Here is a 72,089-nt window from a genome sequence, read left to right as displayed (position 1 = left end):
TTTTGTCAAAATTTTATATGCCCTAATAAAACAAATGTTCAAAAAATTCGCCACAGGACTTGAAACTTTATGAAAAAATATTTAAAGTTTCACCAAGATTTACATTTTTTAACTTCAAAATTCAAAAGAAAATATATAAAAGTCTACTACATTCTATCAATATTGTGTGAAACTAAAACAATGAGCTTAATAAACTTTTGCCAAGATTTTATATTAATATATAAGCATAGATTCAATAAAAACATCCATGAAATCATCTCCAAAAATGATCTAAAGCATTCTCATATGTCCCCCAAATATAGAAAGCAAGATTTAAATAAGCTTATGCATTCTCATACTTCAACCAATTAAGTGGGTAGTAGATGGTCGGTTTCTAATAGTAATTAGTGCTCAAAATAATTGAATATTTATAAGAGCTACTTGATGCATAAACTCATACAATGTATCACTTGTTTCCCAAACACTAATAAAGACAAAAGTAGATGTGTTTACATGGAATGTACAACCTCCTATTGCATGAAGTCATTTAAACACCTTTCAAAACATAACTTTTTGTGTGTAATGGAAAAAATACATTGTATTTAGATAATATATTTTCTCTAGGGTCACTTTTCCATTAAGACATTGATCCTTTTGAGTTCTATGACAAAAATATTCACTTCCAACTTTGATCTCTACTCCACTAGGTTTCCATATCTTTTAGTGCCCTAAATGACTGGGCATTGGTCCAGGTCATTATTTGCTTGGGTGTAGCCATTTTTGGTGAGCTTCAGGGACTTTTATGTATATGGGTATCTTGCATGACCCATAACTTATGCATTGCTCAATGGAATTCGGAAAACTTTGTCTTCAAGTTGTAGTACACATTCCAAACTTGAACATGAGAGTAAAAATTTATGGAATAATGTTGCCTCTTTCCCATGGCTTTTGTAGGAAGAGCAAGATATTCTCAATATGTAGGGTTTCGAGGATTTTTGTCACCTACAAATATATCGGGGTTGTCGTTTGTAGTATACGTGTAGCTTAGGACCTTGAGTCGTATTTCAGTGAGAGACGTAGGCTTAAGTGTGGTAAGCAAACATAGTGCATGCATGTGTAAAAGGAATGTGTATCATCATGATTGAGGTAATGAAGGCTTTCGTCTTCATTGGGGGTTACAGGGTTTAGGAGGAGTTTAAGGGTTAGGAGGAGGTTCCTGGGTTTAGAAGAGGTTCCAGGGTTAGAAGGAGTTCCAAGGTTTAGAAGGAGGTCCAAGGTTTAGAATGATGTTCCAAGGTTTAGAGAGAGGTTCCAAAGTTTAGAAGGAGGTTCCAGAGTTTAGAAGAGGTTCCAAGGTTTAGAGTAGAGTACATGGTGGAGATCTCGTCTCCCTTATAGATCATGGAGATTAAGGGTTGAGGAGCTAAGGGTTTAGGGAGAGCATAGGAGTGGGAGAGGAAGAAGGTATAAGAGCATGGGGGAAAGAAGAGAGAGGAGGGAGGAGGAGAAGGAGGAGAAGGAGGAGGAGGAGGGAGGAGGAGAAGGGAGGATGAGGGAGGAGGAGGAGGAGGAGGGAGGAGGAGGAGGAAGAGGGAGGAGGAGAAGGGAGGAGGAGGAGGGAAGAGGAGAGGGAGAGGATGGGTTGCAAGGTTAGAGGAGAGGGGAGGAGGAGTTGCAAGGTTAGGACATGCTTTTGGACGTGGAGTGCAAGGAAGCATGGATACCTGAGACAATTGCTTGGAATACCAAAGTAGAACTCAACACAATGCCCCAAAGAGTGTGGGCTTCATTCCATTATGGGGTATTTATACAAGTTGGAGAGCTTCTCTCTCTGCATGTAGGAATTGTAAGACATACTCTCTCTACATGTAGAACTTGCATATAGAAGTTGCATGTAGGAGTTGCATGTACAACTCACATGTAGAACATGCATGTAGGAATTGCATGTAGGACTTGCATGTAGGACTTGCATGTAGAACTCGGATGTAGGAGTTGCATGTAGAATTTGCATGTAGAACTCGCATGTAGGAATCCCATATAGGACTTGCATGTAGGACTTGCATGTAGGACTTACATGTAGAACTCGCATGTAAGACTTGCATGTAGGACTCACATGTAGGACTTGCATGTAGAACTCGCATGTAGGAGTTGCATGTAGAAGTTGCATGTAGAGCTCGCATGTAGGAGTTGCATGTTAAACTCGTATGTAGAACTTACATGTAGAACATGCATGTAGAACTCGCATGTAGGACTTGCATGTAGAACTCGCATGTAGGACTTGCATGTAGGAGTTGCATGTAGAACTCGCATGTAGGGGTTGCATATAAAACTCGCATGTAGGAATCGTATGTAAAACTTGCATGTAGAACATGCAAGTTGGATTTCTAAGAGGGATTCTTTCTAGCCTTATGCAAGTACAAGCGGAGCTTTACCGCTACTCTAACATACATTCTGTTCTACCTAAGTCCATGTTGGCAAAGAGACAACATATTCTCGGATCCATTTTATTACCCATCCTTGGGTTATGGCTTATTTTGATTTCAGAGTTGGGATGCCATGTGCATAACCTAGTGGCTGTTGAGCTTGTCGAATGCAAGTCGTTCCTGCTATAATGCTTTTATACCATACAATTTATGGTATGTAGCCAGGAAGCTTATCTCCTCTTGAGGAGGGGTAGACGATTGTGAATTTTAGAGGGGATCTCGTTGCTGAGGCTGCGGACTCTGCCATCGAATCTTCTTGGGTAAAGAGGCTGCAGACTCTACCATTGAATTTTCTTGGGAAGAGGTTTGGCGAGGATCTCGTTGTTGAGGCTGGTAATTCTTGCTATCTTGCATACATGTTGGATGCGATTACACCCGTATCATTGAGCTTGTAGATAAGTTTGTATGCAAGTATGATTAGGAGACGCCTGTGATGTTTAGCGAGGGTCTCATTGCTGAGGCTGCAGACTCTTTTATCAATTCATCTTGAGTTTTGGCATAGCTTCTTGTCATGCTTGTGAATTCATTGCATGCTTTGAGAGTATGGAATGAAAGTGTGTGATACTATTATTGATGCAATCTATTATATGCCTATGCAAAATCGTGTGAGTGCACGTGATGTGTCTAACTATATGCTTATTTGTGGGATTTAATAGGGAAACTAAGACTCAATCATCCCTAATATGAAATTGATTAGGTCTTCCTAAATGTGCAAAAACGTGCATATGCGAGTGACTGTGCATGTAACAATCTAGTGCAAACTATATGTGCAAAAACGTGCATATGCTAGTGAGTGCTCGTGATACAATCTAATCCTAACTACGGAAGACTTGGTTTTCCAAATCTTCATTTTTGTCGGGGATGGCTTGCGTGTTGAAGTAGTAGCACTTTGGTCAGCTCCCTTGATCAACCGGTTTATTATTGTGTTGAATTGGACTCCATCCAATGTTTTTAGCAGCACAACTCCGATGGGATTCATCTTTCTTACTCAGTAGGGTCCTTGACCTAGATACTTCAGTTTCCCCTTGTGTACTTTGGCATTATATAATAGGACCAAGTCACCTTCCTTGATGTCTTTAGCTTTAAGATTTCTGTCAAACCATGCCTTTCTTCTGCATTTTTTTGTTGTCATGTCATGGTAGGTGACTAGTCTTGTTTCTGTACAATTCTCCAATTGATAGAATCTTTCTTTCAAGGATTCATGGTCTCCCATGCGTTCCTATACTACTATGCATAGGCTTGGTATTACAAATTCTAGTGGGACCACAGGTTTTTTTATTGTTGTGCATGATACTAAGATAAACACGGTGTTTTATGCTTTATCGACAATGCAAAGCATTCCCATGGGTACAATTCTTTGCATGCACCTTAACATGGGTAGAATTTTCTTACATGCAAAGTGGAGCTCTCATCCCATAAGCACTTGTTGGAATAACATACCTAGGATCGTGTTTTTTGACGGTTGTGCATGACACTAAGGCCAAAATGGTATTTAATGCTCCCTCGACCATGCAAAGCATATCCCATGGAAAAAATACTTTGAATGCACCTCAAAAGTGGTGGTATTGAGTTGCATGCAAAGTGGTACAATAATCTGATAAGCACTTGTTTGAATAACACACCTAAAAGCGTGTTTTTTAATGGTTGTGCATGACATTGAGGCACAAATGGTGTTCAATGCATGATATACCATGCAAAGCATATCCGATGGGAAAAATACTTTGCATGCACCTCAAACTAGGTGTTATTGAGTTGCATGAAAAGTGTCTTGTCTATCCGATAAGTATTTGATCGTATAACACACCTAGGAGCGTGTTTTTTTACGGATGTGCTTAACACTAAGGTAAATACGTTATTTAATGCTCAATCGACCATGCAATGCATATCCGATGGGCACAATACTTTACCTACACCTCAACATAGGTGGCATTAACGTGTTTGCAAAGAGGAACATCCATCCAATAAGTACTTGGTCAGATAACGCACCTAAGAGCATGTTCTTTTACGTATGTGCATAACACTAGGGCAGAAATGGTGTATAATGCGTGATAGACCATGCAAAGCATATCCAATGGGCATAATACTTTGTATTCATCTCAACCTAGTTGAAATTGACTTGCGTACAAAGTGGATCCTCCATCTGGTAAGTACTTGTTTGAATAACACACCTAGGACTGTGTTTTCTTATAGTCGTGCATGACACTAAGGCAAAAATGGGGTTTTATGGTTGATCGACAATGCAAAGCATATCCGATGTGCACAATACTTTGCACTCACTTTAAACTAGGTGGAATGGACTTAGGTGCAAAGTTTCATGCCCATCCCATAAGTACTTGTTCAAATAACACATCTAGGACCGTCTTTTTCTACAGTTGTGCATGACACTAAGGCAAAAACGGTGTATAATGTGTGATTGCCTATGCAAAGAATATTCGATTGGCACAATTATTTGCATATGCCTCAACCTCTGTTGAGTTTCATGCAAGGTGACGCACCCATACCATAAGTACTTTTCCAGATAACACACCTAGGAGCGCATTTTTTAATGGTAGTTCATATCACAAGGAGGAAAAATGGTGTATAATGCGTAATTGAAAATGTGAATCATATTTGATGGGCACAATGCTTTGCATGCAATGAAAACTAGGTGGTATTGACTTGTGTGCAAAGAGGTTTCCCCATCCACTAAGCACTTCTTCAAATAACACGTGCCTAGGATCGTGTTTTTACGGTTGGGCATGACACCAAGGCGAAAATAGTATTTAATGCTCCCTCAACGATCCAAAGCATATCCGACGGGCACAATACTTTGCATGTGCCTGAAAATCCATGTCATTGAGCTGCATGCAAAGTGGCACACCCATTCGATAAGCACTTGGTTGGATAACACATTTAAAAGCATGTTTTTTAATGGTTGTGCATGACACTAAGGCACAAACGGTGTTTAATGCTTCATATACCATGCGAAGCATATCCGATGGCCACAATACTTTGCATGCACTTCAAACTAGGTGTTAATGGGTTGCATGCAAAGTGGTGTGTCCATCCTATAAGTACTTGATTGGATAACACTCCTAGGACCGTGTTTTTTTATGGATTTGCTTAACACTAAGGCAAAAACGGTATTTAATGCTCAATCGACCATGCATAGCATATCCAATGGGCAAAATACTTCTCATACCTCAACCTAGGTGGTATTGAATCTTTTGCAAAGAGGCACACCCATCCAATAAGTACTTGGTCGGATAACACCCCTAAGAGTGTGTTTTTTTATGGATGTGCACAACACAGGGAAAAATGGTGTATAATGCAAGATCGACCATGCAAAGCATATCCGATGGGCACAACACTTTGCATGCACCTCAACCTAGTTGAACTTGACTTGCATGCAAAGTGGAGGCCCCATTCCATAAGTACTTGTTTGAATAACACTCCTAGGATCGTATTTTTTTATGGTTGTGCATGACACTAATACAAAAATGGTGTTTTATGCTTTATCGACAATGCAAAGCATATCTGATGGGAAAAACTATTTGCACGCACCTTAAACTTGGTGGAATCTACTTGCATGCAAAGTGGAGCTCTCATCCCATAAGCACTTGTTGGAATAACACACCTAGGATCGTGTTTTTTTACGGTTCTGCATGACACTAAGGCAAAAATGGTATTTAATGCTCTCTCGACCATGAAAATCATATCCGATGGGAAAAATACTTTGGATGCACCTCAAAATTGTTGATATTTAATTGCATGCAAAGTGGTACAACAATCCGATAAGCACTTGGTCGAATAACACACCTAAAAGCATGTTTTTTATGGTTGTGCATGGCACTGAGGCACAAACGATGTTTAGTGCGTGATATACCATGCAAAGCATATCCAATGGGAACAATACTTTTCAGGAACCTCAACCTAGGTGTTATTAATTTGCATGAAAAGTTTCTTATCAATCTGATAAGTACTTGATTATAACACACCTAGGAGCATGTTTTTTTTACGGATGTGCTTGACACTAAGGCAAAAATGGTATTTAATGCTCAATCGACCATGCAATGTATATCTGATGGGCACAATACTTTACCTACACCTCAACATAGGTGCCTTTAACTCGTTTGCAAAGATGCATAGCCATCCAATAAGTACTTGGTCGGATAACACTCCTAAGAGCGTGTTCTTTTACGGATGTGCATAACACTAGGGGAAAAACGGTGTATAATGTGTGATAGACCATGCAAAGCATATCCGATGGGCATAATACTTTGCATTCATCTCAACCTAGTTGAAATTGACCTACATGCAAAGTGGATTCCCCATCCGGTTTGAATAACACACCTAGGACCGTGTTTTCTTATGGTTGTGCATCACACTAAGGCAAAAATAGTGTTTTATGCTTGATTGACAATGCAAAGCATATCTGATGGGCAGCATACTTTGCAAAAACCTTAAAATAATTGACTTACGTGCAACATGTCCCTCCCATCCCATAAGTACTTGTTCAAATAACACATCTAGGACCGTATTTTTTGACGATTGTGCATGACACTAAGGCAAAAATGGTATTTAATGCTCCCTCAACCATGAAAAGCATATAGGATGGGAATAATACTTTTCATGCACCTCAAAAGTGGTGGTATTGAGTTTCATGCAAAGTGGTACACCAATCCGATAAGCACTTGGTCGGATAACACACCTAAAAGCGTGTTTTTTAATGGTTGTGCATGACATTGAAGCACAAATGGTGTTTAATGCCTGATATACCATGAAAAACATATCCTATAGACACAATAATTTGTACGCTTAGGTGTTATTGAGTTTCTTGCAAAGTGGCGTGTCCATCCGATAAGTACTTGATCAGATAACACACCTAGGAGCATGTTTTTTTACTAATGTGCTTGACACAAAGGCAAAAATGGTATTTAATGCTCAATCGACCATGCAATGCATATCCGATGGGCACAATACTTTACCTGTAGCTTAATTAGGTGGTATTGACTTGTTTGAAAAGAGGCACACCCATCCGATAAGTACTTGGTCGGATAACACACCTAAGAGTATGTTTTTTTATGGATGTGCATAAGACTAGGGAAAAAACGGTGTATAATGTGTGATCGAACATGAAAAGCATATACGATGGGTACAATACTTTGCACTCACCTCAACCTAGTTGAACTTGACTTGCATGCAAAGTGGAGCCCCCATCCGATAAGTACTTGTTTGAATAACACACCTAGGACCATGTTTTTTTATGGTTGTGCATGACACTAAGGCAAAAATAGTGTTTTATGCTTGATTGGCAATGCAAAGCATATCCGATGGGCACAATACTTTGGACACACCTTAAAATAGGTGGAATTTACATATATGCAAAGTGGCATGCCCATCCTATAAGTACTTGTTCAAATAACACATCTAGGACCGTGTTTATTTTCGGTTGTGCATGACACTAAGGCAAAAACGGTATATAATGCGTGATTGCCTATGCAAAACATATCCGATTGGCACAATTCTTTGCATATGCCTCAGCCTATGTGGTGTTGAGTTTCATGCAAAGTGACGCACCCATACCATAAGTAATTGTTCGGATAACACACCTAGGAGCATGTGTTTTAACAATAGTTCATATCACAAGGACGAAAATGGTGTATAATGTGTCATTGACAATGCAAATCATATGCGATGGGAAAGATACTTTGAGCACATCTCAACCTAGGTGGTATTGACTTGTGTGCAAATAGGTGCCCCCATCCAATAAGCACTTGTTCGAATAACACACGTAGGGCCGTGTTTTTTGACAGTTGTGCATAACACTAAGGCAAAAATGGTATTTAATGCTCCCTCGACCATGAAAAGCATATCCAATGGGCACAATACTTTGCATGTGCCTCAGAAGCAGTGGTATTGAGTTGCATGCAAAGTGATACACCCATTCGATAAGCACTTGGTCGAATAGCACACCTAAGAGTGTGTTCTTTTACGGATGTGCTTGACACTAAGACAAAAATGGCATTTAATGCTCAATTGACCATGCAATGCATATCCGACGGAAATAATACTTTACCTACACCTCAACCTAGGTGTTTTTGACTTGTTTTTAAAGAGGCACACCCATCCGATAAGTACTTGGTTGGATAACACACCTAAGAGCGTGTTTTTTTAGGGATGTGCATAACACTAGGGAAAAACGGTGTATAATGCGTGATTAAACATGCAAAGCATATCCGATGGGCACAATACTTTGCATGCACCTCGACCTAGTTGAACTTGACTTGCATGCAAAGTGGAGCCCCCATCCAATAATTGTTTGAATAACACACCTAGGACTGTGTTTTTTAATGATTGTGCATCACACTAAGGCAAAAACGGTGTTTTATGCTTGATCGACAATGCAAAGCATATTTGATGGGCACAATACTTTGCACACACCTTAAAATAGGTGGAATTGACTTACATGCAATATGGTGCACCCATCCCATAAGTACTTGCTCAAATAACACATCTAGGACCATGTTTTTTTATGGTTGTGTATGGCAATAAGGCAAAAATGGTGTATAATGCGTGATTGCCTATGCAAAGGATATCCAATTGGAACAATTCTTTGCATATACCTCAACCTATGTGGTTTTGAGTTTCATGCAAAGTGACGTGTCCATACCATAAGTACTTGTTCGCATAACATACCTAGGAGCACTTTTTTTTATAGTAGTGTATATCTCAAGGACGAAAATGCTGTATAATGTGTGACTGACAATGCAAATCATATCCAATGGGCACAATTCTTTTATCTGTACCTCAACCCTAGTAGTATTGACTTGTGTGCAAAGAAATACCCCCATCCAATAAGCACTTGTTCGAATAACACACCTAGGACCGTGTTTTTTGACAATTGTGCATGACACTAAGGCAAAAATGGTATTTAATGCTCCCTTGACCATGCAAGGCATATTTGATGGGCATAATAATTTTCATGTGCCTTAAAAGACATGGTATTGAGTTGCATGTAAAGTGTTACACCCATCTGATAAGCACTTGGTGGGATAACACAACCAAAAGCGTGTTTTTTAATGGTTGTGCATGACATTCAAGCACAAACGATGTTTAATTCTTGATATGCCATGCAAAGCATATCCTATGGACACAATACTTTGCATGTGCCTCAACCTACGTGTTATTGGGCTGCATGAAAAGTTGTGTGTCCATCCGATAAGTACTTGATCGGATAACATACCTAGGACCATGTTTCTTTACGGATGTGCTTGACACTAAGGCAAAAACGGCATTTAATGCTCAATCGACCATGCATAGCATATCAAATGGGCACAATACTTTTCATGTGCCTCAACCTAGGTGGTAATTACTTCTTTGCAAAGAGGCACACCCATCTGATAAGTACTTGGTCGGATAACACACCTAAGAGCGTGTTTTTTTATGGATGTGCATATCACTAGGGAAAAAACGGTGTATAATGCGTGATCCACCATGCAAAGCATATTCGATGGGCACAATACTTTGAAAACACCTCCTCCTAGTTGAACTTAACTTGTGTGAAAAGTGGAGCCCCCATCCTATAAGTACTTTTTTGAATAACACACCTAGGATCGTGTTTTTTTATGGTTGTGCATGACACTAAGTCATAAATGGTGTTTTATACTTTATCGACAATGCAAATAATATTTGATGGGCACACTTCTTTGAACACACCTTAAAATCGATCGAATTGACTTACATGCAAAGTGGCACTCTCATCCCAAAAGTACTTGTTCAAATAACACACCTAGGATCGTGTTTTTTGATGGTTGTGCATGACACTAAAGCAAAAATGGTATTTAATGCTCCCTCGACCATGCAAAGCATATCAATTGGGCATAATACTTTCCATGCACCTCCAAAGTGATCGTATTAAGTTGCATGCAAAGTGGTACACCGATCCGAATTTTCGGATAACACACCCAAAAGCATATTTTTTTATGGTTGTGCATGACATTGAGGCACAAACGGTGTTTTATGCATGATATACCATGGAAAGCATATCTCATGGGCACAATACTTTGCACACACATCAACCCAGGTGTTATTTAGTTGTATGCAAAGTGGTATGTCCATACGATAAGTACTTGATCATACAACACACCTAGGGGCGTGTTTGTTTACAGAGGTGCTTGACACTAAGGCAAAAATGGTATTTAATGCTCAATCGACCATGCAATTCAAAACATAATGAAATTTTGCATTTTCAAGGAAATTCCAAACTCACCTATCTTATCAGCCTCTCACCATATAAGCAATATCATTACACTTTCATCACTTCCTATTTGCTGGCCCATTGGTAAGTCTTCCTTTTGTGAATGGGGAGGTCTTGGGTTCAATTCCCACTCCTTAATAAAAAGAGAGGGGAGGAGAGGAGAAGAGAAGAGAAGGAGAAGAAGAGGATAGGGGTGCGAGATCTTTTGCAGGAGCCCGAAAAGTCTATCCGCGATGCGCAGGTGCACCAGAAGATGCAGCAACCCGAGAAAACAGTCGTGATCTGTCTGCGATGCGCAGATGCACCAGAAGATGTAGGAACTCAAAAAATAGTCATGATTTGCAATCTGTTCGTGATGTGCAGATGCGCTAGCTGCAACCAAGGGGTGTGCAGGTGTTGTAGTTTTGTAGATGTGCAGGAGTGGTTTTGTAGGTGCGGTCGACCAAAAGATGCATGGCACTACACAAAAGACAAGCAGGAAGCCAGAAGATGCGCAGGAACCGTAGGCTGAAGGTGCAGGAACCCAGAAGATGCACAAGAACTGCAAGCTAAAGGCATAAAAATCGAGAAGTTCTGCAGCCATAGACACAAAGAACTGCAAGTAAAAGATACGCAGATTGGAGGCGCAAAAGCAAAGAACCACACACGGAAGGTATTGCAGAACTACACCCAGCCATAGGAGTAATGAATTTTACACCACTAGCCATGGAGATTTTGATCCCAGCAGCCACACCAATTCTATTAATTAGAACAGAATTCGAGACAAGAGGCTAGACGCTAGGCATGGCGATGCTCAAGGGCCATATAGGAAAAGGGAACGCGAGGGGAGAAGCATTAACATGGGTGGGGAAGAGGGATTAAGAGGGGTGGGAATGAAGAGGGAGACTATGACACAAGGGGAGAGCGAGAGGGGAAAGAGGAGCATGTACATAATGGGACGAGGAATGTAGAGATGGAGACATCAAGGGAGGAGGGTCATGCTTTATTTGAAAGGAAGGATGGGGGGGAAGAAATCAAAGTAGTAGCTAGGTGGCTTTACAAGAATGAGTGTGTTCCATCAAGGAATAGCCCCCTCCTTTTATAGCCAAGAGAGGGGGTCTCTCCCAATAAATGCATCCTCAACCATGCATGGTGTGTGTGGAAGAGTCTTCCATGTCGGCTAGGCGGTTACGCACTCTCAACTGTGTGCGACATCCCCTTGCCTCATTCTTTTGACATACATCAACCCCCATATCCCAAGTCTAAGACACTCCCTTGGTCTCTTTCCAATTTTATAATACATTCAGCCAAGACTTTTCCATTTCCCTCACCTTCTTTGACACTTTGGCCAAACAACATTGGACAAAGTGTCCAAGAATGTAAGGAAATGCATATGGGACACTTACATTCTGTTATCACTTGTTTATTTTACATTCAATTGAGAAAGCACTGAGAAAGTATAAGAAAGTGCTAACAAGGGAAAATGTGACACCAAGTCCCACCACCACAATGGTTTTGAGTTTAAAAGTGCTAAAAAGAGTGCCACAAAGACCTAAAAAGTTCTAATAAGCTCCTCTTTGAATGTAATCTCTTTTGTTCAACTTTTTCTCCAGATGTAATCTCTTTTGTTCCAACTTTAATATAATACTATTATTGTAAAATCTTTTTTTGTTGTTAATTTGGTCTTGAAAGTGCTTCTAAAGAGTCACAAATGGCATATCCATCCCTTGTTTATGGTTCGCTACAACTAGAGTGGTCATTGCACATGCAATTCTTTTGTTATTGTGGCTACTTTGGAAGTAAAAATGGTTCATTAAAAGCACAAATGGCATCCTTTTTCTCTCATTTAGGAATTAATGCAACTAGTGAGGTTGTTGATCAAGAAAATACATTTTCCTTGGTTTAGGATTAACTGCAAGCAGCACTAAAATAGATCCAAGAATCAACACATTGGTTGCAAGGAAATACATTTTAAAAAGTACAATTAAACTACAACTTGAGCAATCATTGCACAAGCAAATGTAAAACTATTATTATTGTTATTGTAGTAGTGAAAATGGTACTAAACAAGACAAATGGCATACATTTACCCTCGCTTAGGACTTTTTGCAACCAGTGTGGTTGTTGCACAAGGACTAAAATAGCTCCAAAGAGGACTACATTTTCCTTGCTTAGAACTAAAATAACTCCAAGAACAAGCACATTGTTTGGCAAGTAAATACAACTAGAAAAATATAAGTGTCAAAAAAAGCAATTGTCAATATGGCCCTTGTTGAGGGGTCCTACATCTCCCATGACACCATAGTAGCCTCGACCCTTACTACTCTTTCTCAACCTACAATGGTGATGGCCAGGTGACACAACAAGACAAAGCACCCATAGACGCGCGCACAGACGCATTTCATGAACTAAAATAAAAACTTACAGGCGCGTCTATTTGCGTGTCTGGAGACCCGCGTCTATTTGCACGTCTATATATCAGACTTACGTGCGTATAGACGCGCACAAAGATGCGTAGATAGACGCGCTTATAAACGCCTTTATAGACGCGTGTATAAACACAAAACGAACAGACAGACGTGAATATAAACGCACTGATAGACGTGCCTTTTTTTTAAAAAAAAATTTTACAGAATAGTGTGTATGTTGTGTATGCTATATAGTTACAAGAATCCCATATCCACATTCTGTAATTCAATTCTTACAGCCAGCCGCATTTTAATTACAATTCCAAATAAAATATTACAACTCCAAATCGCAATAAAATTGAAAGCTCAAAAAAGTGCTTGTATATACATATAGCACGAAGCTAAGCCACGTCATGTGGCTTCAAGTACAAAAAATAAGGAAGCTAAGCCATGTCATGTGGCTTCAAGTACAAAAAATAAGAGGAGTCTATATACAAGAGACACGAAGCCAAGCCAGTGGCTTTAAGTACAAAAAAGAGTAGCTAGCATTACTTATACGACTAATCTATGTTCTCTAGGTCCTTGCTCCCTTCCACGCTCCCTTCTGTGCTCCCTTCTGCGCCTCCTTCCTCCTCTTCCTCATCGTCTTGTGCACGGGCCTGTAAACAAGGGACAACATATATCAATGTATGAAAAATCAAATCTTTACTTATAATTTTGGCATTATTTAATTACTTTCAAATACCTGGGGAGCCTGTCCAGTAGCTCGGGTATACTGCTCCTCAGTAATCAACCCGTCATCATAGAAGTGCCTCCATGTATCTCCTCTGCGATGGTGGCGGTGGCAGGCTGTCTCCACTGGAGTAGGGTATCTGCCCACGATCTCAAGCTGCATGACCGCGATACACTTTGTGGAGGGATTAGTACAAAGAAACAACCAACCTCCTAATAAACTACATAAGCAATATAATTTGAGATCGATACTTACAAATTGAGCCTCTCATGATTCAACACCCCCTGCTCCAAAATGCGCACTCCTGTATCCCTCCATCTGGATCCTCCGTGCCTCCACGTGCTGCAGATTGGGCTCCTCCCTCGCTGACTTCATTGCCTTCTTCAACTCACGCTTGTGAGCGGTGTGGGGCGGGCCCCTTGGAGGTTGACCTGCCTCAAGTCTGGCAAGCTCCACTAGTGCCTGCCTCTTAAGGGAAGATCTTTTATTGCTAAGTATCGTAACAATCTTTGACTTCCCCCATTTATCTATGAACTGGCAATTGGGGGGGTTAGGATACCTAGAGCGAACAGTAGCGAGGGTCTCATCAGCCAACCTCTTTGGGTGGTCTTTATAGTGGATAAAACAATCTCTGTAATTGTTAGCAATTACAGAGCGCATGAAGGCCATGATGTCCTTCCCCCACGCATCCATCAAGATGCCTCCTGTCTGCGTGATGTCATAATAAATCGTACCATCACCCAGAGGCACATCTGGATCATCCGAATCATCCTCCTCCTCACTGCCACATGGCCCAAAGCACTGTGCCATGCATCCGCCACCGCTCTCCCTGCTACTACGCCTGCTACCATGTCGTGTCGAGCTCGTACGCTGGCCACTTGTAGCTGGGGACTGCACGGGACTATGCTGACCACTCGTAGCTAGAGAACCGAGTCTCGACGGCTGGGGAGTACGTCGACGGCTCGCCGAGACTGAAGGACCTCCTGACGGCATGGGGGAAGGGGCATAAGACGGGATGGCAGAAGGGACATAAGACGGCATGGGGAAAGGGGCATAAGACGATACGGGGGAAGGGGCATAAGACGGGGCATAAGACGGCTGTGCAGACTCCGCTGGGGTGATCTCAACCGGTGTGGGGTGGCTCGGAGTCTATAGTGCCGACTCCTGGGGAGTGTTAAGGGTACCCGTCATGTACCCGTATAACTCCGCAGGACTAGGAGGGTGCCCTAAAATGTCATATAAATCCTTCCATATCAATTTCCGTGGATCAGGTGAGGTAGAAGCACTTCCTCCCCACATGTTAAACTGGAAAAAAGGAAACAAATCTATTACTTTGGGAGCTGAGAAGAAAGGGAAAAAAAAAAGAGGCTCTGTCAGAGCGCATCTATAGACCCGTCTGATCTGCGCATCTATAGACGCGTCTAACAGAGCGTTTAACAATTCAAGTAAAACTGCGTCTAACAGTTCGTCCAACAATCCGTCTAACAGTGCATTTACAAGCATGTCTAACAATGCGTCTAACAGTCCGTCTAAACATCCGTCTAACAACGCATCTAAAAGCGCATCATGCGCCTGTAGACGCGCGTTTAGACGCGTCCTCAGACACCTCTATACACGCGCTCCGATAGGCGAGAATACTAAAAAGTCGAAAAGGACGTTTCGCCCGACAAAAGAACGTGTCGCTCATACCTCGACAAAAGAACGTGTCGCTCATACCTAGATGCTGCGTTTCGTGGATGCGAGAAAGTACAAAACTGGAAAGAGCAAGCAAGAACAACTTCAAAAGGACTTACTTGGAAAAAGGTATGGAAAGATCTTTCTTTTCCAAACTTGTTTCTTCTCCTTGTTCGTACTCCTCCTCTTCTTTAGGCTTGGAAGCAAGTGTAGGTACGGTCCCTTTGTCTTGAGTGAAAGCTTGGAACTGTGTATGGGAGGCTCTCTCTTAAGCTTCGAATCTATAGAACTGCTAATAAAGAAGGAAGAAAGCCGCTCGCGAAGTTTAAGTAGTCAAAAGAAAAGCAAAGCGAGCAGCGCGCCGAAAAGCAGGTTTAAAAGTCGCGTCTATTAGCGCATCTATAGTCACGTCTGAATACACAGAGTATATGCGTTTATAGTCACGTCTATTAGCGTGTCTACAGGCGCGTTTAAATACACAAAGTAGATGCATGTTTAGACGCGCAATTAAACGCAACATTAGACGCGACGATAGACGCGGCGATAGACGCAACACAGAGTTTTTAAGTTAAGCATTTGAAGAAGAGCAAATTTGGTGGGTTGTTTGTTTGTAGGATGTCTCCATCTTCAACAAGCAGCTCTAGTGAGGATGAATCCCTCCGTATCCACCATCGCGAAATGTGGTTGGAGCAAAAAATCAAATGTCTGTGTGCTCGATGTCGAGGAAACATGTATCGTGCACGCAGGATTACGCTCAATCATATCTCAAAGTATGGAGAATGGGATGTGACCGTAAACAGGGTAAGGGTTTGTAAGTTAAGGTTGATTGAGATACCTATGGGTGTTCATATGTTTGAGTTATAATGATCCCATTTTAATTTGATACAGGATGCAGTGCCACACCCACACATGTTACCCTATGCCCGTCGTGAGGAGGCGAAGCGTCGGCGATATGAGGTGGGATCTTCAGGAGGGACCGTTACGGATGCATGGAGTGATGGTGATAGTAGCCCTCCACCATTACCTCATGAAGCCATGGAGGAGGAGGTGTTTGATGATATGGTGCGGGATTTATATGTCCATCAAGGGAGGGATAATAGCATGGAGCAGGATGATCTTTTTACCGCAGCATCGACTCCACTGTTTGAGGGGTGCACATTCTCTATTCTACGTGCCTCCCTTGAGTTACTAAACTTGCAAACCATCTATGGATGGAGCAATGCAAGTTTGAATGCATTACTCAAGTAAGCTTTAAAGTCGATTTTGCAAACATGGTGAATTATCCTAGTGTGTCAGTTACTCAAATGCTTTTCCTCATTTATGGTCTTTACATGCAGGCTATTGTGTAAAATGCTTCCAAGGGAGAATAAATTACCGACCTCAAGAGATATGGCAAGGCAACATGTGACCTCTCTTGGAGGATTAGATTACAAGCGCATCCATGCATGTGTCAACGATTGCGTTTTGTTTCGTGGACTACATAAGGATGCAAGAGAGTGTCCTACTTGTGGAGAGGCAAGATATAGAGCAGATCTCAAAACCTTGGACGTGCCTCGTAAGGTATTGCGACATTTTCCCATAATCCCTCGCATCCAACATATGTTCAAGTGCAAATCTATTGCAGAGCTCATGTCATGGCATTCCTCCCATCGATCAACCGCGGATGGCAAGTGGAGAACTCCCGCGGACTCTCTTGCATGGAAGCATATTGAAGACACATGGCCAAGCTTCAAGGAAGAACCTAGGAGCTTGAGACTTGGATTGGGTATGGACGGTGTGAACCCATTTGGTCTCAAAAGCACGTCTTACAGTGTATGGCCAGTGGTATTGGTGAATTACAATCTTCCACCCTCTATGGCTATTAAGAAAGGACATGTCATGCTGTCCCTTCTAATTCCAGGGAAACATAAAGTCAAAAACCTTGATGTTTATTTGGAGCCTTCGATTGATGAGCTAGAGATACTTTGGAGAGGTATCGAGGTGCATGATGTGAGCAGGCCTCCCTCGTCACGAGACTTCAACTGCAAAGCAGTCTTGATGTGGACGATGCATGACTTCCCAGGCTATGGCGAGTGTTCAGGTAAGCATTGCATTTTTTAATTATGAATAGGCAAAGGACGTGGCACCCTAAACCCACCTTCCACTCTTAATTGCATCTATTGTTTCAGGTCTCACTACATCGGGTTACCATGCATGTCCTGTTTGTGGTCCTTCGCTAGTTGCCTCACGGGCAGACGCATTGAATAAGGTCATCTATGAGAATCACCATCGATTTCTCCCACCTGATCATCCTAGATATGTTTCCCCTTGGAATGAAGTCCTCCCACAATCACTCACCACGGGAGATTGGATGAGAATTTGGGACGGTTCCACAACTCCTCCACCACTTGGCATGAGCCGGTAAGGATTTGTAACTATTAGCTGGAAGTAAAGATTGGCTATATTGTTTGAAAGTGAAGATTGCACGCTAATACTTTATTTTGTTTAGATACTCCATCTTTTATCGTTTACCATATTGGTCCCACCTCAAGATCAATCACCTGCTCGATCCCATGCATATCTTCAAGAATGTGGCATCTACCATTTGGGAGCATTTGAATGGGACACGAGATTCGACAGGCATAAGGGAGGATCTACGTACCACAGGGAGGATGCGTGAAGCTTGGCCTCAAGAGAGACCAAATGGGCGTGTTTTTTTACCTCGTGCACCGTGGATGTTATCAAAGCTAGAGATGGCGACGGTGAAGCACGCTATTACTACAATTCGTACTCCCACTGGATGCATGAGGTGTTTGAAGGGAGCCTTTACAAAGAGCAAGAAAAGAGATGTAGAGCAATTATATGGCTTGAAATCTCATGATTGGCACAAGATGCTCCAAGTAAGTATTTTATATGCATAATATCTTTTTCCTTTCAAATTTGTGAGTGAATAGCTATAAGCAACTAATCAACCACCTCCTCGTGGGTTTAGTTCATACTACCTACTAGCATTTCACGTAGTGCATCAAAGGACGTGAAAGATTGTATTTACAAGATGGGCGAGCTTGTGAGGTATGTGAGCTCAAAGGAAATAGATCCCACCATGCTTGAGAATGCTCGAGTTATGTCAGTGGAGGCGGTTTGTTTAGTGGAGGAGACATTTCCACGTTCTATTCTCACAAGCCAACTACATCTCATAGTACATTTGGTGGATGAGATTGCTATATGCGGAACTATACATGCACGATGGTTGTTCTTCCTCGAGCGCTTCATGAAGACGTTGAAGGGCTTCGTGAGACAAAATGCAAGACCCGAAGGTAGCATGGCCGAGGGTTGGTTGGTACAAGAGTCACTTGTATATATTTCTGAGTTTCTTGTTGATGTGGATAGCTCTCTCCCACGACTATGGAGAGACGATGAAGACCTAAGGATGACCTCTATTATGCCTCAAGGAAAAGGACGCAACAAAGTAATAGACACGGAGTTGCGTAATAGTATCAACCTCTTTTGCGTGCTTAATAGTGATGTGATGAAAAGATGGGTGACAAGATACGAGGATGCAAAGGCAAGAAGACAAGAAGAAAGGGCCCTCTTTCGTACACACCACGGATCTCGTGTGCCATACCCTCAGTGTCTAAGAGCACTTCCAAAGGATATTCATGTGGATTGGCTACTTGATGAAATGGAGAAAGCAGAGAAAGACGAGGGGATGCATATCACAATGGAAGAATGGGAGTATGCTAGGGGATGCATGAGCAAGGTCGGTATATAGAATGTTATGCATAAGTTAGGAGGTTTTTATCATTTAGATTGCTTATTTAATTGATTTTTTCTTGGTGTAGTGCACTATGTTCAATGCTATATGGTGTGAGGGCAAGCATTTTCGAACACAACGGATTGATGATAAGAGAAACACACAAGATTGCGGCGTCATTGCTAGCTTTGAGGGAGCCAATGGAGCCATGGATGATTATTGTGGCATAATCCAAGATATCATTATGCTTGACTTTCGACGCTTCTTTGTATATGTTTTGGATGTAAAGTGGTTTAAGGACATGGTGGAAAGAGGCCCTAATGCAACAATCAAACGCCATGCAAGTGGCTTTGTAACTATTGACTCCACAAAGTTTTGGCAAAGTAGGAAGGACACACTAGTACTACCGCAACAATGTGAACAGGTACTGTGCACACACATAAAAATACTCGCTTTTAAATATTTGATGCAAGAAAAGTAACATGATTGTATTTGTGTTTGAATTAGGTTGTCTATCAACCAATGGTGGATAATAATAGGTGGTGGCATGTCATACCTATTATGCCACGTTCCAAAGTGATGTATAGTACATTTACTAATATGGAGCGTATGGAGGATGATCATGGCTATGGACGTGATGATGACCGTGATACAAGAGAGGAGGATGATCATGAGATAGGAGATATAGATATTGAGGCCGGCATTACCTGTGAGGACGAGCCTACCATTGGAGACCTTGATTTCGATGAGCACATGAGTGGCACAAGTAGTAGTGGGTTGAATGTATTTGTAGATCTAAACACTTGTTTGGATTTTGAAGTAGATAGTTTGGCAAGGGTTGATCTCATTGAGGATGAGATTGAACCATAGCCCCACAATTGATATTGGCAAAACTATTTTACATATTGTTTCATTCTCCTCATTTCCCTTAATTCTTGTATATGTGGGCTTGCAAAAAATTATGTGCTTTGGTAATCATGGGCAATGTTTGGAAAGCAATGATGTACACCAAAATCTCACTTTCTGTATTCTCTGGAGCGCGTCTATTTACGCGTCTAAATGCACGTCTGATTCTCAGTGTAAACGCGCAAATAAACGCGGAAATACACGCACAAATAGACGGGCTAATAAATGGGATGTTAGACGGGCCCGTATTTTCTCAGATTTAACGCGCAAATAAACGCGGTGATTTACGTGTAAATAGACGAGCATTTAGCCGCGCCTATAGACGTGCCCGTAATTTCTCTACTAGAGCAACGCCTATAGACGCGCCCGCTATTTTGCGCGTCTACCAAGCGCGTCTATAGTTGCTTTGTGTTGTTGTGTGATGATCTCTTAGAAGGGGTAAGAGGGGACAACTGTCGAGTAGGAAAAGACATTGATGTCCCCAATCTACCCCCAACCAGTGTAGGAGAGGGAACAGTGGAGGTCCTCTAGGATCGAAGACAAAAGAATCTCTCTACCTCTGTGTCACTCATGGCTTCAACAAACTTATTAGGACTCCCGATGAAGCCAAGGGTTACTAGCAAAGGAGTCCCCAAAGGGGTAGTCCCCTGAGAAGTTGGCCCCTGAGGAGTCGGCTGAGTGGAATCGAACTCATCTTAGAGAGTAGAGGGCATGAGCTCTCCTCCTACAAGGAGTCCCATGATCACCAGGAGTCTGCTCTCCAAATGGGTGACATGATTACATGTCTAATTTAATGGGATTGGACAAACACAAACACAAACACAAAATCGTATAAGTAGCAACAAAAATAATAGATACTTACATTTTACTCTTCTATGTTTTGATACTTAGAGGTCCACCATCATATCAAAGGATGGATATGAAAAGAGAAAGAAAGAAAAGAAGGAAGAAAGATGGAGAAAAGAGGAAGAGAAGAGAAGAAGAAGAAGAGGAGAGAAAGAGAGAAAGAAAAGAAGAGGGCAAGAAGAGGAGGATAAGAAGAGGGAGAATAGAAAAGAGTGAAAGAAGATGATAAGAATGGGGAGGAGAGGGAGAATAGGAAATTAGCCATCCATGAAGTTATAAATCTTTCCCTTACACTTTCATGAGGTAGTAATATTCTATGTAATCTTCATTTCACCATTGTCTCATGCCATCGACTACCGGTGAAAGTGTGCTAGGAAATATTTATAACTTTATCAATTACAAAAGTCCTTGGCGGAAAGATGAAAACGCTATGCTTATATATAGTATAACCATATGTATTATTGGTTCAAACGTAGGTGATCAAGTCGACCAATGCAATCCACACACTCGGCTTTGACCCCCGCCCCTTCCCCCCCTCTCTCTATCTCTCTCTCTCTCTCTCTCTCTCTCTCTCTCTCTCTCTCTCTCTCTCTCCCTCTCTTGCTTACATATGTTAGCTAAAATGGGGTGATCAAGACAATATTTCTAAGCCACAAACCCATCCCTGAGTAACATACACAATAGCTTTAAAATTCATGTGGTAAAAAATCTATTTTCTATGTGACATATGTGCTACACCACACAGTATGCATCTGTTTAACTAGCTAATCTGACCACAATCAATATTAGATAGTGATGATAGTTGAAATAAATTATCGTAGTTAGAGGATTTCTTTATAGAAAGGACTACTTTGCATTCCAATCATGCACAAAGAAAATGGAATGCAAATGTTAGTTATGAGGTTCTTATGCAATGGCAAGAGGTACTTTAATAAAATCCTTGCTTCATGAGGTTCTTGTGCATTATGAAGAGGTACTTTAATAAAATTCATGTATCATTTTATGTCAAGTGATGAAATGAAATTCTTACCTTAGGAGAGCCTACACTCTAAAGAATTTGAGCGTAGAGTAGGTTATAAGGACTAGGAAATGGCATGATCTCTATAGGGGGCTCATATACCATAATGATTATTTGGAATCATTATAGGTGCCTTGAGTGCACAAAAACAATTTGGTCTTCCATGCTTATAAGACTTTTGTTTTGATGCAATAACATAAATAATATATTCTTGTTACCTTCAATGCATTTATGAAATGTAAATGTATAATCATTGTGGCATATTTATATTAAATTTCCATTTAATGACAAAGTTTAAGCATAGGAGATAATAAATATTCTTTTAACAAAAATTTTGAGTAGTGCATATGACATGCTATCCTACTTCATAATGGCATAGTTCATGATTGCTACTTGATTTGAGTGACTATAGTTTTAAGCTAAAACTGAAGGTAAAGAAGAATGTTGTATATTAAAGCTGTATGTGCTTCTCCTAAAATTACTATAAAGAAGAGCACTTCTTGAGCTATATGTCAACACCATAATGATTATGGAGAGAAAACTCTTGCAATAGTATGCTAACTTATAACATAGAATGCAAGAGTATGCTAACTTAGAGCAAGTCGAAACATTGTGTGAGCCTAGAGTTTGAGTGATGCTTGTGATGAAATTTTAATAAATCTATAGTAGCAATAGTGTTTACTAGAAATGGTTCTTATTTTTCGTATGATTCTTGGTAGCATACACATATAAAACTTGCTATTGGGGATAACTCATAAGTCCATGCAAGTCAGCAATGATTCAATGAATACCAAATGAAAAATTATTGGCAACATACAAAGAGAAAACCTATTATTTGATAAATAATAAATCCATGCAAGTTAGAAATTATTCAATAGATACAAAAGCGGAAATGCTGTAGTGTCTACACCTCGAGGTAGTCACTCAAAATTATGTAAGGTAGCACACCAATTGAATGGGTTTCTTTATTTTGTGGGCTTACATATGAACAATAATAGTCCCCCCATGATAGAAGATCCTCCTAGAAAAATCCTTCATAAAAAACTATTTGTGGCTCATCGATTTTTATGCTAGTCATATGATTTGATCCATTTGTACACCTTAGAACCATGATGCTAACAAAATATGGATCACCTTCATATGTCCATGACCTACTTGTGGGATGGAGGGAGGGAACCAAGGATCCAAACTCTATATGAGAAAAATTTAAGAAAATATAGAGTTCGATAAGGTTTAGATCTGATGAAACAAATTTAAGTACAAAATTTCTAAAGCTCTAGAATTTTGACACTCATGATAAATGGATTCATTCATATTATTTTGATCATTTTGACTACAAACATGACCATATTTGGAGTCTGATTGACCAAGTTATGGCCCAAATAAAATTGGCAGGAGGAACCTCCTAGGAGGCCACGATATGTGGCCTCCTGGGTGGCTCCTCCTACCATTATTTTTTGCCTTGAAAATGGAAATTTCACAAGAAAAACACATACTCTGACCCCATTCTTCCACCCCACCTTCCTTCACCCTTGCAAAAACATTGCCAAACATTTTCAGAAATTGTTATTTGTAAGTGAGACAATGGATTCCTCACAATATCATGGGTAGGACAAAAACTATAAAAGTAAGCAATGCATGCTACTTTTTGAACATAAATCATCACACTAGAATGTCAATTTTATGAATTTCCTCGCTCAAACGCAGTCGCTTGAATTCTGATAATCCTCGCTAACTTCTAATATAGAATGCATGTTAGAGTCACGACCTTTTTTCAATTAAAAATATAATATGTTTTCTCATATTGTAGGGCATCCATGAACAAAGCATGTTAATTAAAGCATCATTTTTTGTATGTTTTTTGTCTAAAACTCATGCTTCTAAAAATGTGTTCCTAAATATAATAATAATTGCAAATTTTAGTTTGGAATTTAAGAGAGTGGCCTAGTCTCAAGCTAGGAAATGTGTGTTCCATCCTAACTCATGGAAAAAATATGTCTTTTTTGTATTAGTTATAAATTCTGTAAAACATGAAGCATTTGTCGACTTACAAAGTTTTCTTGAATTTGAGCTATGAAAACCCTCAAGGTTGTAAATCAAGCTGACAAATTGCTTACTCAAATTAGTGTACGCCATCTCTTACTCCTTTAGCTCACACAACACTAATTATGAAATGGGTACACAAAAATAGGAACAAATTGATTTTTTTTAAGTGAAATTTTCTCTTTGTTAAATGTAGTCAATTTTTAAAAAGCTAAAATTATTCAAATGAATCATTTCTACATAGCAAATATCTATTGAAGTCATTCACAATAAAGTTCATTGCTAATACATAGATAACATAAGAACTGCCTTATTGAGAGTATAATAAATACTATATAAGGGCTTCATCTAGTTGAACTGCATATATCCTATGCTTTTGAACTCCTAGATGCCCCAAGGGCATGTTCGGATGTTTAGAATGTTTGTCTAACGAGTCGTACGCTAGCAATACAAGGAATACACCTGTAAACCTTCATAAACGATAAATGCACGATTAATGCATACCATCATTTCATTGTGGAACTAGATGTTGATTCTCTTAAGAGGTTGTGAGGTTGGAGTTGGATCTTATGGACTTCTTATGGAAGTGTGGATCCATCTCGGGGGGGTCACTGATCATATGTAACCCTATCACGTGAGTTCAACAGAAGGATATTTTTTATTTCTAAAATTTACAGAAATAAATATACATAAGGGACTATTTTAAATAGTTTTGGAAAAAATTTATAGATTTGTATAGAAAAGGGGTACATTTTATTAATGAAAAATTTACAGATAAGGGATTTTAGAAATATGCCTTGCACGCATGTGGTATAGAGGGTTTATACATAGTGACCCCCCCGAGGGATCCATGCGCCATAGGAGATGGGCATTGGTGTTGATGTGTCCCTTTGTAAGATATATCCACAAAGGAGGCATCAAATGAGCAACGTTGAATGTGCTTTCGAACATGACAACCTTTGTGGGAACACCTGTAATAGTCTCTGCATCCATGGTGAGAATCTTCTTGTAAGCAATCGTGAGTGTGTTACGTGTATGTCTATCTTCTTGTAAGCAATCGTGAGTGTGTTACGTGTATGTCTCCTTCGGTACTTATACGTCTTAGGCTATTTACTTTCGTTTGTAAATCGTCACTTCTTTACAATGGACTATGCTCCTAGCCCTACCAAATACCACATTTTTATAAGTACCTGCCATGTATGAAACGCTACCTTGGATAAGTGGTATATTTTATAGTTTTCTGGCCATACCTGACCCAGCTGAACCCATCGTCCAAAATCTCTCCTTCGCTTCTCGTAACAAACTTGACTCTTGGGCCTTGGGAAACGCACGTTTGCCTCGCTTTCCTGCAGGCATAAGTCTCACATAATTAGTGCCTTGCAATTCGACATCACAGATTTATTAAAGAATTCTCTTGCGAAATTCTGCTTATGAGGATAACAAAAGATCTACGCAACAAATATATTATACTCAGCCTTGATTCTCACCTAGGTACTGCATGCCTACGCTGCGACGAAATGAGATGTTTTGATTTGTCCGGGATGGAACCATTGGAAGCATCTGAATGCCGTGAATACGTCATTGCGAAATTCGCGACCTTTTCTTGGGCTTCAGGTTTGAGTACAGTATTGAACACAGAGACCTTTTTGTCTGACACACTGGTCTCCCTCGGCCAATCCAACTGTAGCTGAACATCCGAAATCTCAGGCAAGGAATTCAGAAAGGAGGCATGTAAGGCTAGAACCTTTGGTTGGATTTGTACTATTAGCTTATCGAGGTCTACCCATGGACTATCTACAGCCAAATTTCTTGAAACACTTTCAGAAATATCCGGCGGACCATGATCGGCACATTGGCTCGGGGCATTGACGGGAAGTTTGCTGCTGGATGGTATTCTAATTGTCTTGTTCTCGCGCTGCCCGGCTGTGATCTGCCACAAATTGGCCTGCTCAGGATCGCCCCAGTCCTGCGACTGGGGAGAACATTTGCCCGGATTGCTGGCGAGAGCAGTCTGAGTATTGTTGAGGCCAGAGGCTCCGGCAGCCTTCTGAAGACTTGAAAGGAGCAATTCATCGTTTGGGCAGACAAGAAGTTGATCCATTGACGACAATCAAGTGGACTCATACGAACTTCAAAGCTACTGCGCGCGAGAAGCTATAAATCAATATTCATAGTTCCTCCCCAGGAACTGCACTTGAAGACTGAACTTCTCTCTGCATCCAAACACCAATCAAAGGAAACTCAGTCGTCGAATGTCTCGATTCCAATCGTAGCAGAAGAAATCCTCTATTCTAATCGGGGAGAACAGCACAGTATCGCGATGTGGACTCCAACAAAGGCCAAAAAAATGTCACAAATGTAGAGGAGAAACACTGGAAAGCCGTTGTTGAATGTTTGCTTACTGAGCTTCGAAGCGGAATCAGTGGGATGACTAAACGGAGAGCGACGACGGCATGAGCTCAGACTCTATGTCGTATCGTTGCATGAAGAGTGCTCTTTTAGATTTGAACGCTAGTGCCTAGTGGTCGGTGGTCGCAGCCTAATGGATCACGGACAGGGAGTCTGGTAACGGAAGCTTTAAGGAGCACGCATGCTCAAGTCAATTGTCCGTTCCAAATAAAGCGATGGAGATACTATCGGCAAGAGTACCAAGCGCTCTATTGACACTTTTGAAAAACTAGGTGAAAACCAGATGTGACAACCTCACCCTCAGATTATGACAACCGGTTACTCTAATAAGAAAACCCAGTACAAAGGCTATGGCTTTGCCGTTGACATGCCAAAAAAACTGTCCTCCCACTAGATTTCGTACACTCATCCCATGCCCATGCCCATGCCTGCGTGCTCACTCTCTCTCTCTCTCTCCAACTCATGAGCATCATTTTTCTCTATCATTATACTCCAACACTCCACAAGAGCTAAAACCATCGAAATAACCAAGGCAATGCTGTTGAGCTAAAATTGAAATGCTCCAACGCTCTGTAAGAGCTGAAACCATCGAAATAACTAAGGCAGTGCTGTCGAGCACATAATGTGCTCTCATGTTTTTCTCTTTTGCTTTGTGAAATTTCGCTCTAGCCAATTTCATCACCAATAATCATGCTTATATGAGTCTAGGAAGGTTTATTTATAATCACCTATCTCTAGCTTCCAAACGTTTATACTCGAGTATTTGATGAAATATATTGCTCGTTCATATGTTTGTACATAAGTAGGCAATCCTCATTCCAAACACCCACAGAGAGTTTCCATTTCTTGCTAGTAGCTACGAGATGTCTTAGCCTCAGCCTTCTCATAGTCATATCCACTCAATATAGCAAGGGCTAATACATCCTTTTTTCTACACCTGCATGTATCTTCAACCTATTAACCAAGGACAAACTAAAAAAGAAGCAAGGACACGTGTCCAAAATTTGTGGATTCTTTGCAAGGGAAGGTGGAGAGATAAATGGGAATTGAGGAGATGGAAGTTCGCGTCGATTTTACAGGTTTGAAGATATTTTTCACCTCACAAATCTATCCCCTTTATCCTCTCCGCTATCCATCACTTCATTTGCCCCCTCCCAATCCTTTCCTTTGCAAAAAATCCCAATCTTCTCCCCATCTCCGTTCATGCAATTGACATACCGTACCTCATTGCCCCGCTTCTCGCATTTCCACCATGTGTTGCCAATGGAAAGCTGCCACAATTGCCCGGATTCCCCAATCCGATAGCCCCGGTATCGCCTCCGCACTTCAATTCCATCCTTTTGCCCCTTTTGGCTGATTGCTTTTGGTCGTGTTCCCATGGATAAGCCTTAAAATCCCCTCTTTTTGTGCTTTTGCTAATTGGTTTCTCATTCTCAGGGGGGTTTCACACCCGTCCATGGACGGATGAGCCCCCTGAAATTGGTGTCCACCTTGTTTTGACGTGTCCATGAAGGTACATCCACATACGTTTTCACAATAGGCGGATGAGTTTTGAATAAAGTTATAAATGCGCTTCTCAAATATCACCAAAGGAAGTTGGGCCATTGGTAGATCTTTTGGATGGAAGCTTGGTGGGCCTGGGTTCAAGTCCCAGCAACGCAACTGATTGGCTCCTTTCAAGCGGACGAAGTCTTGGGCATGCCTAACAGGCTGCCCATGATTTTGTGACTACCCGGGCGTGACTAGGATGCCAACTCGTCTTTTGGAGAGCGGTGTCCGCCCGCATGTGAATGCCGTCTATGACCAGCATGATTTTTGATTGGACGAAAATCACTTTTTGCATGGACATCCGCCCCCATGTGAAACCCCCCTTAGATGCATTACCTTATCCCGAAGGGGTTTCCTGTCAGCGGGAGCTGGTTGGCAAGGAGCTATACGATCGTGTTATGCTGTGGAATGACTCCGGCACTGCTGAAGCATTGTAGGCTTTTGAACAAAGGCAGATGGCACGACAGAGACAGAAGCCTTGCTGGGTGCCAATGCTAAAGACCGACTTGGTTTTCGGGTGGATTTTGCTACCTACGCCTCTCTCTTACGCCAATGTGAGAATGAGAAGGCTCTTTCAGATGGCAAACATGTCCATGCCCATATCATCGATCATGGCCATGAGAAGGATAGCTTTCTTGGAAATCTTGTCATACAGATGTATGGCAAATGCGGTGCTATGGAGGATGCATGTCTGTTGTTTGGCAAAATGCTTGAAACTGATGTTTTTTCTTGGAACTTACTTATTGGAGCATACGTTCAGAACAGGTAGGGTGCAGAGGCTATGCAACTCTTCAAACGCATGCTACTGGAAGGTTTCATACCAAACAAGCATACCTTCCTTAGTATTCTCTCTGCGTGCGCTCATGAAACAGCTTTATCCAAAGGCAACAGGGTGCACGCTTACATTATGAGCAGTGGTCTGGGAGCTGACATTGTCAATATGTACGAAAAATGTCATAGTCTAGAGGATGTGAGACAAACTTTTCTTAGTATGCCCCAATGAAACGTGATCTCATGGAATGCGATGATATCGACGTATGCTCAGCATGGGCATGGAACAAGGTCCCTTAAGCTATTTCAAGAATTGATATTGGAAGGCATGACTCCAAATAGGGTCACCGGCTTCAGAAGTGTGCTTGATGCACGGGCAAGCCAAGCGTATCTAGCTGGAGGCAAGTGGATTTGAGTCAGACGGCGTGGTGGCTATGAGACTATGAAGTATAGATTTTCATTTGCATAGATTCTGAAATACAAGGTGGAATGGATTGAAACTAAATTGAGTGTAAATTAATCTGATCCTGTAAGAGCAGTGGTTGAAATGTGATCACAAGATTGCTCTAGATTTTTGGTTGAAGACACTATGTTATGTCGTGAACTTGCGCTCTCATTAGCAAATTTTTTCAAGAGAGATGAACTCTATCATAATAGCTTATGTTTTTTTGGAGAGATTCACTCTATCGCAATAGCTTTTTTCTTTTGGTAATGTTGATCATCAACTATGTTTCTTTTGCTTGCCAAAACAACGTGTCCCACTAGTTTATTTAATGAAAGGACTATAACATGAATTAATCTCATTTTAACTTGCATTTATAGTGCATCCAAATGGGCATAGATTCACACCTGCATAGGATGTGCATTCAAGTGGCAATAACAAAGCCCCTATAGGCCTTATAAGGCACAATTCAAATAAATTAAGTAGTTTATGAATACATAGTGTCCCACACTAGTATCCTTGCATGTCCTTTGACTTTTTAATTATTTGGTGCAAGAGACCAAAAGGACAATATTTTCTTGGTAGGTAGATAGTGTCAAGGGATAGTAGGATTGCATTAATGCACGTTATACTTTTAGTGCATTAAATGACATGGTGAGTTTTTCAAAAAAACATGGCATTGTAGCGAATTTGTGCCTCTTCTCTTTAAAACTCCTTTATTTGTGCTTGTTTTAGGAAAATTCTTCAAATTCAGGAAGAAAATGTTGATCCTAATGCCCCTCCAATTAAACATATGAAGGGTTACCTGTCAACTATGATTGCAAAAGGTATGCTAGAGAAGAAAAACATTTAAACACTCAAATGCAACATTGTGCTGCAGTTTGTAGATAGCAACAAATTTTATGTGAACACAATCCAAGGGGCACTTAATGAGAGTGGAGTGAGCAAGAAAGGTTACACCTCTATTTTCAAAGCACTATCAACGAGTTTAAAACATTAGAGGATAAAACATGTGCTCTTACCAAAGTCTACATAATTGTGGAAGTTAGGAGACCTATTCAAACAACAAGTAGATGATTATATTGGATATTATTTTCATATTAAAGAGGTGTATAAAAGTGATAAGGGAAGCACCATGTATACTCCCTAGAACAACATTTATGTCGATCTTGAACAAGTACAAAGGAGAATGGTCAAATTTTATGATATCACATTTGAAGAGTGTCTTGAAAGGATGTCTCAAATTTGTTATACAGCTAGAAGAACATGAAATTGTCAAGGAGAAAAAGATTGAAAAGTTACCATCACATTAATGAATACATCTCTTGATCCATCAATTACAAATGTAGACCCAAAACATTTAAGTGTGCAATCAAAAAAGCACATTTGGTGGCTAGGTGCATTTGAATTAGTAACTACACACTTAGATTTCAAACTTTTTTCATAAGCATAATGTAGTGATTAATGTTTGATTCTTCAACCTCACAACTCAAAGTGCCTTGCATTTCTCAATGGCAGGTTAAGATAGAGGACCACCAAACTCTTGAGTGGGTATTCCACCATGTAGAAATACCAGCAATTATTAAAAATCAAGTTCAAGGAGGGCATCGTCATGTCAAGGAAAAAGGTGATTTCCAAGTGGAGTGGCATATGGCAGGTGACCTCAAGACCCCCAAGTGTATGTTTAACATAAACAAAGGAGGCAATTCAAAATCTCCATGCCTTTATTGTAACGAGCCAGCATATTTCATAAATCCTAAATGGTAGAGGAGAGCACCCAACAGAGATAAGGTTGATCCAAATTTCAAAGTTGTTCTTGAAATCCCTTTGTGCACTGTACATATATGCACATTGCATGCTTTATGTTGGATAATTGAAAAGTTGGTAGTTTTATATAGTGGATTTTCCTAGAAGCTTCATCCTAAAAAGAATAAGAAGGAGGTCCTTCAAGCATTAGAAAAAGTATTATCAGACATTGGTCTCCATGGAGGGGATCTTCATATTACAACAACCCTTAGGAAGTCAAAAAATGGGATTTAAGTCCCTATCAACCCATCTATTGGTGGAGTCAAAGATAGAAGATTTTTATCACAACCAGAAAGCAAAAGAAAAGCAGGCAGACAATCATGATATGTTTCTAGAGTGAAGTATGGCCTTGGGAAACTCATAGCAATGCAATCAAAAAAAGAGGTTGGCAAGCTAGGCAAGACCTCTCTCCGTGTTCCCACCAGACCTCAAAAGGGAGGAATCATCTTCAACATTACTACACAAACCACAATGAAAATGAGATTTCCATTTTAAAAGGCAACATGACAAAGGATCACCCAAATGATAAGGATCTCTTTATTGATGGCAACATGACAACCAACATAGCAAAAGATGATATCTCTTAGCTTCATATTCTCATCTGCCTCTAGATTGTTGTCCTGCCAAAGGAAGATGCTTTTGTCCTCCAACGAATGGCCTTCTATTCTTTTATTATTTTCCTCTTTTTTGAGATGGTTAAACTTGAGGTCTCATTGAATCTTCAAGAATGTCTCACCATCCATGGCAGAGTCTTCCTTGCAATTTTGAGCCACCTCAAAGCACATGAATAGAGCTTCTTGGGAATTGAAGTTGTCCTATATGCATTATAAGGGGTCATCCTCCACACCTAGCTCAGAATCCAATTGGCAATCTTGGGAAATCATTGCCAGTGCATAATCTTCCCTCAAGTTGAATATTGCTTGAATAACCTGAAGAAGAACATACTCCATATCTCCCATTTTGAAAGTAGGGAGCAAAGGCATAGCATAACTACAACTTTCAGTGTCAAGTCCTTCAGCATTTACTAGCCCCTTAAGTATCTCTGAGCTTAGTGCCACAAGGTCCACTACAACTGCTTCAGCTCTCTCCTTGTCCAAGTTTATTCCCTTCTCTTCATATTACTCTTGCTCCTCTTGAATCTAAGGTTTCTTTGCTACCCCTTTGCTACTTTCTCCACAACTTGCATCTCCTCTTCATCCTGCTCTTGGGACTCTTGATCCCATTAAAGCATTACAAGTGCTATGTTGCATGTGAAGCATGCATCCTGAAGACTATAGGATATAGCAATTTATCAAAAACATCAAAAGTTTTTTATATACATACATGCAACCAAGTAATCATTCTAAAGTACACTACATGAGCTTCCCCTCAACCCAAGGACACACCTAAATGAGATCATTATGCATGGGTTAATGAGACTTCAATGTTGTGCTAAAGTGATCCATAACCATTTGAGGGCACGCTCTATAACTATTCTTTGATTTGTTGAAAACCAAAATGGATTGAAAATTTGGAATCCAAACTATTTGGACTAGTGCATGGTGGTCTTAAAACATTGATAGTTGTTGGTATTAGTATCCAGATTCACCCTAAAATGGAAGAAGTTAGAAAAGTGCAATTTGTGCATGTGCAAAGATATTTTAATAAATCCAACACTATTTATAATTTTGAATTGTTTCTTTTTCCATGCACTTGCTATATGGCTCATAAGTATGCCAAAGGTCATTGCATTTAATAATACACAGCATCAAACCGGATAGCATGCCCTTTGGCCTATTTGTGTTTTGAAGCATTTTAGGCCACATTGCACTTGTTTGGGATATCCAAGTCTGCTGACATGTATTGCCGGAGGGGGGTCAAACCGACTGCTTAAATTTTGCTACTTCCACGAATTTTGAATTTTCACATCTCCTGCCCATCAAGTCTTGGAAGATTAAGTACCTGCAATCCGCACGCACCTCGATGTGACCTTGCACAAACTTTGGTTTGTCATTGTCTTCTTTCGGGAAAGTTGTCTTCTATTCTTTGCTTGCCTCACTAGCTAGCTTCTGTGGGTCTAATCTAGACTGATCATGGCCATGGCTTCAATGGCAACATGCAGCTCGCCATGGCTTGCAAGAGAAGTAGACAGAGGTTGTGAGACAGGAAAGCTAAAAAGCCAGGTCAAGGCACAAGGAACAGAGTGTGGGTCGATGAAAGCACTAGCACGGTATTGAATCAGCAACGGAAGACACTTTTGCAACATCAGCAAAGGGAGAAACAACGAGAAGAAAGAAGACGCCTTGCATAGTAGCAGCAAGAAGAAGCGGTTGTAGATGCACGCAATTGATCATTGCCATCTAAGCGAAGAACACGAACTGTGATGTCACGATTGGTGAGAGCATTCGAGGTAGCAACATCAGGCCATTCAGGTGATTACTAGTGTCGATCTCTCACAAGATTTAGCTTGCACCCTAAAGTTCGTAGAGTAACAACCCTACCAACACCTCGGGAGATGCACACCCAAGAGGTGATGCTCTCTAACCTGAGAAATGGCCTATAGAAAGTGAAAGGGGTGCACAACTTAGATCAACTACCTGCAAAGAGGGTGACATTAACTATGTTTGTGTCCTCTGAAAAAAAGGAGAAATGGCTTGGGCGCACAATGTCATAGATGTTGTCAATTAGAATGACCAACGTGGATCCAATGGTTGAACATAGATTAGAAGCAATGCACAGTCATCCTGCTCCGAGAAGTCTATGGGCTTCAACAAAACACAAGAAAAGGAGAGACAGCCTAAGTGCGGAAGTCAATATTGCTATAGTGATGACGTTTTGGCACGAAAATACGAGAGTTTCTCTAAATAGAAAGGACATCTATAAGAAGCAGATGGGACACAAGGTGTTTGAGGATCACATCATACATATGCTAGATACAATGTAGGTCAGTGGTGCCTAAACCAGCCCAATTGTTGTTTGTGATTGAGCTTTGGGATAGTTGACTTGAGCAAAAATTAATAGCAATATATTGTTATTTTACTAAACCAGCCCGGTGGTTGGAACATCATGCAACCGTGGCTGCTTCAACTCAATCACCGGTTATGTGATTGTCCTGAACAAGCATGGTTGAATAGACATTAGTTATTGACCAGCCCGGTGGTTAAAATTATTGTGTTTCTTAGTACTTAAATTCGTTAAATTTAATTTCCTGCTATTCCGATCATATACCACTGTTAAATTATGGAATTCAAAAATAAAAAGAAATATATAGTTATTTTCTAATGGTGAAATTCAGAAATGAAAATCAATATACTTGTTATTGTCTGATATGTGAAGTTGAGACCATCAGGCTAAACCATCCTGGTGGTTGAAACTGTGCCAGTGTCCTAAACCATCCCGGTGGTTTAAATTGTGACTATCCTAAACGTGTCCTAAACTAGCCCGGTGGTTGATTGTCCTAAACATTTCCTAAACCAACCCGGTGATTGAAATTATGACTGTCCTAAACCAGCACGGTGGTTGAAATTTGTTTTGCTTCATTATATACTTTCATTATACTGTGTTTTGTATTCTTTTAGTAGTAGCAAAAAGGGGGCTCATTGTTCTATTGTTCTCGCATGTTGGGTCATCTGCAGAGTTGTATCTCAAGTTTGTGGATCACAGTCCGGACATTTCAATTGGGTAGAGGAGATTTGAGCATTGTAAGCCCTGGGGGTACATCAAGAAACTCAAAGACAGGAATGTTTATTGTTGCAAAACACACATAGACTTTGACCTGGCCTAGCAAGCTATGAATCAATTAAGATCTAGTTGTGTTAGAGCATTGCTCCATGGGGATCAATGCCCATGCCTCCCCAATGAATACACAGTCTGTAGGCCACATGGATCCTCATCATGTGTTGGAAGGGAGAGCAGGTTTTGTAGCCTAAGGTCTTTGTGAGAGCCAATGGTTTGTCCAAAGTGAGACCGTGAGTGGCACAGGATTGAATGCATTCGTGGCACATGCAAGCATTGCAGTTTGAAGCTAAACACTACTACACACGCATCCTATTGCGACGTTTACGTACTGATGATTAGCGCCCACTTAGCGTTAATCGTTGGTATAAAAATTGGGTTTCGTAAATCGTCGCTATATAGCGACTTTTGCCAAAAGTCGCTATATAGCGATTTTTAAGAAAGTCGCTATATAGTGACTTTTAAAAGTCGCTATATAGCGACACTGAGACTAAATATTATAGTGACGTTTTTACAGAGGTTTTTTTTTTTTTTAAGGCCTTAAAAATTAGTTTTTTCCAATGACAAAATTTTTTAAATTTTCATACATGTTTGAGCTCATAGAGAATAAAAAAATGAGAGCATGTACATCAAGCCTTTGAAGCTCATATATTCATGTCCAAGTTTGAGATGAGAAAAATCAAATAGGAGCATTTACATCAACTGTTTCATCTTGAGCCAAGTCTAAGGTGCGAAGCAAGTCTATCTCCAACTCTATAGCGAGTTGATCTCCTATATCATCATCGTACTCTAGTATCGTACGTTCACCTAAAAGTAATTGATCATCTTCTTCAATAAAGCTTAAGTGTGGTGATTGATCTTGATGATTGTTGTCTTCCTCGTCAATATCGTGATCTCCATCCTCCTCCCGTGTGATGTCATTATGCGCATCTTCCTCTTGCCTCATATGCTGATCTACATCTTCTTCGCGAGATTCATCAATTGGATCCGGCATTGGTAGTGGCATCTTCATATCCACATCTCGATCTTCAAAAATTTGCTTACTTCGTGGTGCAACTTGGATCACGTACCACCATCTTGGATCAGAACGATCCGGATGAAAAACCACCTATATTGAAGATGGGTGCCAAATGTCGTCAATTATATATATATCAATGGACTTTTAAACGAAAGCTTTGACTAATTAAATCATTAGTATGCACCTGCTCACAGTGCTCAGGAAGAACAAAAGTATCACTTTCATCGGTCCAATGTTTGGTGGAGTCTATTGCAAAGAGACCGCTACTATCTTTTCTCACTGTCGCATGGGGACCGTTGTAAGTAGTTCTAAACCATTTTACATCAAGAATGAAAATAGTAAATCGTCTGAAATCAATTTCATAGATGTCGCATATGGTTCCACAATAATCCAACTGTGAGGAGAGAAGATTGGTATCCGAAGCACTTGCTCGGCTATCTTGTGTAAAGTTAGCCATGACTCCACAATCATACGTGACTCTCTTTGAATCGATGCGTTCCACGTGAAAATGTCGTCCATATGACCATAATGCATTGTACTTTTTGTACTGTAAAAGAGCATCATTAAAACAATGAAGATGCACCTATTTTATAGCATATATTGCCACAAATAATTACTTAATTACGTCAAGAGATAAGAAACTTACATGCACCATACATCCAGATGATAACTCCTGCTCGCGCTCGTTTATTGTCTCTCCATCACGTTTGGCTTTACGTACAACCAGTTGTAGCCAATCAAGTAACATGTGAGTAGGGAGAAGAGCCAGATCTCGTGGATATGGTTGTGATCGCCTGTACATTACTCTGAATCTTGTCCTTGCATTTATTCTTTCTGCTTTGGCCACTTCATATCTCTCAATCCACTTCTGCATCTCAGGGCTATTGAGGATACAAAACTTATTGAATTTCTCCATTTGCTCTTCGCTCATCTTTCTTTCAATCCCTTTTCCTTGGGGGACCTCGCCAATGATGCGATCATCATCCTTGTTGTGCCAAGCTTGTGGCATATCAGGATCCGTGGATGCAAGAAACTCTTTGATATATACTAATGGCTCTTGCACAAGCCATCCCTCTGCCATGCTTGCTTCTGGTCTTGCTCTTTGTCTTACAAACCCCTTTAAAGTTTTCATATACCGCTCGAGAAAAAACATCCATCGATTATGAACGGTACCTGCTATAGCCACCTCATCAACTATGTGCACAAGCAAGTGGACTTGAGTTGTCATAATGCTTGAGGGAAAGTGCTTCTCAAGCAAGCATACGGCTTCGATGGATTCCACCCTAGCCTTCTCGATGCTCGATATAGAGATCTGTTTTTGAGATATCCACCTATTTCACATGTCCATGCATATGTAAGATATTTGAGATATCCACCTATTTCACATGTCCATGAAGAAAATACATAATGCGAATTGATAGTAAGCATACCTCACAATACCACAAATCTTGAATATAGCATTTCTAACATCTTCTTGTAAGCACCCTTTTATTGTAATTGGAAGGATGAACTATCAAAGCAACAATGAAATCATGTCAACAATATAACATAATAATAATTACGCTAACGCATCACTATTATCGGTACACTAATTCTACTTAGAATACCTGTAAGACCTTGTGCCAATCATGGGACTTGAGGCCACTAAGCTTATTGTCCTTTGAAAATGCTCCTTTCAAGCAACGCATGTACCCTGTCGGTGTTTGAAAAGAGGCAATGTCTGCCTTGATCGCTGCCTCCTCCCTCGTAGAGAGGAACCACGTTGCTTTCGGGAGGACAACTTTTCCCGAAGCATGCACTTGGGGCCACAAACGAGACATCCTATTCATAGCACGCAAGTCTTCTCGCACTCCTCTCGAGTCCTTGGAACCAACCAAGTGTGCCCAAATGGTAGCCCCCACATTCTTGAAGATATGCATGGGATCCAAGAGATGATTGATTTGTAACTGACCCCAATAAGGAAGCTCGTGAAAGATCGATAGCCTCTTCATACCAGGAGGAGGTTCCTCTCCATTCTCCCTCCAAGCTTGAGTCCAATCATTTGCTTTCAAATATGATGGTGGTGGATCAAGCTGACCTCCAAGTGCGAGATGGTCGAGCATGACCTTCATAAACATTTTTCCTCATATGTTTGGAGTAGCGTGCAAGCGATTTCAGAGCGGGTCCCCAAACAGGACAAGCATGGTACCCACTTGTAACAAGTCCTGCACGCGTGCATGAATATGTTAGTACAAGACATGCGTGCAAAAGAGAGTAAAAAAAGCATAATCCCTCATTGTACATGTAAAGACATAACCACGTACCTGCGCACTCTCTCCATATCCTGGGTAGTCATGCATGGTCCACATCAAGATACCCCTGACCAAAATATCATCGGTATGCCTAGGAGCTCTAGAAATATCAAAGACCTACACTCCTCTCCATAATATCTGTAACTCCTCTATCAAAGGTGCCATGTACACGTCCATGTTTTTTGCCTTGTACTTTCCTGGCACAAGTAGTGCAAGCATGAGGTACTTCAAGAAGCAACATAGGGACCATCCCGAAATGTTCGAGGGTCAGAGGAGGGCTGCGAAGAGATGGCTGGACGTCATAGGTACTTCGCACTTTGGTGCAGGCGGACGGTATGCGTTCAAGGAAACCGTGGTAAGTCTACTTCTTCCCATTTAATGTATTGTTCTATTTGTTTTACTTACATATTACATGCACTTTAGCTAACTCTAACTCTCGTAAATTGGATCCACAGCAAGCTGCGATGGGTCGTCTTCCTACGGATGCAGAGACGCGGTGCGCATTTCGGATAGGAACAAAGCCATGGTTCATTGAGCAAGAGGCAATGGGAGCGACAATCGATTAGGCTGAGGTGGCTGCTCGCACGGTATAAGTTTACTCCTACTTGTAATCTCACTTTTTAATTTAAGTTCCAATCTAATTTTCGATTTATATGGTTCACTCGTAGGGTCAAAGCTCAAGCGTCTCATCATCGGAGGCGAGCGATCAACAGGGGCAAGGATCGGATGCAGGTGCCGAGGACGAGGGAGAAGACGCAAGTGTCGAGGACCAAGGAACAGGCCAACAAGACGAAGATGATTCGGATTTGGATGAGTAGTGGTGGTAGCATTTTGTATATCCGCTCGTTTGAGCAATTTTGTATCACCCTTTCACAGGGTAATTTTGTTACAAACACTGTTGTATATGTATATGCATTTGTTACTCATCATTTCACAAGAACAATTTTGTATCACCCTGCAAGCAAGGGAAATTTTGTTATAAAAAACTTTCTTTTGTAAAAAAAAAAAAAAAAGGGATTAGTGGGGCTAAACAGGGCCAAAAGGAAGCCCTGTTTAGCCCCACTAACCCTTTTTTTTTACTTTTGTTAATCATCGCTATATAGCGACGTTTACCAGTGTCGCTATATAGCGACGATTATCAGTGTCGCTATATAGCGACACTGGTAAACGTCGCTATATAGCGACGATTAACAGCGTCGCTATATAGCGACGGTTTATAGCGACTCTCCTTTTTCGACGCTTTTAGCGACTTTTATAGCGACCTTTGCGCCCGTGGAAAAAAAAAATTTTAATGTAAAAAGTGTTGGTATTTCCGTCAGAAAATGGCCTATGCCTTGTAGTGAAAGAAGAATACATTCAATGTATGTCCAAATGAAATGAGGGAAGACAACCACATAGCTCTAAACTGGAGGAGATTTGAAAATGTCAATGCTGAAGGATCCGATAAAAAGAGATGGCTACTATCATGTAAGAGCACCCAGCCAAGGGAGCTTGTAGGTCATGTGGTTTAATCCATCCCAAGATATGTGCTTCACAATTTCATGGCCAACTGGCAGGATAAGTAGTTCGGGACGTGCCTTGCCAATTTTCCCTATGACACTATTGTATTCGTCATAGATTTTGCAGAAAATTATTCTTTTCAAGAACAAGATGAGATATAAAGTGCTCACTTGTACAACAAGTAGATAACAATTCTTGTGCATATCATATACAGTCATTTGCTTGATTCTTCCATGCCTGATGCCCATCTGCTTGCTGACTCACCGGAGTCTAGGTCAGTGCAACGCACTTACCATTTCTACATTTTAGATGATAGGGAACATGACACCCTATTTGTGCAATATGCTTTTCTACTGCATTGGGAATGGCTAAAAAAGAAAAATCCCCATGCAAAAAATATAAAACAACATTGGGCATGGTCAAATGGTGCTACCTCCCAATTTAAATTAGCACGTGGATTCTACTTCATCTCAAGGTTCAAATCCCTGACCGGTCTAGACATGATGTGGAATTTCTTCGGGTCTAGCCATGGCAAGGGTGAACATGATGCATATGGTGCTATTATTAAGCAAGCTCTGTTTAAACACTAATTAGCATGCCCTCAGGAAAAACTCAATGATGCCCATGATGTCATAACATGGCTTACAACCAACCTCTCCACAGGCACACATTCAACATATAGTAAACAAAGCCTTAATAATACTATAGTATGCAGAGTGTTCCATGAAGTGAAAGTGGATGAAGTGCACAGGAGAAGCTGGCACGATTGAGAGAAAATTAAAGGATTTTGTGGTTTGCACAGCATATGGGGCTTTTCAAACAACCAGCTGATTAAAACGAGAAAATTTTCTTGTTTCTGTAGTGCGTGCATTATAGGGCATCATGACGATTGTGAGAACATTACAACTGTGAAGACATAGGAGCGAGTTCAAATTTTCCCTCTACGCTCAGATGGAGTGACAAACAATGGAGAGACAAACAACTCGCAACAGTTTGGGGAGAGTTTTGATGACATCATTGACTATCTAAAAGAGGGGGATAATGTTGCAGTTGTTGTAGATTATGGGGAGAACTAGAAATATGACCCATACTTTCTGTTGCAATGCACAAAACCTAAGTACAAGGTTTAGGAAACATTTAAGGATAATTGGGAACAACCTATGAGAAGTGGGATGTAGTAGTCGGAGCTTTTCGGTACAAAAAAACATCTAAGAGAGGCCACAATTATAAACTACTACATAAGAGTCCACAAACATGTGTGTACTCTCATCTAGTAAGAGCTATTAAGTTCCAGATGCAACCTATGGCACAATGAAGGAAGGGCAAGAGTGTCTTCAAATTGGATTTAAACACACAGGAGCACATCTTGGGGTGTCTTGGAGTGGTGGATGAGGATGACTAAGATAGTACTATGAAAATATATGTAGTCTCATAGCAGGGAAACAATATGTCCACTTGTCCTACAAAATGGAATTTGTATTTAAGATTGCTTCTTTTTAGATATCCCAAACAACCATTGTGCTAATTTTATTAAATTGTTTTTGTAAATCCAAAACGGTAAAACCCATGCTTGTTTTTAGTATATCCCAAAAACCACCGCACTGGTTTCCCATAACGAATCCACACATCCTACAAATCCATTCATCCTGTAATAATAGAAGCAAACCACCGCGCTAGTGGTTGTTAATATCCTAGTACAAACCAACCACCGTGCTAGTGGTTGTTAATATCCTAGTGCAAACCAACCACCACATTGGTAATAACTTATCTTGCACTAATCATGCACTACTACCATGCTATCCCTACACTACTGCCATGCTATCCTAAAATTTGTTGCAAAGTGCTATATTAAAACAATGCCCTTTCGACTGTTTATTGCTCGGGGGGATCACTCATCATATGTAACCCTATCACGTGAGTTCAATAGAAGGATTTTTTTAATTTCTAAAATTTACAGAAATAAATATACATAAGGGACTATTTAAAATAGTTTTGGAAAAAATTTACAGATTTGTATAGAAAAGGGGTATATTTTATTAATGAAATTTTTTATAGATAAGGGACTTTAAATATAGGCCTTGAACGCACGTGATATAGAGGGTTTATACATAGTGACCCCCCCGAGGTTTATTGTTTCGTTAACCGTTAGATTTCATCCCATGCTTGCTTCTAGTATATCCCAACAACCATCGCACTAGTTTCCCATAATGAATCCACACATCCTACAAATCCATTCATCTTGTAATAATAGAATCAAACCACCGTGCCTATTAATATCCTTGTGCAAACCAACCATCGCGCTGGTGACTCGCTGGCAATAACTTATCATGCACTAATTCTGCACTACTGTCATGCTATCCCAACACTACTGCCATGCTATCCTAAGTGCCCTTTAGACTGTTTATTGTTTCGTTAACTGTCAGATTTCATCCCATGCTTGCTTTTAGTATATCCCAACAACCACCACGTTGGTTTCCCATAACAAATCCACACATCCTACAAATCCATTCATCTTGTAATAATAGAAGCAAACCACCGTGCTAGTGGTTGTTCATATCCTAGTGCAACCAACCACTGCACTGGTGATCACTTATCATGCACTACTACCGTGCTATCCCTACACTACTACCATGCTATCCTAAAATTTGTTGCACAATGCTAGTGCCCTTTAGATTGGTTATAGTTAACCATCACATTTCAACCACCGGGCAGAAATGTCTACAAGATTTTTATTATTTCAAAAGACAACGACACTTTGCTTTTTCAAGGAAATTCTAGACTCCCAACTATCTTATCAGCCTCTCTATGGCAAGCATATCCTAGCTCTTGAGGCCAGTCTGCTGCACAATGGTAGACCTATTCACACACTCGGATCACACACTGCTTGCTTGACTCTACCAACTTATACACCCATAGTAACTCCTTCTTTCATAGGGGGTCCTCTTCATGCTGGTCTTTGCACTCTATACGTCTTCGTGCCTCTATCATGTCCTGCCAAAAGAAACCTACATCATGAGTTTGACAAGTACCTTAAAGGATCAGGAAAAACAATAGCCACGTAAATTAATATTCACCGTTTGTGTCGACAACAAGTAGTACACCCACCACCGAAGCATGTCCTCCTTGCAGCTATTTTCCTCCTTCTCTAGGTCTGTTTCTGCGAGAATGCCATCCAACATTGTTTTCAAATAGAACAACAGCATTTCAAAGTTATTTGGGTATACCATATATTCGTTGTAGGTGGATCGGTGTACAGAGTTTGGACCAGTGTATAAAGTTTTGGGGCTAGATTTTGTAATGAACACTATATTAGAGAATTTGGGAAAATCCCAATTCCCACGAAATAAAATATAGTCACTTCAAAAGTAAAATTTGATGTTTTTTATTGAAACATTAGCTCCATTGAGGACCCAAGTTTCAATTATGTTGGGGGAGACTAGACCATGCACAATACTTTCCCAATTCCTAGAAACCCAAGCAAAAATCTTCCGTATGTTGCTATGGCAAAAGGCCTTAATAGATGTGAACATGGCTCCATGGCCAAAACATTTGTTGATTTACTAGTGAAAGAAAGATGTTTGTTGTTTCGTATGCATCGAAACCACAAAGAAAAGCCAATTTATAGATGTTGCGTTAGGAAGATTCATTGGAGTAAATTAAATTGGAGTATTGATATATGCAATAGGATTGTTATAGATCTTTGACATCCATCATATAAATGTGGTCTTCAAAAACAAAATTAAACTTGCAACAACTGTCAATTTTTATTTGGAATATTAGATGTATAAATTAATGTCAAATGCTTATGTTTCTATGTTGATAAATTGCAGTATTGACATATGCAATAGGATTATGGTAGAGCTTTGACATCCATCATATAAATGTGGTGTTCAAAAACACCGTTCCATCACAATAGAGCTCATGAAACTCTCCATCACAATAGAGCTCATGAAACTCAGAGACATGGTCTTGATAAAAACCTTTTTTTAAATTGCTTTCTTGTACTAAATATAATCAAAACCATTGACACATAGCCAATTTTTCACCACATTGTTTAACATAATTATTAACAATTCCATACTAGTATTCATACTCACAAAGTAGCTCATCTCCAAAGGAGATATCCTTTATGGTTTGCACAGTAATGTACCCATGGGCACTCAAATTTCCTTGTGACTTTTGAGCCCAAGGTGGTAGTTTAGGGATGTATACAAATATAACATTTGTTCTTTCTTTATAATACATTGAGCTATTTATATATCCAGCAATGTTTCCATACAATACATCTCCCACAATACATTTCACATCTGTCAATGGCTCAATGAATGGATCTTCAAACATTCCATAAGTCTTCATCCTTGGGAAAAACTTGAGGAGAGATCTCCAAGTATCATAATCATACTTTGGACCATTGTATACCATCAAATCTTGTTTTTTCTTGATGCTCGTATGTACAAAAAGACCATATCCTGCCCCAGGTATTGTTGATTTCTTTACTTCATAATGGATGCCATTCATTTCGAACACGTGCTCAATGGGTATGGGCAATTTATGTTTCCATAAGCCATTGGATGTAGGATCAAAATTTGTAATAAGATAGCTCTTCAACTTTTCAGGACAATCTGCAACACCTATCATATGTTTAAAATCAAAGAATCATTCTTTTAGTGGAGGAATACAAACTCACATCATAAAGCACATAGCATTTTTTGGACAAGGTACTAACTCAATGTCTATTAATTCTTTCACAAAACAAATTGAAACATAATGTTTTGAAAATCAAATCTAACCAAATAGTGTCCAAATATAAATCAGAATGTAGGTACAAATGTTTTAGTTGAGCATTTGTGTTTGCAACTCTAATTAACAAGATCACTCACATTCCCTAAGGGTTGTCTATACAATAAAATCGAATCAAGTTGGCTAAGAATGCCCTTGCAGCATCGGCAGTGATTCCCCTTTCCTTGCCTCCAAGAACTATAGCAAAGCGTTTTGCCTCACTATCTTTCAATGGCCCCATTTTGGCAATTTTTCCTAGCATGCATTCTTCCTCTTCATTCAATGTAACATGTTGAGCATGCACCATACTTCTTGTAGTAGGACAAGTCCCTCTCACTCTAGTTTTGGTTATAGGTGAAGTAATACCTTTCTCTGTGTCTTTTTTTGAACTATGAGTAGACATATGAGATTCGACATTCATCCTTTTGAGAACTTCTTTGTTTTTTTCTTTGAATTCAAGGATCACTGGTTGAAAATAATAGAACATATCATGCCCTTCGACAATCGGAGCTTGACCAAATCTGTTAGAAGAGATGGCACTGCGCACATCTACTGCATCATCTAGCATCTGTAGGTACGGTAATAACTCATAAAGCAAAATAGAATCATCACAATCTATATCAAATTTTGTTGGGAAAATGCAATTTTCTGCTGGATAACACAACCCGTGTAAGGCGAAACATCAATGAACACTGTTCTTGCTGGTTTGCATTCCTCTTTAAAACAACACCACACTCTCATTAATGGTTTAAACTCTGCTTCCACATTCATCCTATCTGGTCGAATGATTCTACTCTTTGTATGCTTGTGGCATGCCATCGCACCCCAAACCATGAAGAAATGTAACTTTCTGTTAACATGATGCTCCAAAGTGTCCAGCATGTGTTGCACCATGCCCTTTTCTCCTCCAGTGGACCAAATGCCAACATGGTAGTGATCGAGAAACCATTATAGAAACTCTAAACACCCAGGATGGAGAACAAGCCAATGCTTCCCATTGTGCAAGCTCATATGTTTATTTGACTTTGAAAAACAATGCTCGAGCAATAACCCTTTCAAATCTATTATCACTGCTAGTCTTATTTTTGTTATCACCTCTTTCGACATTATTTCTGAGTGTGACATTATGTCTTCTCCTTTACCTTCTAAGATTTCTTCCTGCACCTTGGCTTCATACAATGACATTGCATCTTCTCCTTTACCTTCTAAGCTTGCATTCACATTTGTCAATGGAACATTAACTGCAGACATTGCATCCTCAACATTTTCAATCAACCATGTTGAGCTTGGAACTTGCATGCTAATGTTCAAATTAGGCACATAATGAATCATTGGATCAGGTGTCACATGTACAGGCAATGCTTCTAGCGATGTGAAATTGAGATGGCCAATATCTGTTGATAAACAAGGAAATGAAATTCATAAGTAGAAACAAACTGAAGATAGAGATGGAAAACCAAATTGTCAAACTTTAGGTTGTGTGCTCTCAATGCAATTTGTTTGTGTGAAAGCATTCATGTTTTTCTTTTTCAAAACAAAATTGGAATACTAAAGAAAAGAAAGCATTCATGTTCATATGCTTAGTATACTCCCTAAAGTTGTTGAATCTATACCCTTTCAAGTTATTTTAATCCCCAAAATTACATATCCTTACAATGCCAAAAACCTTTGCGTAATAGATAGAGTGGAGTCCAACATTATCTAGCATTGCCCAAGTGTTCCCACTAAGAAAATATTTGGCCAAGTGGCCAAACATATTTGTGCATTCATATGAAGTGAATAAGGATAGAAACAACAATTTACACTAATTCATTCATCACGATCAAGACTCAACACAGTTTTTAACAAATATGAACTCATAAATAAATTTGGATGTGTATCACACTCCGAAGATATTACAACATGCAAACACATCTTTTCATGAAATATAGAAAATTAAACATATTCAAGAATACATATGAATGTTTGAATTATGGCAATGAGATAGAAGAAATTTCCAAGAAATATTAAAAGATATTTGGAACAAAATTAATACATCATATGGAGAATATAGCAAGATAACATATGGAAAACATGAACACCATATAAAAGGACAATTTTAAGGACCTGTTGCTTCCTCTTCTGTTTCCCAAAACTTTGAAGCGTGTTTTTGTAAATGCTCACGCTGCTCTTCATTGAAGGGTTGAAGCTCTTTTTGTCCTGGTATGGTATCAATTTCTTTATCCCCTCCACCTTCAATTGTATCATCTTCTTTTGGCACCCCCTCTATTGCCAATATTGGTTCTTGCAAGCCAGCCCATTGTCGAATTTCATGATTACTGTAAGCATACGTGCAACATATACTTTCAACCTTTGCCAACTCCTCATAAGTCTCAACAACTGAAACAACACGCCTCTTACAAGAAAGAGACTCTATTGCAGCAAGCCCCTCAGAGAACAAGTCCAATACATACTCATCTTCTCGACAGAAACCCATGATCATGTCTTTCATGATACTTGAACGTTTTCTTTTCAAGGACAATTCAATGTCAAATTCATCATCATCATCCTCGTCATCATCATCCTCATCACCTGATTCTTTTGCACCACTTGATTTTTCATATTTTTCATCTGCAACATATATTGATGGCTTACATTGTGCATTGGTATAGCGCTCAATATCATTGAAATGCTTTTCCTTGCTTACCAATACACAGGCAATTAAGCCATCCATAGATCCAGTGACAAATATATCTGCAGTTTCAAAATTAAGGCAACCGAAGTGTATTTTATATTGTCTGCATGTCTTATTTAATGCATTCTTCAAACATGATACATGGTCCATGGTCAAGAACACCACAAGAAGGAATTGCACTGGGGGAGAAGCGATTGTCATCAAGCTTTTCAACAAACACTCAAAGCGATCCTCATTCCAATTTCTACTTCTGCTTGGTCCATACATTACATCCAAAAAGGCAACTCCTATTGCCATTGGCTCTTGGTACACATTATGTATAAATTCCATTCCCTCCATGTTTGAACCGACTGTGTAGAACCTCCAAGGCCGGGTGGAATTCGGCCCATGACTTGCACCTTCACTTTGTCCCATAATCCACCTCAAATACCCCTTTGCAGCATCAGGCAATGGTGGAGTTTCCTTACCCTGTTGAAGCTTCACTTTTAACCATGAGTCAGAGCAACCACGAATCCGATGATACAATTCTAGAGTAATTTTAAAATGTAATCTGCACTCATCCCAATTTTTTAACATTAAAGAAGGCCGTTCTGCAGATATAAACATATAAAGTTCTTCTTGTAGTGCAGCATCTCTCTTGATCTGCATAGCTCGTCCTTCAATATCAAGAATCATGGCATCAGTCTTTGTTTTAGCTATGACTACTCTACCTTCCTTAATGTCATTTTGAATTTGACCAATTTGATCATCACTCAATCCACGCAAGCATCTAAACATTGAGACTGTGGGTTGCCTACGGCATTTTCCATCTTGTGAATATTTGCCTGCAATGTAATCCTCAAGGATGGAGATCCAACCATCATAAATGGCATCGCTTGTGATTATCATATGTACATCCTTCGTGGCAAAGCTATTGCCCAATGTTACCTTGCCAGTGTCAATGAAAGCCTGCAAAATATATGAATCCATTAGAATGCAATAATTATGAAACCGACTTGTAAAAAATGATTCATAATTAAAATCTGTACTTACATCCCAATTCTCACGATCTGGATGTCCTTTTGCAAGCCCTTGTTGTGCTTTCTTGGGTCTGTTAAAGAGAATCCATTGTCCCCTCACCTGCTTAAGTATATCAATGTATGGAGATTGTCTCAAGATATTTTGAGACTCCAGGTTTGCCATCTTTGATATCTCCACACAAAAGCGTGCGGGACAATTCACTACAATCCTCGCCTGGCGGGTGCGGTAGTAGTTCTTTCTTTGGGCCGTGCTATTATCATCATTAGTAGATGTGAATATTTTAGCAGCATATATTGAATGTTGTCCAGATAGTATCCAGTAGTGGCACTTGGTTAAATCCTTTTTATCTACCCTTTCCAGGGGCTGCTTTGTTTCAGGATTGAAAGGCATTAAATCCACTACAGCAGCAGGAGGCCTAGAGTTATAACCGAAGTCTGCAGCAAGCTTCTCCACATGCTCTTTGTTCAACCCTCTATATACATAGCTTGGAGGAGCTTTTTGACATCTTGTAACTGGAATTGAAAATGTTGCATGCAACCCGAATGGGTAGTATTTTTCATATTCCACCAAGCCTGATGGTTTCTTTTTCCCTTTCTTTCCTATGACCTTTCCACTTGGCTCCAATTCACTACCACTGCTTCTTTCCACAACTGCTAGCATACCCTCTGGAGGTGTTCCTTCTTGTGGTACATCAACTATAGTTAGCTTTCCTTTCTTTGCCCCTTCTCTGCTACCACCTGGTGCTTGAACCACAGTCGATTTTCCTTTCTTTGTTCCTTCCCCACTATCTTCCCCACTCTTACGCTTCTTTAATGTTGCTGAAACTTTGCGATATGATTCAATGATTGTTGTCACTGTGTCAATTTCATTTCCATCAATTGATTCAACACTTATCCAGCCTCTTGAGTGCATGTTGTCATCTACATCAGACTTCATACGAGATGCTTCATAATCATTGGGATCCAAGAGAAACTTCTTATTTTGATTTATAATGATCAACAATCCAATATCTCCCTCTTTTCCAACCACATCTTCAGTGATTTGATGTACTGATCCAACACAAGTGTATGCACTTTTATTAGGTAACAAAACAAATAAGTGAACTCGTGTCAACTGTGCTCCCTCAATACTATATATGTCAAAGTACCAAGGTATGCTTTTTTCTGCAAATCCACTTATAACTTTCGCAACCTTCTTCACATTTGTGTCTTTCCTGTAAAAAAACCCAAGCAATATATAAACTATCATCTTTATAATCTTTAATGTTAGACAAAACACATTATCGATAAACATATCTGAAATAGAATCTAGAATTGACACTAGACATAGTAGTAGATTTGGAAAGCACCAGATTCTAGGGAGATTTGGCCGCACTAGGGAGATTTGGCCGTGCGGCCAAATCTTATGGGCTTCTTTTAAAGCACTGGAAGGGGAGGTTTGGATGTGTGGCCAAATCATATGGGCTTCTTTCAAAGCACCAAAGTTTTGGGGAGATTTGGCCTTGTGTCCAGATCTTGTGGGCTTCTTCCAAAGCACTAGGGTCTGGGGAGATTTGGCTGTGCAACCAAATCTTGATAGCTTCTTTCAAATCAGTTAAATCTTTCTAGCTTCTTTTAAATCACTTGGATTTAGGGAGATTTGGCCGTGCGGCCAAATCTTGCTAGCTTCTTTCTAATCACGAGGGTCTATGGAGATTTGGCCGTGCAGCCAAATCTTTTCAAAGCACCAGGGTTTGGTGAGATTTGTGTGTGGTCAAATCTTGCTAGCTTCTTTCTAATCATAAGGGTCTATGGAGATTCGGCCATGCAGCCAATTCTTTTCAAAGCACAGGTTTAGGAAGATTTGGCCATGCAGCCAAATCTTTTCAAAGCGCCAGGTTTGGGGAGATTTGGCCGTGCAGCCAAATCTTTTCAAAGCACCAAGTTTTCAAAGCACTAAGGTTTGGGGAGACTTGGCTACGATGTGAAATCTTTCTAGCTTTTTATAAGTCACGAGGGTTTAGGGAGATTTGACTGTGCGGCTAGCTTCTTTCTCATCATAAGGGTCTAAGGAGATTTGGTCGTGTGGCCAAATCTTTTCAAAGCAACAAGATTTGGGGAGATTTGGTTGTGATGCCAAATCTTTCTAGCTTCTTTTAAATCATCTAGGTCTAAAGAGATTTGGCCATGTGGCCAAATCTTGCTAGCTTCTTGGGTCTAGGGAGATTTGGCCATGCGGCCAAATCTTGCTATCTTCTTTCTAATCATGAGTATCTAGGAAGATTTGGCTATGTGGACAAATCTTTTCAAAGCAGCAAGGTTTAGGAAGATTTAGTTGTGATGCCAAATCTTTATAGCTTCTTCAAATCACCAAGGTCTAGAAAGATTTGGCCGTATGGCCAAATCTTGTATGTTTTGAAAGAAGCCAAGAAGATTTGGCCGCATGGCCAAATCTCCCCATTTAAAATTCAAAATTCAAATCTTAAGATTCAAATTTTAAATCTGAAAATTTCAAAATTCAAAATTCAAAATCTGAGATTCAAAATTTAAAATTTAAAATTCAAAATTCAAAATTGAAATTTTGAATCTTAGATACAAAATTCAAATTTCAAATTTCAAGATCTGAAAGTCAAATCATATAATAAAGACCCTACTTTCAAATCACACTTCGAGATTCCTACTTTTACAAGACTCTTTCTTTCAAATCGTGGTGTTTCGAAATGGAAAAAATGGAGAAGATGCAAGAATTAGGTACACTTTCGATTTCTTTCTTTTTCTTACTTGGATGATTGAGTAGCCATTGTTGTTCGTGAGCTTGTGCTATTTGGATTTCAAGCAATTGTAGGAGCTGTAGAGAGAGTAGCTCTAGCAATTGTAGGAGTTTTCTTTCTTGCTGGCAAACGGAAGAGGAGCCGAAGGGGAGAAGCACGGAGAGGAGAGCACCGGAGGGGAGCGAATGTCCGCTTTCGATTTGCAGCTCAGTCTGGAAAGATAAGTCCTAAATGTATGAAGAGCAACTTGTCAAAAGCATACGGAGCGAATGTCCACTCCGAGGCGCAAAAGTGGCGGTGGATATTCGAGGAAGCAAGGGGAGCAGCAAAAGTGGCGGTGGAGACCTCGAATCAAGGGGAGTAGAAAAAGCGACGAAGAAGCAAGGGGAGTGCACAGGCAGAAGGATCTGGGCCGAAGATGAGGTCACAGGTGGCTGAAGATGAGGTCGCAGGTGGAGAAAGAAGAAGCCGAAGATGAGGAGGTCGAGCGCAGAGGCAGAAGGGTCGTAGGTGGCTGAAGATGAGGTCGCAGGTGGAGGAAGAAGAAGCCAAAGATGAGGTCGCAGGTGGCCGAAGATGGGTCGCAGGTGGAGAAAGAAGAAGCCCAAGACGAGGAGGTCGAGCGCAGAGGCAGAAGGGTGGCAGGTGGCCGAAGATGAGGTCGCAGGTGGAGGAAGAAGAAGCCGAAGATGAGGTCGCAGGTGGAGAAAGAAGAAGCCCAAGATGAGGAGGTCGAGCGCAGAGGCAGAAGGGTCGCAGGTGGCCGAAGATCCACCTGAAGAAGAAGCCGAAGATGAGGTCGCAGGTGGAGAAAGAAGAAGCCGAAGACAAGGAGAAAGAAGAAGCCGAAGAGGAGGATGAGGTCGCAGGTGGAGAAGAAGAAGCCGAAGAGGAGGATGAGGTCACAGGTGGAGAAGAAGGATATGGGGAGGCGGTGGGTTGAGGAAGAAGAAGCAACCCCCCCCAAAAAGCATGTTTTGGGGGGAAGGAGCAATCCACCCAAAAGCATGTAGAGCAAAAAAAAAAAAAAAAAAAAAAAAAAGACCTCTTTCTAATCCAACTATTGTGTGTGGAATCTATGGAGAGTTGAATTGGTAATGGAATTTTAAAACCTACATAGTTAAGTACACATTGTTAGGACAAAACTGGGATGGGGAGCCTCCCAGGACCTCTGATTTTGACATAGTTTTGAACTTTTTTGCTTGAAATTAGCTAAGCAAGGGTGGAGGAGTGTTTTCCAAGAACTACCCCATCTAAGACGTTGTCCTAAAGCTCTCAAACCACCCTACGTACACATTGGAGATCTAGGAAGGGAGAGAACAAGGTGAGCCTAGCACTTGATCCCCCATGAAGACGAATTCAATTCCTTCTCATAGGTTTACTTTTTATGCTTGGTTTAAAAGGTTTGTTTAGCTTTGCCTTTTAAAGTTTTGGTTTTTTAATAGTTTTAGATTTTCTAGTTTGCTTTTACAGTAATAGTATGATTTTAAACTGTAATAGCATGAATCATGAAAAGCATGTACGATTTTTTTGAAAGTAGGATCTCTAGATTTGAATTTCAAAATTTGAAACTTGAAACTTGAAATTTGAATTTTTTATTTTAAATTTTGAATTTTGAATTTTGAACTTTAAATTTTAAATTTTAAAATCTGGATTTTCAATTTTTAAATTTAACGTTTGAAGATTTTAAAATCTGCCAAATCTTCCTAGTGATTTGAAAGAAGATTTGGCCATGTGGCCAAATCTTCCTAGTGATTTCAAAGAAGCTGGCAACATTTGGCAGCAGGGCAAAATCTTCCCAAACCCTAATGCTTTGAAAGATTTTGTGGCCAAATCTCCTAGAACCTGGTGATTTGAAAGAAGCATGCAAGAGGAGGTTGCACGGCCAAAACTCTCCATACCCTAGTGCTTTGAAAGAAGCCTACAAGATTTGGCCACATGACCAAATCTCCCCAAGTTTGAAAGAATGCCACAAACAAATCTTCTCAGTGCTTTGAAAGAAGTCACCAAGGTCTCTAAGGATTTGGCCGTGCATCCAAATCTTGCTAGCTTCTTTGAAAGCACCAAGGTCTGAGCAGATTTGGCCGCGTGGCCAAATCTTATTGCTTCTTTCAAAGCACTACTGTCTTAGGAGATTTGGCCATGTGGCCAAATCTTTTTGGCTCCTTTCAAAGCACCAGGGTCTGGGAGATTTGACCATGTGGCCAAATCTTGTGGGCTTCTTTCAAAGCACCAAGGTCTAAGTAGATTTGGATGTGTGGATAAATCTTGATGGCTTCTTGAAAGCACCAGCATCTCGGGAAATTTGTTTGTGTGGACAAATCTTGCTATCTCCATTTCAAAGCACCATGGTTTGTGAAGATTTGGCCATGTAGCCAAATTTTGCTGCCTAAAATTCAAAGTACCAAGGTTTAGGAAGATTTGGTCTTGCAATGAAATCTTGTAAAGCATTTTCATCCTAAGTCACACCATCAGATATCAATATTGAACTATAACAAATGCTATGTACTATGCAGGTGCCACATTGAAAGTGGGGGTTAAAGTCAACTTGCTTGTCAGTGGAAAGATTGTTGCCATTGGGACAATATTCTCTACATCACATGATGACATGTGCCAAGGTGTGCCCTTGGGAGAAAACAATGTATCAGTGGCGATCGATATTTGTATGGATGAAAGTGCACTTCTTCCATTTCCTACAATGGATGCATTCTTAGTCTATGAGGCTTTGGGTAGTGTTGTTCGTTGGAAAGCACGATCAATGAGTTGTGTGGACAATGTCAATGGAGCTATTGTACCAATGAATGATATAACATTAGATACCATTGACGTTGAACCTCTATGTGAATATGATGAGTTTTCCATTCGAGAATCATGGAAGGACAAGAAAGTCTTAATATGGGATGAGCAGAAAACCAAGAGCATTGCAGAGGGTGTTGTTTTGTATGTCTACCCATTTGAACCTATAAATTTTGAGATGCTTGGTGAAGGTAATCTAGGTGTGGGAATTGAAAAGTATCATAGTGATGTATCAGGCATCGATACCATCCACTTAATAAAATGGCCCATTGCACAAATAACCTTTTTAGATGGAACTTCATTAAGAATCGATGACACCATGAATTCTTCAAGTGGTTCTGGGAAAAAGCACATGGAAGATGAGGACCCAATGGAAAAATCCACAAAAAAGAGGCGTTACTGCATGATAAAGAGAAAAGCTAAAAAACATGGCATGCCATTAGCATCATCTAGACTCACAAGGGATGCAGTCATAAAAGTATCTATGATTGATTGTTGTAAACAAAATTGTTGTCAATTTGCCGATCGTCAAATGATATCCAAATTACGCATAGAGTATTGGGGCCAAAGTTTGGAGGCTCGGACCAATTATGTATATGACACTCTTGGGGTTGCTTGTCGAAAAGATGACAATGGGCAGTTCAAATATGTCTTTTCATTGAATGGTATTCAAGTTTGTTGTAGAGCATGGTATGAAATGCACGGTATTCCAAAAACAACATTTTATCGATACAGGGAGCAATTTGAAATTGGTATACGAAGGTGCATACATGGTAATAAAGGAATCGTGCGGAGAGGTTGGGACCACACAGAACTGGGTAGAGCCATAATCCAAGATTTTGTGGATAACAATTCTGAGCGTATGCCACACAAAAGTAGAACACTTCAGGATGGATCAAGGGAAACACAGTTGGTGATACCGGATGTATACAAGCAAGTTGATATTCTCTATGAAGTTAACATGCAATTAAAGCATAGTTTGGGTTGTAAAGAGATGTCAACTTCCACATTCAACCGCATATGGAACTCTGAATTCAAGCATGTAACTTTGTCAAAAACAAGTGAATTCTCTAAGTGTGGTTTATGTAGTGCAATCAAGGCTCAGCTTGCAGCGACAAAATGCCAAAATGAACGTAATAAGTTGATGGAAGATAGAAGAAAACACATGTTACAACAAAAAAGTTGTAGAAATGTGTACTACACTTGGCGCAGATTTTCTGAAATGTATCCTCAGACATACTTGTGCATTATCCATGATAAGATGGACCAAAAGAAGACAACCATCCCTAGATTACGCAATCGTTCAAAGGACACAGACAAGTCCTTTCAGCTCCCAGTGGCTTTGACTGGCATGATAACACATGGCCATGGTCAAGGACGTTATGGTCACTTTTCTTTATCCTTGTGGCCGTCGGATCCTAACTTCACGATTGGTTCATTGGCTTTGTGTTTGAGAAATCTTGAAAGATTTGATAACCATGCACTTGGAGATTTAGTACATGATGGGATGCCAAGGTCTGACAATGCTCTGCTAAATGCACTAACCTCAAGAGAAGCATTGGATTCTCACTATGTTTCTAATGGCAAGCAACAACTTCATCTTGGAGCAGTGGGTGGAACATCAAAAGACCTTGGACTTGGAAGTTCCCATCAAGAAAATCCTTATAAGAAACTACCCGAACACCTATTGTTGCAGTTGGATAATTGTGGTTCTGAAAACAAGAATAGGTACTTGTTTGCATACCTATCATTACTTGTTGCTCGAGGGATTTTCAAGTCAATTCAATTGGGATTCTTGATGGTTGAGCATACACATGAGGATATTGATGCAATGTTTAGCAGGTTTTCAGAGAGGTTAAGAACTAGCCAAACATTGACATTTGCACATCTCATGGATACTTTTAGACAATGTGAGGAGTCTTCTCCAACGCCATTTTTGGTAACGGAAGTCCCTGATTTCAAGAGCTATGTTGATGGATGCCTATGCGATGGGAAAGATTCTTTAGTGGGACACTCAAAGCCTCTCCAATTTCGGTTCTTTATGCGAAATGAAGTTCCTATCATGCAATATAAAGTGCATCCACGATCATTAGATTGGCAACCAAGTGAAGGTGGCATTGAGTTGTGGAAGAGACATCCGGATGGTCATCCAATGCTACCAAGTGGAGAGCCGCCTTATGTAACCATGTTCAAGTATGTGAAGGATCACTTAGATGTGATAGTTGGTATCAAGGAGTATGTACGCTTTTGGGAAAAATGGGCACACCTGCAAGGTCCAGATGCATCTTTCACAAAGTTTTACAAGCCAGTAGTGAAGTACTGGAAGAACATGATTGATGAGCTTGATAAACCAAACAATAGTGTAGAGGGCATGTACGAGAGATTTTGGCCAAAGACGCAACATATTGATTGTGTGCAAGTATTTGATAATGAAAACGATGAGTTTCAAGGAATTGAAGAGTTGAATGATCATTACTGTGGACCTCAAAGGAAAAAGCCAAAACAATCATTTGATCCAATGGTTGATGTACAAAAAGGACACTTTCTTTTGGTCCGACCAGCAGAAAAAATTTACCCAATTTGGCTAGGCATTGCTCAAACTGATGTAGAGAAGGATAATAAATCTAAAAATTTCAAGAAGGTTTTCATACAATATTGGCACCTATATGCAAAAGACACAATGCAGAAATTGAGGATGTGTATGCAGATTGTTGGAACAAGATTTGGATGTGCAATAAAGGTGATCCTCCACGTTGGGAATCTGTTGATGCTATTGTATGGTCATGGGTTCCAAAATGTAACCTCTCAAAGAAGGTTTCCTCGAAGAGCAGCAACCTCCCCATCAAGGTGAAGATACCAACCATTGCACGCAAGCGAGCTTTATCCAATTTGGCTCATAGAACAGATTCTGACTCTGATGCTGACTCCACAATGGAGTGAAGGTACTTGAAAAGTATGACCTTTTTTTCCTTGCACAACAATAATTTATTTGAATACTGACAAATATTTGGAAGGTATGACATTGATCTTTTTTCTTTATCTTTTTTTCTGCAGACCATTGCTTTGTGGTTGCAAGTTTTGCACACTCGACAAAATATCAAGGACTAGTGTTGCATTCTTACTTTTTCTCCAACTAAACTAAAATGGTGTTTTTGAACACCACCTATTTTTGAGAAGAGGCAAAAAATGCTTCATTAAACTCAAACATATGATGTTTTTTTCTCGGCTAATGCAGAACAGGCACACTCCAAATTGTGAATTTCATATACACGGCCAAATCCAGGGAGAAAGTCAATGGAGTGCACTCAATGCATTGTAATTGTAACCCCTCAAAAAATACCATGCATTGGTCGAAACCTCAACATTTGACATTTTATTTATGTTGATGCAAACCATGCACATTTGCAAGATTTGGATGGACTCCCAAATCTATGGGAAAAATCAATGAAAAACATTGAATGTTACATAATTACAACCCCTCAAAAGTTCCCAAATTATCAGGATTTTCCCAAATTCTCTAATATGGTGTTAATGGGCTCTTAGTTGTGTTTGTACTGCACTTAAATAGGAAGAGAGTTCATTGAGCCTAACCTTCTCATTCTTCAATCTCATGCAGTGCACAAAACCTAAGTACAAGGTTAAGGAAACATTTAAGGATAATTGGGGAACAACCTATGAGAAGTGGGATGTAGTAGTCGAAGCTTTTTGGTACAAAAAAACATCCAAGAGAGGCCGCAATTACAAACTGCTACATAAGAGTCCACAAACATGTATGTACTCTCATCTAGTTAGAGCTATTAAGTTCCCGATGCAACCTGTGCCACAACGAAAGAAGGGCAAGAGTGTCTTCAAATTGAATTTAGACATGCATGAGCACATCTTGGGGTGTCTTGGAGTGGTGGATAAGGACGACTAAGATAGTACTAAGAAAATATATGTAGTCTCATTGCAGGGAAACAATATGTCCACTTGTCCTACAAAATGGAATTTGTATTTGAGACTACCCAAATTGTAAAACCCATGCTTGCTTTTAGTATATCCCAACAACCACCGCATTAGTTTCCCATAACGAATTCATACATCCTACAAATCCATTCATCTTGTAATAATAGAAGCAAACCACCACGCTAGTGGCTATTAATATCCTAGTACAAACCAACCACTACACTAGTGGCTGTTAATATCCTAGTGCAAACCAACCACTGCGCTGGCAATAACTTATCCTGCACTAATCATGCACTACTACCGTGCTATCCCTACACTACTGCCATGCTATCCTAAAATTTGTTGCACAGTGCTATACTAAAACAGTGCCCTTTAGACTATTTATTGTTTCGTTAACCATCAGATTTCATCCCATGCTTGATTTTAGTATATCCCAACAACCATCACGATGGTTTCCCATAAAGAATCCACACATCCTACAAATCCATTTATCTTGTAATAATAGAATCAAACTTACCGTGCTGGTCACTGTTAATATCCTTGTGCAAACTAACCACCGTGCTGGTGATAACTTATCCTAAACTAATCATGCACTACTACTGTGATATCCCTACACTACTGCCATGCTATCCTAAAATTTGTTACACAATGCTATACTAAAATAGTGCCCTTTAGACGGTTTATCATTTTGTTAACCATTAGATTTCATTCCATGCTTGGTTTTAGTATATCCCAACAACCACCGCGTTGGTTTCCCATAACGAATCCAAACATTGTACAGATCCATTCATCTTGTAATAATAGAAGCAAACCACCACGGTTGTGGCTATTCATTTCCTAGTGCAACCAACCACCACGTTGGCAATAACTTATCTTCCACTAATCCTGCACTACTACCATGCTATCCCTGCACTACTGTCATGCTATCCTAAAATTTGTTGCTCATTGCTAGTGCCCTTAGACTGGTTATAGTTAACCGTTAGATTTCAACCACCAAGTTACTTAAAACATTTAATTACTAACATGGAAGTATGCTGCTACAAAATTAGGTATTACGAGCACCATGAGAATATCCACAAGTTCAAGAAATGCCTACAAGATTTTTATTATTTCAAAACACAATGACATTTTGCTTTTTCAAGGAAATTCCAGACTCTCAATTATCTTATCAGCCTCTCTATGGCAAGCATCTCCCAGCTCTTAAGGCTAGTCTGTGGCACAATGGCAGACCTCTTCACACACTCGGATGACACACACAACAACACAAAGCAACTATAGACGCGCTTGGTAGACGCGCAAAATAGCGGGTGCGTCCATAGGCATTGCTCTAGTAGAGAAATTACGGGCGCGTCTATAGGCACGGCTAAACGCTCGTCTATTTGCACATCAATCACCGCGTTTATTTGCGCGTTAGACCTGAGAAAATACGGGCCCGTCTAACATCCCGTTTATTAGCACGTCTATTTGCGAGTGTATTTGCGCGTTTATTTGTGCGTTTACACTGAGAATTAGACGCGCATTTAGACGCGTTGTTAGACGCGCTCCAGAGAATACAGAAAGTGAGATTTTCGTGTACATCATTGCTTTCCAAACATTGCCCATGATTACCAAAGCACATAATTTTTTGCAAGCCCACATATACAAGAATTAAGGGAAATGAGGAGAATGAGACAATATGTAAAATAGTTTTGCCAATATCAATTGTGGGGCTACGGTTCAATCTCATCCTCAATGAGATCAACCCTTGCCAAACTATCTACTTCAAAATCCAAACAAGTGTTTAGATCTACAAATACACTCAACCCACTACTACTTGTGCCACTCATGTGCTCATCGAAATCAAGATCTCCAATGGTAGGCTCGTCCTCACGGGTAATGCCGGCCTCGATATCTATATCTCCTATCTCATGATCATCCTCCTCTCTTGTATCACGATCATCATCACGTCCATGGCCATGATCATCCTCCATACGCTCCATATTAGTAAATGTACTATACATCACTTTGGAACGTGGCATAATAGGTATGACATGCCACCATCTATTATTATCCGCCATTGGTTGATAGACAACCTAATTCAAACACAAATACAATCATGTTACTTTTCTTGCATCAAATATTTAAAAGCGAGTATTTTTATGTGTGTGCACAGTACCTGTTCACATTGTTGCGGTAGTATTAGTGTGTCCTTCCTACTTTGCCAAAACTTTGTGGAGTCAATAGTTACAAAGCCACTTGCATGGTGTTTGATTGTTGCATTAGGGCCTCTTTCCACCACGTCCTTAAACCACTTTACATCCAAAACATACACAAAGAAGCGTCGAAAGTCAAGCATAATGATATCTTGGATTATGCCACAATAATCATCCATGGCTCCATTGGCTCCCTCAAAGCTAGCAATGACGCCACAATCTTGTGTGTTTCTCTTATCATCAATCCGTTGTGTTCGAAAATGCTTACCCTCACACCATATAGCATTGAACATAGTGCACTACACCAAGAAAAAATCAATTAAATAAGCAATCTAAATTATAAAAACCTCCTAACTTATGCATAACATTCTATATACCGACCTTGCTCATGCATCCCCTAGCATACTCCCATTCTTCCATTGTGATATGCATCCCCTCGTCTTTCTCTGCTTTCTCCATTTCATCAAGTAGCCAATCCACATGAATATCCTTTGGAAGTGCTCTTAGATGCTGAGGGTATGGCACACGAGATCCGTGGTGTGTACGAAAGAGGGCCCTTTCTTCTTGTCTTCTTGCCTTTGCATCCTCGTATCTTGTCACCCATCTTTTCATCACATCACTATTAAGCACACAAAAGAGGTTGATACTATTACGCAACTCCGTGTCTATTACTTTGTTGCGTCCTTTTCCTTGAGGCACAATAGAGGTCATCCTTAGGTCTTCATCATCTCTCCATAGTCGTGGGAGAGAGCTATCCACATCAACAAGAAACTCAGAAATATATACAAGTGTCTCTTGTACCAACCAACCCAACCGCCTCCACTGACATAACTCGAGCATTCTCAAGCGTGGTGGGATCTATTTCCTTTGAGCTCACATACCTCACAAGCTCGCCCATCTTGTAAATACAATCTTTCACGTCCTTTGATGCACTACGTGAAATGCTAGTAGGTAGTATGAACTGAACCCGCGAGGAGGTGGTTGATTAGTTGCTTATAGCTATTCACTCACAAATTTGAAAGGAAAAAGATATTATGCATATAAAATACTTACTTGGAGCATCTTGTGCCAATCATGAGATTTCAAGCCATATAATTGCTCTACACCTCTTTTCTTGCTCTTTGTAAAGGCTCCCTTCAATCACCTCATGCATCCAGTGGGAGTACGAATTGTAGTAATAGCGCGCTTTACCATCGCCATCTCTAGCTTTGATAACATCCACGGTGCACGAGGTAAAAAAACATGCCCATTTGGTCTCTCTTGAGGCCAAGCTTCATGCATCCTCCCTGTGGCACGTAGATCCTCCCTTATGCCTGCCGAATCTCGTGTCCCATTCAAATGCTCCCAAATGGTAGATGCCACATTCTTGAAGATATGCATGGGATCGAGCAGGTGATTGATCTTGAGGTGGGACCAATATGGTAAACGATAAAAGATGGAGTATCTAAACAAAATAAAGTGTTAGCGTGCAATCTTCACTTTCAACCAATATAGCCAATCTTTACTTCCAGCCAATAGCTACAAATCCTTACCGGCTCATGCCAAGTGGTGGAGGAGTCGTGGAACCGTCGCAAATTCTCTTCCAATCTCTCGCGGTGAGTGATTGTGGGAGGACTTCATTCCAAGGGGCAACATATCTAGGATGATCAGGTGGGAGAAATCGATGGTGATTCTCATAGATGACCTTATTCAATGCGTCTGCCTGTGAGGCAACTAGCGAAGGACCACAAATAGGACATGCATGGTAACCCGATGTAGTGAGACCTGAAACAATAGACGCAATTAAGAGTGGAAGGTGGGTTTAGGAGTGGAAGGTGCCTATTCATAATTAAGAGTGGAAGGTGCTCATTCATAATTAAAAAATGCAATGCTTACCTGAACACTCGCCATAGCCTGGGAAGTCATGCATCGTCCACATCAAGACTGCTTTGCAGTTGAAGTCTCGTGACGAGGGAGGCCTGCTCACATCATGCACCTCGATACCTCTCCGAAGTATCTCTAGCTCATCAATCAAAGGCTCCAAATAAACATCAGGGTTTTTGACTTTATGTTTCCCTGGAATTAGAAGGGACAGCATGACATGTCCTTTCTTAATAGCCATAGAGGGTGGAAGATTGTAATTCACCAATACCACTGGCCATACACTGTAAGACGTGCTTTTGAGACCAAATGGGTTCACACCGTCCATACCCAATCCAAGTCTCAAGCTCCTAGGTTCTTCCTTGAAGCTTGGCCATGTGTCTTCAATATGCTTCCACGCAGGAGAGTCCGCGGGAGTTCTCCACTTGCCATCGGTTGATCGATGGGAGGAATGCCATGACATGAGCTCTGCAATAGATTTGCACTTGAACATATGTTGGATGCGAGGGATTATGGGAAAATGTCGCAATACCTTACGAGGCACGTCCAAGGTTTTGAGATCTGCTCTATATCTTGCCTCTCCACAAATAGGACACTCTCTTGCATCCTTATGTAGTCCACGAAACAAAACACAATCGTTGACACATGCATGGATGCGCTTGTAATCTAATCCTCCAAGAGAGGTCACATGTTGCCTTGCCATATCTCTTGAGGTCGGTAATTTATTCTCCCTTGGAAGCATTTTACACAATAGCCTGCACGTGAAGACCATAAATGAGGAAAAGCATTCGAGTAATTGACCCACTAGCATAATTCACCATGTTTGCAAAATCGACTTTAAAGCTTACTTGAGTAATGCATTCGAACTTGCATTGCTCCATCCATAGATGGTTTGCAAGTTTAGTAACTCAAGGGAGGCACGTAGAACAGAGAATGTGCACCCCTCAAATAGTGGAGTCAATGTTGCGGTAAAAAGATCATCCTGCTCCATGCTATTATCCCTCCCTTGATGGACATATAAATCCCGCACCATATCATCAAACACCTCCTCCTCCACGGCTTCATGAGGTAATGGTGGAGGGCTACTATCACCATCACTCCATGCATCAGTAACGGTCCCTCCTGAAGATCCCACCTCATATCGCCGACGCTTCGCCTCCTCACGACGGGCATAGGGTAACATGTGCGGGTGTGGCACTGCATCCTGTATCAAATTAAAACGGGATCATTATAACTCAAACATATGAACACCCATAGGTATCTCAATCAACCTTAACTTACAAATCCTTACCCTGTTTACGGTCACATCCCATTCTCCATACTTTGAGATATGATTGAGCGTAATCCTGCGTGCACAATACATGTTTCCTCGACATCGATCACACAGACATTTGATTTTTTGCTCCAACCACATTTCGCGATGGTGGATACGGAGGGATTCATCCTCACTGGAGCTGCTTGTTGAAGATGGAGACATCCTACAAACAAACAACCCACCAAATTTGCTCTTCTTCAAATGCTTAACTTAAAAACTCTGTGTTGCGTCTATCGCCGCGTCTATCGTCGCGTCTAATGTCGCATCTAACTGCGCGTCTAAATGCCCGTCTACTCTGTGTATTTAAACGCGCCTGTAGACGCGCTAATAGACGCAACTTTAGACGCATCTACTCTGTGTATTCAGATGCGACTATAGACGCGCTAATAGACGCGACTATAGACGCAACTTTTAAACCTGCTTTTCGGCGCGCCGCTCGCTTTGCTTTTCTTTTGACTACTTAAACTTCGCGAGCGGCTTTATTCCTTCTTTATTAGTAGTTCTATAGATTCGAAGCTTAAGAGAGAGCCTCCCATACACAGTTCCAAGCTTTCACTCAAGACAAAGGGACCGTATCTACACAGCTTGCTTCCAAGCCTAAAGAAGAGGAGGAGTACGACCGTATATAGAGGCGTTTGAGGGCGCATCTAAATGCGCGTCTACAGGCGCGTCTATGTGCGCGTCTGGCTTGTTACAGACACACACAGACGCGTATATAGACGCTCACACAGACGCTCTGTTAAACGGAGTTTTAAACGAATTGTTGGACACGCTTTTAGACGCGTTGTTAGACGGATGTTTGGACGGACTGTTAGACGCGGTGGTAGACGTGCTTTTTAACGCACTGTTAGACGGATTGATGAACGGACTGCTAGACGCGCTTTTACTTGAATTGTTAAACGCTCTGTTAGACGCGTTTATAGATGCGAAGATTAGACGGGTCTATAGATGCGCTCTGACAGAGCCTCTTTTTTTTTTTCCCCTTTCTTCTCAACTCCCAAAGTAATAGATTTGTTTATTTTTTTCCAGTTTAACATGTGGGGAGGAAGTGCTTCTAGCTCACCTGATCCGCGTGAATCGATATGGAAGGATTTATATAATATTTTAGGGCACCCTCCTAGTCCTGCGGAGTTATACGGGTACATGACGGGTACCCTTAACACTCCCCAGGAGTCGGCACTACAGACTCCGAGCCACCCCACACCGCCTGAGATCACCCCAGCCGAGTCCGCACAGCCGTCTTATGCCCCTTCCCCCGTACCGTCTTATGCCCCTTCCCCCATGTCGTCTTATGTCCCTTCTGCCATCCTGTCTTATGCCCCTTCCCCCATGCCTTCAGGAGGTCCTTCTGCCTCAGCGAGCCATCGACGTACTCCCCAGCCGTCGAGACTCGATTCTCCAGCTACGAGTGGTCAGCGTAGTCCCATGCAGTCCCCAGCTACGAGTGGCCAGCGTACGAGCTCGACACGATAGGGTGGCAGGCGTAGTAGCAGGGAGAGCGGTGGCGGATGCATGGCACAGTGCTTTGGGCCATGTGGCGGTGAGGAGGATGATGATTCCGATGATTTAGACGTGCCTCTGGGTGATGGTACGATTTATTATGACATCACCCAGACAGGAGGCATCTTGATGGATGCGCGGGGGAAGGACATAATGGCCTTCATGCACTCTGTAATTGCTAACAATTACAGAGATTGCTTTATCCACTATAAAGACCACCCAAAGAGGTTGGCTGATGAGACCCTCGCTACTGTTCGCTCTAAGTATCCTAACCCCCCCAATTGCCAGTTCACAGATAAATGGGAGAAGTCAAAGATTGTTACGATACTTAGCAATAAAAGATCTTCCCTTAAGAGGCAGGCACTAGCGGAGCTTGCCAGACTTGAGGCAGGTCAACCTCCAAGGGGCCCGCCCCACACCGCTCAAAAGCGTGAGTGGAAGAAGGCAATGAAGTCAGCGAGGGAGGAGCCCAGTCTGCAGCACGTGGAGGCACGGAGGATCCAGATGGAGGAGTATGGGAGCGTGCATTTTGGAGCAGGGGGTGTTGAATCATGGGAGGCCCAATTTGTAAGTATCGATCTCAAATTATATTGCTTATGTAGTTTATTAGGAGGTTGGTTGTTTCTTTGTACTAATCCCTCCACAAAGTGTATCGCGGTCATGCAGCTTGAGATCGTGGGCAGATACCCTACTCCAGTGGAGACAGCCTACCACCGCCACCATCGCAGAGGAGATACATGGAGGCACTTCTATGATGACGGGTTGATTACTGAGGAGTAGTATACCCGAGCTACTGGACAGGCCCCCCAGGTATTTGAAAGTAATTAAATAATGCCAAAATTATAAGTAAAGATTTGATTTTTCATACATTGATATATGTTGTCCCTTGTTTACAGGCCGCCCCTGCACAAGACGATGAGGAAGACGAGGAAGGAGGTGCAGAAGGGAGCGCAGAAGGGAGCGTGGAAGGTAGCGAGGATTAGTCGTAGAAGTAGTGCTACTATTCTTTTTTGTACTTAAAGCCATTGGCTTGGCTTCGTGCCTCTTGTATATAGACTCCTCTTATTTTTTGTACTTGAAGCCACATGACATGGCTTAGCTTCCTTATTTTTTGTACTTGGAGCCACATGACGTGGCTTAGCTTCGTGCTATATGTATATACAAGCACTTTTTGAGCTTTCAATTTTATTGCATTTTGGAGTTGTAATATTTTATTTGGAATTGTAATTAAAATGCGGTTGGCTGTAAGAATTGAATTACAGAATGTGGATATGGGATTCTTGTAACTATATAGCATACACAACATACACAGTATTCTGTAAAAAATTTTTTTTAAAAAAAGGCGCGTCTATCAGTGCGTTTAAAAACGCGTTTATATTCGCGTCTGTATGTTCGACTTGCGTCTATACGGGCGTCTATCAAAGCATTTATATGCGCGTCTATTTATGCGTGTATGAGCGTGTCTATACGCGCGTAAGTCTGATATATAGACACGCAATTAGATGCGGGTCTCCTGACGCGCAAATAGACGCGCCTGTAAGTTTTTTATTTAGTTCATGAAACGCGTCTGTGCGCGCGTCTATGGGTGCTTTGTCTTGTTGTGACACTTCTTGCTTGACTCTGCTGACTTATATGCCCATAGTAACCCCTCCTTTCATTGGGGGTCCTCTTCATACTAGTCTTTGGGCTCTATACATCTTCGCATTTCTATCATGTCCTACCAAAAGAAACCTACATCATGAGCTTAAGTACCTTAAATGAGTAGGAAAAACAATAGCCAGGGAAATTAATATTCATTGTCTGTGTCGACTCCAAGTAATACACCCACCACCGAAGCATGTCCTCCTTTATTTGGGTATGCAATATATTCGTTGTAGGGAGAGATTCATTGAGCCCGACCTTCTCATTCTTCAATCTCATGTTAGTTGTCTAATCGAAATCTTTCATCCCACATTAGTTGTCTAATCGAAATCTTTCGTCACACATTAGTTCACTAATTGAAATCTTTCAGTCTCATATTAGTGATCTAATCAAAATCTTTCATCTCACATTATTTGTCAAATAAAAATCTTTTGTCTCATTATTATCACCACACTGGCGTGGATCAAAGGACACTATCTAGTCACATAGCTAAGAAAACATTGCCCAAGTAAACTCTGGAGAAGATAAACAATTCAACAGATTACACACATATTACAATCTCAAAGACTCCTTTACTTTAGATTACATCTCAAGGACTCCTTGTTGAGCTCCTTGATTGCAAGCTCGGCCCTCCTTGCTCCTTTCCAGAATAGGACTAGTTACATCTTGCAGGGGCCCGGCCCCTCCATGCCACTTCCTCTTTCCTTGATTTGAGCTTTTTGGTTGCAAGCTTGGCCCGTCTTGCTCCTTTCCTGAAGGGGATGGTTCCTCCCTTCGTACTTCTTTTCCTCGCAGTCAGGCTTGGTCTTGGCCTTCTTCAATTTGGACTCCTTGTCTTTAAGATCTTTTGCCCAAATGGCAATTTGAGTTGCAGCATCTACTTTCTTGTCGTAGATAGCTGTAGTAGGCAGGTGTACATTTGATCTATCCATGACCTGGGCAATGGCAAATGGCATTCTCTACATAGCGATTTTGTATACACAAACACTCCAAAGAAAAAATGTGCACAAGGTGGTAGCGCACAGGCCATCAGTTACAGTAGTCATCTATGATGGGGGTATGGCAGACCATGCATTTCAAACCCTACTGCATTGCAAGATAGGCATCCGATTTCACTATTGCGGCTGTCAATACCATAGTCTTGCTCTGTACATGATGAAGTTGCTTCTTGATTCCTTCCTCCCTCATCCTAAGGCTGCGGATGTTCTCCTTCATCTCCTCCACTTTTTGCTCACTCTATGCAATAGCTTCATCTGAATCCCTCAACATTTGTTGCAGCTGTGTAAATTGCTAAAAAACATCTTCATGGGCCATTTCCACGACTTCCACTCTAGTTTGGAAATCTCTCAGGACAACGGACTACTTTTCATAACTGTCAAGAAAGCCACAGAAAGCTCGTGCAAACATCTATCCTGATCTTCTTGTAGGGTCTTATAGCTTGCTCTTTGGACTTCCAACACTGTTTCGAGAAAACAACCCTCACCGTGGTGGCTACTACAAATTACTCCAATCACTTCTCTATATAATAGATAAATCTTGGTAGTCATTAATGAAAATTTAAATCTTCCCAGCTAGAACTTGCTCCACTATGGCTGCTCTCTCTGCATCCTTTCTGGCTTGGGGAGTTGCCTTGTTGTCTTATACTCTCTGCCCCATCCTTCCTAGCCTTGAAGCTCTCTCATAGTTCTTGCATCACCTTTCTGGTTTCTGCATTCTCCCTTTTTAGCTCCTCCATCATCTGGTCTTTTTCAATGTTTAATGCATTCTACATGTTGCAGAGCCGTTTGTAAGGACCCTTGTTTTTGGCTCTCTGATCTTCAAGATCCTTTTGCATCTTTTCTAGCTCCTTGTCCACCATGTCCCTATCATTTCTCACTTCTTGGAGCCTATCTCGGAGCTCCTTGATGCGCTTCTCTGCTTCTCCTCTTCTATGCCTTTCCATGTCGACCAATTTTGTAGTGGCCTCAGCTTGCTCTTGTGCATGCAAGGCCCTCGCTTGTGCCTCCTCTACCTTGGCTTGTGCACCTTCCTTGAGACTTTTCTTAACTTGCACTGCCTTTGCCACATTGGTGGTTTTCTCTTGTAGAAAAGTTACCTTCTGAGACATCATTCTTCAGTTTGTTAACATGCTCTTCGAGATCGCCCTTGAGAAAGATATATTACGTCCTTTCAGTTGCTCTACTGCTACTTGAACCTACCAGAACTTTCAGGTTCCTTTCATATCATGAAAGAAGTGAATGGTCTTATTCAGCACATCTTCAAGAACTGTTGGCAAGCTCAAAATCTTGACTCGACCATCTTAACTAATCTGAGCATTGGGGTATACATCTAGAATATCCTATCTCTTCCACTGCTTCTCGAAAAAGTGTACTTGCAAAATGTCTCCAGAAATTCACCTCCTGTACCAACTTGGTGAAGTTTTGGAGAGCATCCAAATTGGTCTTTTAAAGAGAGAGAGGAGCTCCCATATGTCACAATTTCAAGATCGGGGGAGGAGGGACTACGCTAGAGAGGGGAAGGAAAGATTGTGTGAGGAGCTCCCGGATCGTGTAGGGTCCATTACCAGAGGAGATAGAAGTTGCACGAAGAGTGCAAGAGAGATAGAAATGGTCGAGAGGGATAGAAGGGAGAGGGATAGAAGATGAAACACTGAAGGTAATGGAATAGTGGAGGCTTGAGTTTGCAGTCCAATTGCAAGGGAGAAAGAAATGGTTGAGAGGAATAGAAGATGAAGCAGTGAAGGAAATGGAATAGTAGAGACTTGAGATTGCAAGGGAGAACGAAACGTTTGAGAGGGATAGAAGACAAAACGGTTACGGGAATGGAATAGCGATTTGAAGCCCGACTACACTGTCAAAGTGAGAGCCACCACAGTGGTTGTAGCCTGACTACTGTCGAGGTGAGAGCCAGCGTGGTGGTTGGCCCAAATTTTGAATAATTCAAGACGGCAGTACTGACTTGCATGTTAATGAATGATTAGAAGTGGTGGCATCTAAGATTCCTAGACATGTCTGTGGTGGCAGCTAAGACCCATTGGGCTGGTAGTTAATTACCAACCACCGCAATGGCCCTCAATTACTCAGCTTCCAGTTACTTTCACTAAGCTTGCATGCATGATTATTATGAATGTAGTAAATTACCAATCATCGGGCTTGCATGCTCAGGAGAGTACTAGAGTGCATGGTAATGAGGGATTAGAGTGATTAGGCTTCATGATTTACTTTTGGGAATTACTGCCCCCCGATAGTGGTGACTATCATCAACCACATCTATCATGGCTACGACTCCACCATGCCACCACTGACCCACCACCGCACTTTAGCATGTATGACCACTACGAGTGTAGTAAAAATTATTAGTGACCGAGCTCGCATGCTTAGTAGAGAGCTAGAGTGCATGGTAATGAGTGATTAGAGCTTCATAATTTACCTTTGTGGGAATTACTACCCGGTGGTGGTGGCTCTCATCAGCCACGTCTGTCATGGCTAAGATTCCACTGGGCTAGCAGTTAATTACCAGCCACCAAAGTGGCACCACATGGTGTCTTCTTCATGATTACCAGCCTGTCTAGGGGATTCCACGATGGTGGCCTGCAATTAATATGGATGGAACCCGGGCTCCAGCCACCACGGTGGCTCAAACTTAATAATATATATAATATCCATGGCATTTGGCATTTTACTACATTGCTCTGATCCAGCCATGCTCTGCTACTTTGCTCCACACCCCTCCTCTAGCTCTTTTCTGCCGCTGCTCTACTTTGCTCCATGCTCCACTTCCAACTCTCGTCACTCATCTGGTCCCTTGCTCATCTGCTGATCACCCACTCATCTTCAGCATGCCTACTACCACCCCCCCTCAATGCTCTATGATCCCAATGTTATCTGCCTTCTCATATAAGGTGATTGTGTTGCACTCACCTAGAGTAGAAATGCTACCACTAGTGGAGACCCTTGGTTCCCACAGTTGATTCCCCACATATCTGAATGTCGTCACCTTAAATGACATGCTCACAGAGGGCCTCTTTATGGTGGCTGTGTTGTATGGGTTCCCCCTAGATGTCAACAAAGGCCTCAGTATTTTTAGAGTAGAGTACTCTCAACTTACAGGGGGGGCTGTAGTTTGAGTCCTAGCAATGTGCATGGTCTTCAACATCTCCATCGTATCCTCCTTTGGCTCCTTAAAAAATTTTAATGCAACAACCTAGAATGCCAGAAAACTGAGTTACACAAATTCCCTCTTGCTCAGACGAGGCTCTTAGCAATGGCTGGATGTAATCTTTTGGGCTCTCAATGATCTTTTGGCTCACTATCCGTAATGTTTTGGTCTCTAAGGCATTTATGTAATGTCTTTTTGTTCAATTTAAGGCTCTCAATATGCATTATTGTTAGCTTTTATATTTATATTTGAATGGTTATGGCCGCTATCTATAATCTTTTGGCCTTTAAGGCTCTCAAAAATTGCCGAGTTTTTATAAATGTAAGATCCTCTATTCAATTTTTGCTCGGTATAAGTTGATAATTTTTATATAACTTATTATTGGACGTAGATGTATATTGTAATATCTTTTGCTCAATTTTCACTCGATAAATTATACTTTTGCCCTCATTTATATTTACTACAACAAGGACTAAAATACTAGGAAAGAAGGACTACAATTTTCTTGGTTTATAACCAAAATAGCGCTAAAATAACTCTAATGACCCCACCATTGTGGTTGCATGGAGATACATCTAGAAAAATACAATTAAACTTTCATAAAATGCAATTGATGATATGGCCCTTGAGGGGTCCCCTTTAGGGGCAAGGGCCATATTGACATGCATTATAAAATAGCTAGGATGCCACAAGATAGAAATGGCATGTCGATATGGCCCTTGCCCCTTGAGGGGACCCCTCAAGGGCCATATCGTCAATTGTACTTTGCTTGGTTGCACAACGGAATACATTTTCCTTGGTACACAAATATATAACTCAAAGAACCAACGTGGTGGCTTTCATGGATCTCCTTTTGTTTACCAGTGAACTGGTCATCATAGACCTCCTCCTGTAATACATAAAAATAGGTAATGGAGCTATAACACCAAGAACCAGTGCGGTGGTCTCTCCAAGACAACCTTGAATTCTGGTTGATGACAAGTCATAAGGTTAGAGACTGCACTGAGGCGATGCTTAGAATGACAGGTTGAGTCTCATTATTACGTCAAAAACTAGCACGGTGGTCTCTTGAATTCAGCCTATGTTTGCATGGGCTGCGGGTAAAGATGCGACAAAAGGCTGCACCATGATAGGTGGTCAAGCCAGAGACTGCACTACGGTGGTGTTCAGAATGATAGATTGTGTCTAATTATTATGCCAAAAGCCTTCTATGTGACATATGTGCTATACCACACGGCATGCATCTGTTTAACTAGCTAATCTGACCATAATCAATATTAGATAGCGATAACAGTTGAAATAAATTATTGTAGTTAGAGGATTTATTTATAGAAAGGATTACTTTGCATTCCAATCATGCACAAAGAAAATGGATTGAAAATGTTAGTTATGAGGTTCTTATGCATGGCAAGAGGTACTTTAATAAAATCCCTACTTCATGAGGTTCTTGTGCATTAAGAAGAGGTACTTTAATAAAATTCATGCATCATTTTATGTCAAGTGATGAAATGAAATTCTTACCTTAGACGAGTCTACACTCTGAACAATTTGAGCATATAGAGTAGGTTATAAGGACTAGGAAATCGCATGATCTCCATAGAGGGTTCATATACCATAACGATTATTTTGAATCATTATAGCTGCCTTGAGTGCATAAAAACAATTTGGTCTTCCATGCTTATAAGACTTTTGTTTTGATGCAATGACATAAATAATATATTCTTGTTACCTACAATGCATCTATGAGATGTAAATGTATAATCATTGTAGTATATTTATATTAAATTTCCCTTTACTGATAAATGTTATAAGCATATGAGACAATAAATATGTTTTTAACAAAAATCATGAGTAGTGCATATGACATGCTATCCTACTTCAAGGTGGTTTCATGATGGCATAGTTCACGATTACTATTTG

The sequence above is a fragment of the Dipteris shenzhenensis genome, chromosome 27 (genome assembly GCF_047967505.1).
Source record: "Dipteris shenzhenensis isolate YYH24624 ecotype China chromosome 27, Dip_SZ_1.0, whole genome shotgun sequence".
Classification (NCBI taxonomy): Eukaryota; Viridiplantae; Streptophyta; class Polypodiopsida; order Gleicheniales; family Dipteridaceae; genus Dipteris; species Dipteris shenzhenensis.
Note: the sequence above shows the minus strand (reverse complement) of the source record.